A 70,000-nucleotide genomic window follows, 5' to 3' on the forward strand; every position below is an offset into this window, starting at 1 on the left:
ATGCAGAGTGTTCACCTCCTGAACAAAACGTATAATATCACATTCATCGTCATCCATGCATGCGACTTCCTCATCGGAGTTATAATCTTCATCCTCATCGTCCGTGTCCCTCTTTTCAACCCACCCATCAGTGGCAAAGTCATACATGACTTGGGAATTTGGTCGTGTTGTTTCTTTTATTGGAAATTCGAAAGATCCTTCTGATGCAAATGAATAGAACACATAAAACGCTGCAAGATACTCTTGTATGGTGAGATGGATAAAACTGTACCACTTCTCTCTGATAGTGGGATCCTCCTCTTTAACAACTACATGTACAGACCCCTGACTGTACAGACACATCAGTGACATTGATGTCATGCTCGCTCAGGTCACTCTCAGAAAATACTAGATTTTGTTTCTCCAAGTTTGCAAAGGCGAGCTTACCCAATTTGAGGATTATCTTCATGTCTGTCTCTGACAGTGGCATTGTTTTGTGTTCGCCGTAGTACTTCTCATCCTTCTTCTGCATCTGATGAAGAAGAAATCGGGTGTACATTGAAGTCAATGAGGTAGGGATGTTTTCGCGAGCAGTGTCCAAGATCTCAGGAATAGAAAACACCATCGCTGAAATCCAACAGAAGACTGGAATGTGACACATGATGTAGAAGCTTCTTGATGTTTTGATATGGGATATGACCCTGTCGGCCAAATTCTCATCAAGGATTTTCTTCCTGAAATACTCCTCCTTCTGTGGGTCACTGAATCCTTGAATCTCAGTCAAACGATGTGTTGTTTGTGTCCAGTCGCTGACTTTGTGGAGTGCTGCCGGTCGAGAAGTTATCCAAATACGTGCAGATGGCAAAAGACGATCAGATTGTATGAGATTTGTAATCAGCTCATCCACTGAACACTTCTTTGTGACCTTAGACACCCTCCTGTTGCTATGGAAATCAAGAGGAAGAAGACTTTCATCCAGACCATCAAAGATGAACAAAATGCTGCAGTTCTCATAGGTCTTTGGGTCTTTGACATCCTTAAGTTCAGAACAGAACTCCTCCATCAGCTCTTGAAGACTGTACCCTTCATCATCTTCAATCATTGTGTTCAGATCTCTAAAGGGAAGCACAATCATGAGGTCCACATCCTGGTTAGCTTTCTCTTCTGCCCAGTCAAGAAGAAATTTGTGCACTGAAACGGTTTTCCCAATACCAGCAATTCCTTTAGTTAGGACAATTCGAAAATCTTCATTTTCTCCAGGTAAAGATTTGAAAATATCATTGAGGTTGATTGAAATGTCTTCGGATGTTTGTGATTTGGACACACTGTCAAGGTCCAAAACCTCATGTTCCTGGTTTATCCCCTCTCTCTCACCCTGAATGATGTAAAGCTTTGTGTAAATATCATTGAGCAAAGTTGGAGTTCCTTTCTTTGTGATGCCTTCAATAATCTTCTGAAAATTCTTCTTCAGTTTTGATTTCTGTTTTTCAGATAGTGTTTTGATATCTGTTTGAAGGAAGGCAGCATTGACATTAATATTAAAGAAACCACTGTTCTGAAAGTAGGGGAATCATTTGAATCATTAATATAAGTTTAGAGCGCTATGAGCTTACTAACTTTTATCGTATATAATATTTCCACAATGAGGATATGGTATAGATTAGATTAGAAGAATGACATGATTTACTGCCCATACGATATTGAGCTGTTTTGGCCAGTACAAACAAGTGTGTGGAAGTGCATACATTGTTTTTGCATACGCATTGAAGATATACGTGACCATTTAAAGCGAAATCAGTCGTTTTGCGCACAACGTTATTTTGAGAAAATCAACAATAACAAACTTCCGGGTTAAAATGTTGAATTTCACGTTTTCGCATAATTCGACTGTATACCGTCTACAGTTTCATATCGTGAACGCATTTCACGGAAAAACATATGTTTTGACTGTTAAACCCGGCGAAGATTCAACACATTTGCTGTCATTCCCGTTGTGCACGCGCCGCTTAAAAAGGTGATTTCTCCTCTTCTGGCATATCGTGACAGGAGAACCATGTCAACTTTGGATGCTGTTATCTTAGCGATAGTTTGTGTAATACCCTCGATATACATATCGTTGGAAAGCTAAGTTTATGGCCGTTCACGTGAGCACAATAACTTAATTTAATATATTTTACCGAAACGACTGGTTCCACTTTACAGGGTCACATACAGTATATTCAGGTGCATTTCTAATCACCTGTGTCCGTAGTTGTGCTGCTGGTGGAAGGCTGCTGAACATCGTTGCTCTCTATGGTAGAAGAGTCGAGGGAAGACAAGTGTCAATAACAACAGATACAGTTACAGTTATGCTAATAAAAGCACTCAGCATCCCAAATGTGTTAAACGGTTTCATACTTTTGAAGTTAAAGGTGAACTATGCAAGTTTTGTGCCACCAGGACGGCACTGATAAAGAGAAAGTCTCCGGCCTCGCGATCGTGCTCATTAACAGGCAGACTGACCGATTGAGGAGTGTTGTAAAATTATTATCACTAAAGCTGTAGGGGACGCTCTGCAAGGAAATCTGCAAGCGTAAAACGAGTGAAAAAAAAAGCGAAACAGGCGCTGAACCTGCATAGTTTCCCTTTAAAGGGATATTCCGCCATTCATCCAGCCATTCTGTGAGTCTGGTGATACAACTTCAGCCTAGCATAGATCATTGAGTTGGATTAGACCGTTAGCATCTCGCCAGCTAGCATCATGCTTAAAAGTGACTAAGATTTCCGATGTATCCGATTGTATTCCGATTGTATCGCCAGACCCACAGAATGGCTGGATGAATGGGAAAAAGGTAAATATCAATTGCATGGAGAAGATCTACATGGATCAGATGTGTATTACAACCTGATTTCACCACAGGAGCTGATGATGTGCTGACGTTGATGTTGACTGTTCCTATGCTGCAAGAATGAAGTTGCGGTACCACTGCAGCTCCACCCGTATGAGCCGTAATGGTGGGCTGCGAAGGTCCAGTCTGAGCCGTAATGGTGGGCTGTGAAGGTCCAGTCTGAGCCGTAATGGTGGGCTGTGAAGGTCCAGTCTGAGCCGTAATGGTGGGCTGTGAAGGTCCAGTCTCCATAATGGTGGGCTGTGAAGGTCCAGTATGAACTCAGAAAAGCACACATACACAAAAGCAAGCGCACATACTACGCACGCGCACTCATTTACATACATAAAAGTGGGGGATGGAAAAAAATCAACATGCATGATTTATTTTTGTGGAGAGAATGTGCAGGACTGATCGGCAGTCATATTTTGTATCGCTTTGCAGTACATCTAGTTATAGCAACTATTACTATTATTATTACCTTATGTTTTCATCAGGGTTTGTTTGTTTGTTTGTATGATTGTATGATTTATTTGTTAGCAAGAGAACTCAAAAAGTTATGGATGGATTTCGGTGAAATTTTCAGGAAAGGTCTGAAATGACCCAAGGGAGTGATCCGGATCACCGTCTGGATCCAGGAGGCGGTTATGTTTTTGCTTGGCGGAGGTCTGCGCTCTCGGAGTGCTTTTCTAGTTATTATTATTATTATTATTATTATTATAGCAAATTAAATGTGTATGAAAATGTGACAACCCTTGGTACAAGTGAGATTCAATTAATCATTATGCCTTACATATTTGCTCCTTTCCCCACTCACCTCCATGTCAGCTGTTGCCCCTACACAAATGATGTCATCATGCTTCCTTTCTCCATCTCCGTCTTGACTTGCAGTGGACTGGAGGGAAAATGAAGGACATCAGTATACAAGTTTCTTTCCGTTCACAAATGTATAACCATTTCAGATCTGAATGGCAAAATGTAGGCTGAAAGCCAACCCAAATTTACCCCACCAGCAAAATGTGGGCGTTCAGGAAATTTGGTTTGGATTTGCCCTATTGCAAGGTCTCATTTTGTCAATGCTCTCAACTTACATTTCTTCTTTTCTGAGGCTGCACAGGAAACTGGCCACTGTCACCTCCACCCTTCCTCTTGCTCATGATGACACGACACTGTGAACAAAGGCTGACTGTGACAAATCTGTTTGAACAAATAAAAAAAGGGTGCCTCATGCAGGTGACCAATAGGTTAATTGATTATTTTCAGCCACAGTCGTTTCTCCGGTAACCACCACAGGAAACTTGGATGGACTTCCAAATAAATTAATATGTCATAGACATATTTGGACTCAACATACTGTAGGCTCTTAATTTGTTTCCCTTATTGAGATAAGTAGAAACACTTCCACAAAAAACAATAAATTCCTTAAGGGTCTGAATAGTAGGCCTCACAGGTCTGAAAAATCATTTTGGATTTCATTTTCAGAGCACCCTACCACCTTGTGGGAATGTTTATGTTCTTTATTCTCTTTCCCTTCTTTTTAAAAACACCAATTAGACCTGTCTTATGCTAATCTTTGTTGCAAAATGTGGCAAAGTGTCAAAATGCACCAGTCACCGTGTTCACACTATCGGGCCAAAAGCAGGCCGACTCGGGCGAGCCAAGGCTTAGGCCCTGTTTACACGACAACGTTTTTTAAAAAAAACTGTGTTTTTTTCATCAGTTAGGCCTTGTGTTTACACGACAACGCCGTTTTGGAGGCTGAAAACGATGGTTTTTGAAAACTGCTTCCAAGGTGAAGGTTTTTGAAAACCCCGTCTTCATTTTGCCGTGTAAAGGCACATCTGGAGTTTTTATGACGACATAGCCCCACCTCGAACCTCTAGTCCAGCCCCCGCGCTTGACCTCACCTGACTAGACCCTTGGCAGAACAACAACAATGCTGGATCACAGAGCCGTGTGTGTGCTGCACTGCTGCATTTGTTGACAATGCTGGAACAAAACGTTGCAATTCTGCATGATTTCGACGACCAGCGATAATGCATTAACAATAACCTGCGCCAAATAGTCTAGGCTACTTTTAAATCCACCACCTCCCCCTGCTAGAAGAGTTAATAAACACGTAGCCTACTGTAATCAACTTAATGCAGAACTATGCGCACACATTTTGTTTGTAATACCCACATAGCAACTAGGCTAGCCTACTTGTGGCCGCGATGCAAATAATTCAGCACAGAGCATGTTCAACGAATTCTCTCAGCGGGTGGAAATCCCGACACTTTCAACGACATGAAACTAATAGTAAACCATCAAATACACCCCAGATTTCAGTGTTCACCAGTCCCAACATTTAGCGATATAATCAGACAGTCTGAAAGTAAATTAAATCCCAAACCAAACCGAAAATGTTTTGATAGCTTTTTTGACGTGTAAACACAAAATGTTTTGAGATTTTGTGTTTACACGTTATATGCCCATATTGTAATAAATTAGCATGCTAAGCGGAGATTTAACTATCTGCTTTGGGCTGTGTATAATTTCTGGTGTTTCAGTTGTTATTACTACATGTAAGTGTATTTCAGTGCAACACCCATGTAATAAATTGTTTTTCTTTTCATCCTTCGTTCCTTTATGAATGGTGGTGTATTATTAAGGTATCCTTTTGAATGTCATTACTCTGACATTTAATCTTAATAACATCTGCCGTTTTTGGTGACGCCGGGTCAATGGGGAATTCAATAGGGCTCGGGCACACGCCTTGCATTCTAGGAATATTGCCGCCATGTTGGTAGCGCACTGAACGTAATATCCATTCATTCAGATGCAGAAGACAAGAAGCAGAAATATTAGCGATTCTTTTCCTCTTGCGATCGTGGCTTGCGCTGTTACACCCCACTACACAGCAATATACGACCAAGAAGGCAAAAAATAAGCAACAGGAACACACTAATAGGTGGGAGTATATCCATAGGAATCCATAGTAAACTAAGGAGTGAGGCTGGTTGTGCCCGCAAAGTTTTCACGTCATGATCCCGAGCCCTATTGCACATGGGATCACGGATGTAATGCCCTCATACAGGCATATGCCTCCACACGACCGCTGCGCTCCTCAGCTGAGCGACGTCTAGCTCTTCCGCCAGCACGAGCAGGCCAATCCAAACTTTTCTCATCTGTCGTCCCTCGTTGGTGGAATGCACTATCTGGTCCAACTAGGGCAGGAACATCCCTAGCCATCTTCAAAAAAGGTCTGAAAACCCAGCTCTTCAAAGAACATCTCCTCTCATAGCACTTCAGACAATCGCACTCATTCATGCACTTATCCACTTATTTATGCACTTATTAGACCCACTAATGCACTTATTGTATTCTATATTGTTGTTAGAAATGCTCTTAAAAACCTAATTTTTTTTTTCCATCTTGTAAGTCGCTTTGGTCAAAAAGCGTCAGCCAAATGTAATGTAATGTAATGTAATGTAATGTAATGTAATGTAATGTTTTTGCTCTCCCCTAGGTTTTTCCATGTTGCGGTAATAAAATTGTGTCATTCTTGCTGTTTATATGTTGGACAAAAATGTAGGTTATTATCAAAGTGAAATGGTTGCTGGCATATGTCAGCAGCGTTTGTTTAAGCACATAATTGACGTTTTCATTAGAAATGTTCAATCGGAGTCAATGGGAGCCGTAAATCAGCTAAATGCGGCGACCAAGGAAGATTTCTCCGGATGACGTGACGGCGGTCTATAAATGCTAGACAGACCATTTAAATAGGGCTAACGTTAAAGTGTAACTGCACCCTAAAACATGTTTTTGAGCTGTTGATTTATTGGAATTACTCACAAGTGGTGAACTACACTATTACCAGGATTAATATTGACTAAAATCGTGTTTCCCGAGAAAATAAACATTTTGTATGATTTTGTATTGGAAATATAGCTCTCCGCGCCTTCTACAGGTTGAAACATGCCATGGCATTTTGGTCCAAAATGCTGACGTAGTCCTGCACCTCTCTGGCGACTCTACGTCACCGGGTTGTTACAAATTAGGAATGAAACGCCCCGACACCTGCTGCCCTGATTACCTGTGATAAGCCGTGTCAGCAGCACTCATTCCCAGATTGACACAAAATCACCATTCCAAATTAGAGAACGTCCCGCTCATTTTGAAAGCTGTTTTCAGAAATGTGAAGTGGGTGGAGTTATGGGGTGCAGTTACACTTTGATGACAATTTCATAGGCTGTAGAGTAGACTGTCTAGGCTACACCAGAGCGGTGGATAAAACAGAGTGGCAACACTATAGACCTCCATAGGAAAAAATGGCAGCGCTTTTTCCAGGCTATTTCCTCGTTATGGGACTTTTGGAACTATTTACAGCCAATCTCTTGGTCAGTAGTCAATGAGTTAATTGATTAACCTTCCAGCATCCAGTAGTACATCGCACCCTCCTGCGATTCAGCCATTCAGCACAGGTTTTTTGGAACTTTTGATCGAGTGGCGGCAACATCAAAGAGTGTCGCTACTCTCTCTTTCTATGGCTCTGGGCTACACAAGAACACATGTCGCAAAATTGCATGATGTGACTCAACCACCAGTGATCGTCGAAATGGTCATGTTTTCCCAAAATAACATATCCACCACATGCAATAACATGTTAAAGCATGCTGTTGTCTATAATTTCTTTGTCAACATTCTCAGTTCCCTTTGATTCACGCTCCATGACTGAGTCTCCAGGCACACGCGCACGACAACCTCAGAAAATAATCACGTTGAACTCCACCCGACTCTACCCATAGAAACCGTATCTGGTAAGACCGGTTCTCTGTCAGTGGAAATGGCCCTGGGCTATGTGTAATTTGCTTATTACGCCTGAATAAGTTTTGATTCTTCCTGTTTTGGAGTTGAGTAGCCTATTCTCGATGTCAGGTTCCTACGTCACAGTCCTCCGCCATATTGGAATTGGGGAAAGAACATCGTCTCCGCCATAGGAACCCATTCAATTTAGCGTCAAAAGGTAGTAGTCAAACTTTTAATTAACGTGTCATTTTTATAATTTGAGTCATTAGCTGGAGAGACTAAGGCCTGATATATACACAAATTGAATTAGGTAGGTTTGGATTATACGAGATGCCCGTACGAGGTACGTGAAGACCGGTGGATCTTCACTAAAAAATGAATGGGTTCCTATGGCGCTGCATGGCGTAGATGTTTTGTTTCCCCCATTTCAATTTGGCTGCGGCCATGAACCTGACATCGATTTGTGTATATATCAGGCCTTAGTCTCTCCAGATAATGACTCAAAGTTAAAAAATGACACGTTAATTAAAAGTTTGACTACTACCTTTTGACGCTAAATTGAATGGGTTCCTATTAGGCCAGTCAATCTAGCGTTTGACCCATAACTAATTGCAATAGTAATCATTCCAAGTTTTTTGTGATCCATAGGCATATCTAATTAACATATCAAAAATCTACCCGTTTATATTTAGTGGAACATACTTTTTTTCAATGTCAAAGGTAGCAATTTCCAATGCATTTTGCCATTGGGATTTACTACTGGTGAAATGGGTAAAATTTTAAACTATAGATATCAAATTGAAACTTTCACAGTTGTTTACTCACATTAAGGCAAAGATTTTTTGTATTGCAAGTTTTCTGAAATGTGATGTTTAGATATGCAAATGAGACCAGTTTTACCTAAATATGCAATAATTTGCATATATTTCTAGAAAACTAAATCTGAACAATAGGTACAGTCAGCTTCAAAATAATTGCTGCATTTTGCTTCTATATTGGATACCAAAAGCCTATGCAAAGGGAATATTAGATATTACTTCATATCACCTCAGAAATGAAGAAATCAAGTCAAGTCAAAATCAATGCGTTTCAATGGAAGTACATTATAAAACAAATGATTTTCAATGATATGGTATGATGGAAGTATCTCAAGTCACATGCCAAGTCACATAAGGAAGATATTGACCTTTAGACAACATATCAAGTGAGTTGGCATGCACTGAGATACTTCCATCATACCATATCATTGACAATCATTTGTTCTACAATGTACTTCCATTGAAACGCATTGATTTTGACTGGACTTGATTTCCTCATTTCTGAGGTGATATGAAGTGATATCAAATATTCCCTTTGCATAGGCTTTTGGTATACAATATAGAAGCAAAATTCAGCAATTATTTTGAAGTTGACTGTATCTATTGTTCAGATTTAGTTTTCTAGAAATATATGCAAATTACTGCATATTTAAGTAAAACTGGTCTCATTTGCATATCTAAACATCACATTTCAGAAAACTTGCAATACAAAAAATCTTTGCCTTAATGTGAGTAAACAACTGTGAAAGTTTCAATTTGATATCTATAGTTTAACATTTTACCCATTTCACATGTAGTAAATCTCAATGGCAAAATGCATTGGAAATTGCTACCTTTGACCTTGAATAAAAGTATGTTCCACTAAATATAAATGGGTAGATTTTTAATATGTGATGCAGGAGGGTTTAAGGATCAATAAAAAGTATGAACCATTACTATTGCAATTAGTTTAAGTTTTGGCCCTTTTTTGAGCTAGATTGACTGGCCTATATGGCGGAGACGATGTTCTTTCCCCAATTCCAATATGGCGGAGGACTGTGACGTAGGAACCTGACATCGAGAATAGCTCTGGGGTTTTAGGGTAGGCCTAGGCTAGGCAACACTGTCACCTCCTCTTCACTGTGAGGTCGTTTATAATGAATATAGGCCATCAATATGTTCTGGCCTCGCCAGTTTTCTTGCCATAGGACTTTTAGTTTGTTAAGCCTGCCGTTAGTACAGCCAGAGCCCCTTTAGGGAGAGCCGGTCCACTTCCTATTAACTCCATTGTACCGGATTGTTCCTGCAATCTGTTGAAATTCCGCTAGGGACGTTGCCGAGCAAGTGATACATGAATTGTGGTCTATGGGGCTAAGCGACTAGAACTCGTTTTTTTCACAGTTGACAACTTCATTTCTTAATGTACATTGTCGTAGTAGCTACCTGAGTATAGGTTTTCCACTGGAAATGAAATAAAAAGTCACTCATGTCCTTTCTGCTTTTCATAGGATGGGCCGTTTTCCCTGTAACATGCTAGCATTTAGCTCATGGATGCTCGCGACACTCGCGACCGATTACGACCGTCGTGAAGCTGAACCTTCTTTTAGGTCTATGGCCGTAAAGTGGTTCGCTTGTGTCACGTGACATGAACACTTTGAAAGGGTTTTTAGGAATAACAACACATATTAAAAATTTTATTGGTCAGCTGATTGTCAAGTCAAGTTATCCTGCATCGCATGCATTAATGCAATTTCAGGAGAAAAAATTATATAACGACAAATGTGGTACTGGGGGGTTCAGCTCCATTGCTACCCATTCATTCATCACTTGCTCGCGATCGCCCTCTAGTTGCAGTACCATGCGGAAGTATTTCGCTAGTGGTCCTTCTCCCCTTATTAGACATTCTCTGGTACAGCAGTAAGCATAGGGACTTTTATTTTGACACGCCTATCGTTAATAGGCCTACAGCAGAGAAGTTTGTGTGTGTGTTTTAGGCTACTTCTGTATCAGCACTTTGAAGGCATTCACTGTAAGTAAAGGATTAGCATACTAGTTTAATAAGTTTTGTAAGATTCATATACTGTGTAAGTACTTAGCCTACTGGTGTAGGCTATGTATCTCTATTTCAGTTTCACAATATTCACAAACGGTCAACTTCATCATTATGGCCCAAATTTGGGCCAAAACTGGCATGCCATTTTGGCAAAGCTTTGGAATGATGTACGGCCCAAATTTGGCCCAAGTTAGGCATGCCAAAAGAAAAACAAAAGCAGGCCAAAGCCCAGCCAAAACCTATTGTGGAATACCAAAATGTAGCCAGAAGTATCCCAAAGAGTGGCCAAAATCCCAAAACCTTGCCAAAAAGATGCCATAACTGACCCACAGTGATGCCATAACTGACCCAAAGTATAGCTATTTATTAATTTATTTATTAATTCATTACTTTATTTTTTTATTTATTTATGTGGATTAGTTACGCAAAAATGTCCTAGTATCCTAGGCTCATAAATTAAAATGTTAAATTATGTTCTATGTGGATTATGCACAAAAAAAGTGACAATGTATTTTAAAGTGAATTTTTGTTTTTATTGGTATTCATTCAGTTTGCTGCTCCTGGTTGGGAGCCGGCTGACGTTTTTTCCTCACATCGCGCCCAGTCAAACCATCTCTTCGTAGCCTTTGTAGCCGATCTGTAAATCCGTAGCAGCCGAGCAGGTTGGATTGCGCCTCACTGCATCTGAAATTGAAGACATACACAAAGAAAGTTTGTGTCAGTGATTTTAACAGATATAACTGGGTTTAAACAGCAATAATGCATGCTACAATATTTTTCATGATGCAAGTTCCAATAGAACTCATAGTGTGGGAGATAGGTGTGTGGGGCTGTGTGTCTGTGTCTCCAAGAAACATTTCAGGAAGTTTTCTGGAAGTTCAGTTCTGTTAAACTCTACTAAGAATAATTGTCTGACAGAAGACGCATAGGTGCAGGAGCTTTTGGAAAAGAGTTATCAGAGCCTAGAACAGAATGCTTGTAATAAGTGATGAACAGTTAAATGCTTACCAATCACTACTGCCTTCAGATGCAGTTTCTCAAAAAAGACATCTTTGACATCGGCTCCCCCTGCCAATCCAATAGTGATGACCTACAAAAGAAAAATAACCGGTCCGGTTGTATTACCATAACATTTTTACCATTCATTCAGCATTACCCACTCTTAGAGAAATCAAAGCAGCTCACCAATTCCTGACGAAGGTCCCGCTGGGTTGCAAGGTCACCCTCCAAGGCCTCCAGAGCCTGTGTGTCACCCAGGGGAAAATAGGGAATATGCTTGGAGGTGGGGGACATCTTGATGGATTAGTGTAGGTCTTGAATTATTTGTATCACATGCTCCTCTGCTGGTCCAACAGGATTTGTTGGTTCACCAACAGGTCACGCAGAAGAGCTGAAGAATACAAAAGCATCATTTAATATAAAAAGGCAGTTCTGAATCCTCAACATATGTCATAGGCTATGTATTTGCCCAGCTAGCCATCCATCTATTTACACCCTCCTAGCACCATGCATAGGACAGCCCTTTCCTAAAACATCCAAACAGAGTTCTGTCACATCCAGAGAAATTAGGCCTAATTTCCATAGAATATTCTTAAATGTACAATGTACAATTGGACATTATTTTTTACAAAGGAACAAGGCCTACTGCATGGGGAAATGCGTTTCTCCAATTATCTAACTTCCTGTAGGCTTACGTGATTTGTGATTACGTTACGTTGTGAAGTTACAGTTATGCCACTAGCTCTCAATGACAGTCTCCTGAAGATATTAATGTACTGCCAGGAGAGCAAGATCCTCAGTTAGCAACAAGTTTGGCCAACGGATTCGTAGGTTTAAAGGTGGGAGCTTTCTGCAATACGCAAAGGCTAATGCTATATTTTTTTTGTCTGCATATTTCCAACCGGTCCGCTAACAATTGGCCTAGCCTGCTCGCCAAGGTAGCGGGTGTACTCGATTTACCTACTTCAAATCTAACACGTCTTTTTAGGCTACATTAAATACAAGGCGTAACGTTATTATACACAAGAACAACAACATATTTTTTGATAAAGAGAATAAATGTAGGCTACTTACCTTCAGTTATCACAACGGCAAACTGATGGAGGCTCTTCTCTGGGCAATGCATGAATTCGAATGTTCAAAATTCCCGGTCTCTGTGCATTCTTTTGGCAAGCCATGATACAGCCAAAGCTCACCCATGAATCATGAGATGCGGTCCCGCTCATCACATTGTCGGCTGGTTAACCAGACGTAATCCATAACTTAGCCAGAATTACATGGCGCCCTTTATTTATTATGGCAAATCATAATTAAGCCATTGGTCGCCCAAAGAACGCACGCGCAAGTCATGAGATGCGGTCCCGCTCATCACCTTGTCGGCTGGCTAACCAGACGTAATCCATAACTTAGCCAGAATTAAGGCAGATCATAATTAAGCCACAGGTTGCCCAAAAACCTTTGAGTGGCCTTTTCCTGTGCCAAACAAAGCCCAAAGAGGCCACATGTATGCCAAAGGAAAGCCAAAATGATTTGCTATCTGGGAACCAATCCATCAGTGCCTAAATCTAACCAACCACGGAAGGCATCACGCAATAAACAAATCAGAAGCAACGTGAGGCGGGTCTTGGCGCCTCTAAGTTTATCTAGAGAAAGGACTTTGGTAGCCTATATTTTTCACACACAACAGCGCGGACTCCAACAGTTAAAACGTCCTCTGCTTGCTAGGTTTTGTTCACTGTTGATTCGCTGTTTCTCCTTGAGTTTAGAAGTTAATGTAGGCTAGACTACTGTTTTATGGGTGCTATAAGTCTATCGTTGTCCTAGGCTATACTTGTTGTAAAGCTGTGTATTTGCACGGTCGGCGGACGAACGCATTTCACGCTTGCCATTCTCTGAAACTTGGCAGCCCTTTCGTAGGGGCTACACGATATCTTCCCTGATCTTTCCCGAGATTGCAGATAACTAGATTAATTGAAAAGGCTAAACTTCTACATAGCCTAAATATTTTAGTCTCTATGTAGCCTAGCCTAAATTAATATTTTGTCAGAACTGAGCATAGGCATAGACAATATTCCGCTTACCTGTTCAAATGCCAAGATCTCTTCGCTTCCGTGTTGATGGGCGGAACTTTATTCTGTCCAGGCTACGCATGATGCATGATGTCGCATTTCCACATGTTTCCATGTTTCCTGAAAAAGTCTATAGGCCTAGATAAAAGTAGGCCTATTTCATTGTAGTTCTTCATGATATTTGAAAGCATATATCCTGGATTGTGAAATATAAAAAAAAAGGGCGAAACGTGTTATGCTGGATGCATTTCTTGGTGTAGTTTTGCCATTGTGGCAAAGCGTCTCTGGGTAGCCTACACTGAAAAGCGATATATGATTATTTTTATTTTTATTATTATTATTATTGTGCAGAACCTTGGATTTCCAAAGAGCTTTTTAATAGGATATGAATAGCCTAAAAAAATATGTTTTAAAACTGTATTTTTCCACCCCAAGTCAATATCCCTGGCACATACAAATTGAAAAGAAGTGAGGGGCATTAGTTAATCTGAAGGCAATAATTCTTGTAAATTAGAAATAATAAATCACAGTTTTTAGTTGTGCCACTTGTCCAAAGAGATTAATGGAAAAAAATATCACTGCCTCTTTTTACTATTTTGCTCTAGTCACATAGGCTACTGTATAGCGTTTTGGAACCAAACTCTTCATATAAAGACTAACAATTGGATGTTTTTCGACTGAGGAATAGCCTATAACCTATTAAATGTAGGTTCCGACAGGGCATACAGTAGATGTCAATCTGGTTACGAGACAGTCATAACTGCTGCTGCCTAAGCATCTAAGATGGTGTAGTCAAGAGGGTAGGCTACACAGACTTAATGAAGATGAAAAGCGAAAATTGTGTGAACCCATCAGAAGGTGCGAAGTATTAGGTATAGGCTACCAGAAGCCTTCCTGTTTGATGCTCGTTGAGCTCAATGCAAATCAAACAGTCTAACTGAAATAAAACCATGACAATCTCAGGTATGGTAAAGGGCATGTGATGATGTGGGGCTATTTTAATTCCAAAGGCAAAGGTAACTTTATCAGGATGTATCCTGGATCCATTAATTAACTGTCCTTGGCTTTAGAAATAAAAGTCTGCCTGCCTCTATGGGAATTTAGCATAGGGGTATGTAGGCTACAGTATAATTACTGTATGTCCCCTGTATTTTAAGGAAGAACCTTTATTTATTTATTTACGATACATTATTCCTTCACAAAGAAAATTGGTGTTCTTAAAGGGATAATCCGGAGTGAAATGCACTTTAGATCAATTTTTCGGACTATTGGGAGTACATACGTTGAGTTGACACCAAAATCATGTCATTCGGATGTATTTTGAGAAAGTTCGCGCTCACCGTTTTTAGCCAAAACTCGTTAGCCTGGAAGTGACCGGGGCGTGTCCTTTCGCCGCTACAAAACGCTATTTTTATACCTCTTCTACTGTTCCAAACAACACTACACTTACGTGGTAGTGAGTAGAGGTTCCCTAAAGCCAAACCGAAGTATCCGCACGTCTTTATGTGGTCGGATAGAGAGTCCAGAATGAATTTAATCGAGTCCGTACCTTTCCGGAAATGTTAGTAAAGTGTTGTGAAAACGTTGCTAGCTGCAACAGCGACATTTCCGGAAGGTACTGACTCGATTAAATTCATTCTGGACTCTCTATCCGACCACATAAAGACGTGGGGATACTTCGGTTTGGCTTTAGGGACCCTCTACTCACTACCACGCAAGTGTAGTGTTGTTTGGAACAGTAGAAGAGGTATAAATATAGCGTTTTGTAGCGGCGAAATGACATGCCCGAGTCACCTCCAGGCTAACGAGTTTTGGCTAAAAACGGTGAGCTCGAACTTTCTCAAAATACATCCGAATGACATGATTTTGGTGTCAACTCAACGTATGTACTCCCAATAGTCCGAAAAATTGATCTAAAGTGCATTTCACTCCGGATTATCCCTTTAAAGGTTGGATTTATCCTCATTTTAAATTAAGGCATAAGATCAATTTCCAACATTATTTTTTTTACCTCTTTAGTCAACTTTAGCACGTGTTTAATTAATGACCACAACTGTACTATTTTTTTCCAAGTTTTTCTTAAATGAAATATGTTTTAATCAGATGCATTTCCCAGATAGATAGATTGATATAAAACATATATACAATACAATATAAATATAAAACAAATGTAACCAGTAGCCACTGCAAAACACAGTACAAGATGATCGTATGTTTTTCCTGCAAGCGTAGAAGGAAAAAGCAATTTTCAATTTCAATTTAATTTCACTTATAGAGCGCCAAAACATTACACATGTCTCATGGCGCTTTGCAGAGTGTTAAACATTCAAAGAGAGCCCATGAGTAACAGGGGCAAGGAAAAACTCCCTAGAATTGGAGATACATATAGGAAGAAACCTCAGACAGATCCACGACTCAAGGGCCCAACCCATCTGCCTGGGGTCAGTTACAGTAAAGTCATTTGTAGTTTGAAAGTTACAATGACAATGAAAGTTCAAATAGTCCAGTGTAGGGAATAAATTGTCCATTAGTAATCCATTAGTTATTTCGGAAAGTGATGGGTCGCTAGGATGCGTGGGCCAAAGATTCGGGCAGTCGATGGTAGGGCAGTCATAGGGATGGCGATGGCAATGGCGATGGTAGGGCAGTCAGAGGGATGTGACTTCAGGTGTGATGAGGGACAGGCACAGAGATGGTTGATGGCTGGTAATGGTTTACCTAACAGGTGAGGTATAGGGAAAGGGAAGAGAAATAAAGTGTGTTAGTATTACTGTAAGTCATGATGGTTGGTATTTAAAATGATTATACTATAGAGGGTTTACAAAACGCTTTTACACACCTCTTTTGTGGGGACAGGTGCGTCGGAATAGGTTACCCATGTTAAACCCGAAAAGAGAATCCCGCACATTGTCCACCACGCATGTGCGGGAGGACGACGCAATAACAGCGAAGAAATCACCAAAACTGCATTTCTCTTTAAATGTATTTCCACACATTTTTCTGATATTAAACATGTTTAACTCAGATGCATTTGTAAGATAGATATGATACAGATACTTCATTCATCCCATGGGAAATGCAATAGCCACAATACAAGACTCAAACTCATAACACTACAGTATGTAACGCTAAGTATGAAAAAACGATCGAGGGATGTTTTCCCTTCAGCCCAGAGGAACTCTTTCTTTCACTTAGACCACATTCCCTTTATCTGAAAGACAATATAGTCAACAGGCAATGTGCTTTCCCCCCTACACATTTACGACATTGTTTCATTTGTGATTAATCTTTGGCTTTATATTTCATGTTTAGGGTTCAAAAGACGTGCCTTATAGGCAACTCCACATTCTACTTTAAGATATTTTTTTTAGGTAATGAATGTGGATATTACGGAAAGCTCTTGGTGATATTCCTCCTCTAACCAACAAGCCATTCTTCAAAGTTCAAAAAGGAAGAATCTCTTCCAAAACTGCAAGATTCTCCTGATGTTTGGGACCAAGAATCTCTTGAGAGACTGGGATTGTTTCCTGTTTTTGTCGACAGACAGCTTGGGAGACTGGGCAGAACGTTCTTTCTCACTTCGATTTTTTGAACAACAGCGTACTCTTCAGGCCACTCCCAAGAGCCCTTTGTCTTTCTTACGTCTGAAAAGACATGTGGGCTTGTAGTCACATACTGTATCTGCCTGCTCACACAATATCAAATAAATTAAATAATAATAATTACAATAATAAAAAATATATGTAGTAATAATAGTATTTGTACAACAAAAAAATAAAACTATTGTTTACAAACTACAATAACTGCTTAGGCACATTATGCATAGACCACATATTGATTGTGTTTATTCAAATATAGCCTGTTTAACCTACCATGCCAAGCCAGCGGACCAAGTGCTTCTAGGTGAACATGCACTTTGTTGCAAGTCTTTTACTAGATTGCCCCAAATGTAGAATTCCTCTTATGACTGCCATTTATACTAAATTGCCCTAATGTGAGATGCATTGCCTAATGTGGGACACCTAAGCTCCAGTGGGTGTAGCTCTTCCCCAAACCAATGAAATTCAGTAAAACTAGAAGAAAGTCAACGCTGTAGGGTCCTTTGATCAAAATTGGATGTGGATTTAATGTGTTGCCCTCACATTGTAGCATAATATAGCCTAGGCTACTACTGGAGTCTGAAGAGCAAAAAAATGTCCCATATTAGGGCAATCCACCCTACAGCGTACTTTCCATTGGAACAATGTGGGCACAGAATGCTGGCTAATGCATATTAAAATCAAAACATATTTTATTTCTAAAATCTTGCCACATTGCAAACAGATTGAACATCAATTAAATTTACATCACATTTCTTAATCAATTTATGACTAATTCAGACAAAGAGTAGAAATCAGCTTAGGGTGATCTTAGAAATTGATCAGCATATTTCTGTCAGTTTAGAACAGTGTTTCCCAAAATGTTTTCCTTGAAGGCCCCTTTGCCTGTGTCCAAGACAAGACAGGGCCCCCTACTCAAACTCCTGCACACACACACACACATTGTTTTATTCAACAATCAGGGTCTGGGGATGAATTGCCAATGCCTAGCCTAGCTCGACCTGAATGTTGCCGGACCCCAGGTTGGGAACCAAGGCTAACTTTTGTTGTGCTCAGACAGAACTACCCCCCTTCAATCTGTACAAATATTGTGGTCTCAAAGGTGAGTTTGCATCCTCCCTTGTTGGGTTCCCTGTGATGTTGCACCATTCACTGACTCAGGAGAGTGACTGATGAATGATAAGAATCTGGTCCGAAGGCAAAGTAAGGTGTGACCGGTGCGCTAAACGCAGTGTGAATTGTCTGCAGCCAAATCCTCTCCCGTGAGGAGACGTTGTAGAAAGACACAGTGCCCGCTGGCCAGTCCAGGTACACACCGACTTGCCGAGGGCCTGCGTTGACCCCGGAGGTCTGACACTGATAGCACATTAGAAAATGGTGGTCAAACTGAGCGTCTGTCAGGAATCTCCGCACACTGTTTCTTGTTGTCCTCTCATGTCTCAGTGTCCTATGGTGTCTGACACCGATGTAACCCCAACCAGTCCAACCCATCTCCCAGTAGAAGCGTCCCCCAGATAAGGGTTGGTCACACTCCACTTGTCTCATTGACTCCAGACCAGTCGCCGCATCAAAAGCAGAAAAAAAGTTAAACAAATCATCTTTTTGCTGTTGAGTTCTAGATGGTTTTGTGGCCTTTTTTCTGTCAGATGAAAGGACTACTCCAAGTTTATGAGGATAATGTAGGGCAGAGAGGTTATCATCACTCACCCCACTTGCACAGCCAAAGATATTCAAACCAGCCTTATCACTGTCTACGTCACACTTTCTGATTTCCCGAGATTTTATTTCAAATAGGCGAACAAGTGGATGGAATGTGAGGTCTACAGCATCTGTATTTAAGAGAACAATAGGAATCATGAAACATCTACAAGCTACACATTAGCCTGGTACTACCATACTCTCGTACATTCATAACATACAGAGAGTCTGGGTCTGCGGTATATTCGCAGGTTTTCTCAAGACAAAAATGTGCAGGTCCAATCAGCGAACAGAGGGAGTAGCTGAGAACGATATAATGTTGAGGTTGTGCGGTAGTTTGAGCATGTCACATCACGACCACACGTTAGCGGTTGGTTATGGCAGATCTGAGTGGCTCTGGGCAGATCCAATAGTTTTAAACATCAGTATAGTATCTGTATGAGCCATATCAATTTTGCTTCATGTTTCATGTAATATTGCCCTGTGCCATTAGGGGGCTTTATTTGCTGTGTGGCTCAGTTGACCTTAGGTCAGCAGAGTTAGGCCATTTAACCTAAGGGAACCTAATCACAGGTGTTGTTGATTGGGAAGCAAACAGTTTTTCGACTGTGCTCATGTGCCCTATATGCTTACGTGCCTATTTACTTTAACTTAGTTAGTTATTTTTTGTTACATGTAAATTATTATGAGTTAACGTTACTGCTGCTGTGTGATTGAAGGAAAATAAACCTTCAAAATAATTCTATCACTGATCTCTCTCCGTCTGCTGTTCGAGTGCGCTGGGCACCACATTCAAGGAAGTTCAAGCTTGGCAATGGAAATTGGCCAGACTCTCTGTACATTATGAATGTATGAGAGTCTGGTAGGACCAGGCTATGTTAGCCATTATGCACACAAAACGTTTAAATAGCTTAGATCATAAAGGAACTTACATTTTTTCAGACCCCATTTTAGGCTCCTCTTCCCAACATGCTCCATGCTGTAAAAATGATTTTAGTCATAGGTTATTTTGAGAATCATGACTTTCTCTTTGACATTGTCATAGCGTAGCTAGCGATATAACCGTTAAAATGAGGCAGATATGAAGAGGCATTGCAAGAGTGTTTACAAAGATGCATTGTGACGTTGGCTGCAAAGATTATGCGGACGGCTACGATTGACAGACACACACACAAACACACATTGGCCGGGTTTCCCAAAATTGCTAAGAAGCTCTTAAGTGCTAAGAACTTCTTAGGAGCGTTGTAAGAATGTTCTAAGAACGCTCCTAAGAAGTTCTTAGGACTTAAGAGCTTCTTAACGATTTTGGGAAACCCGGCCATTGTTGAAATTAAACGCTGGACACTTTAGTAGTATTTCTACATGAGTTTAGTTAATGATCAGCCTATAAGGAGACCACCTCGGCTATGTAATTGCTGACAACCGGGATAATTTTATAGTGGTTAGTGTAAACACATTTTTAGTGTCCCGACAGACTTTTGTCAGGACTCAGGACACGTTAGTACATACAATGGGAGTTGTACACAGATTTACTTTAGGTTCTGTAGATGGCAGTGTGGATCTTCCAGTCTGGCAGACAGCAGCTGTCTTGACTCTCCTGGGTGATTGTAGCTGAGATCCAGCTCTTCAAGATGATGGGGATTTCTGATGAGAGCGGAGGCAAGCAAAGCACAGCCTCTCTCTGTGATCTGGCAACCAGACATCCTGCAAAGATAGATGTTCCAAGACTTGTTAGTTGAGCGCTACATTGTACAACATAAATACAACTGTGTAGATGTGGGGCAGTGGTATTGTAAAGGTTAAGGAGCTAGGCTAGCGTGCAGTAACCTGAAAAGTTTTGGGTTCAATTTCTGGCTTCCACCATTCTGCCCTTGAGTAAGACACTTAACCCCAAGTTGCTCTGGGGTAAACCATTGTAATATAGTTGACATTTGTAGGTCACTTTAGATAACAGTGTCTACTGAATAAATATGTGTTAAATGTATGTTAATACAGAGCCATATACATTCACTTGATATTCATAAGCTGATTATATTTGATTAAACCAATCTAGTTGCATGCTGTTTTTTGGGGTCACCAAGGGCAAGATTGATAAGACACAAAGTCAGGAAAATATGACAGGTGTGATTAAAAACTGATATAAATGAACCAACAATGAGTCATTAGTGGACAGCACACTGCAACGTATCTATTTTTCTCACTTTAGGACACGAAGGGAGCAGTTGCGATTCCTTAATCCAGCCGAGAGTCTCCGAACTCCTGCGTCCAGCAAGTCGTTGTCGGACAGGTCTAGGTCTTTCAACTCCGAAAAAGACCATAAGACAGGAGCCAAAGCCGCACAGGAACTCTTGTAGAGGTTACAGTCTTTCAATCTAGAGGATTGAAAATACACACACAATGTGAAAAAACCCAGACTCTCTTGGGATTAGTCCAAATTAAAGAGAGTGTGGAACAATAAACAGTTTCAACAGTATTCAGAAGTGAATGAATAGTTCTAAAGTTCAGAGTACTTTCCGTATCGTAAATATGTTCTGTATTTTTATGATGTTTTAAAGGAAAACTGCTTCCAGCATTGGTTGGCATATTTTGTCAGGTGAACATCTGCCAAAATGTTATGAGTCATCAACACAACATCTGTGCCAAGTGTAATCTGAACCGCGCAGCCCTGCACGTGCCCAGACTCGAACCTGCGAACATCAGCACCTCGGATTGTAAGATCGAGCTGTAAGCCCAGGCTGCTAGCTTTCTTGCCAGCACTAATCTTAAAGTATTGGGAGGATTACTCACCCCAATGTGTTTAACCGACAGTGGGGACTCATTAGTCCAGTGCAGACCAGCTTGACTCCTTCATCTCTTAACAGATTGCCACTCAGGTCCAGTTCCAAGAGACTTGACTGTTGAAGAATCTTAGCCAACGTCACACAGGATGCTTCAGTGATGTAACAGGCACACAACCTGGTGACAAAATAGGTCAGTATGTGTAAGAGAACCCACAGGTGCACAACAGAATTCTTTTTTTTAAAGACATGCAGGTAGGAGGGTTGTACCTCAGCATTTCCAGCACACATGTTTTACTTAGAAGTCCCTGAAGAACTTTCTCTACTCCAGCATCTGTCAAGGGGTTGTAACTCAAGTCAAGATTCTTCAGTTGGGATGACGGCATCTCCATGGCCTTGGCCAGAATGTCACATATATCCTGTTTCAGTTTACATCCACGGAGGCTATTTGGGGGAAAACATATTTAAAGGCTACATATTATGTTTGGGACCTCTCAGCAGAACATGTCAGCGCATGTGCAATATGCTTGTGTATTGTGTAAAGGCACAGTCACACATATAGGCTGCTCGGAAGTGAATAGCACATTTATGTGAGTATAAAGTCTAGAGTGGGGAAAAAATAAGTCATCCATCGCGTCTTCCCTGGGTAAACAGGAGGACATAGACAGAGAGTTAAAAATTATCTAAAGTATCTAATCTAAATCGAACAACTGCTGGTAAGTCATCATATGCCTATGTTGTATGTAAACAGTTAATATAACGTGGTTTACGGAGGAAGCAACCAATGTTTTCAATTGTTACCAGAAATAGCAACCATTATACAGCAATAATAATAGTACTGACTGTAGTTAAATCAGTAATTGTAGTAATAACAGTTATAATTGCCATATTACCTCAAAGTATGCGGTTGATGGGGTCCCAATAAAATGGCATTCATTAAAACCGGTCCTGCTTTTTCTAGGTCAACAAAGCTGAGGTCGAGGGAGGCGAGTGAGCGGTGGGAGTTTTTCAGCCCATCTGCCAGTGCTTTCACTGCAGGTTCCTCTAAATCATTGTGGCTGAGGTCCAACTCTCTCAGGTGTGAGTTGTTTGACTGAAGAACTTGTGCCAAAGCCTTACAGCACTTTTCATTGAGTATGCAATCCGCTAGCCTACAAACATAAAAATGACATAAACAATTACAAAATGTTCATACTTTGCATATCAGTATACTGCTGAGTGAGTGGTAAAGGCATGTGCCAAGCAGAGTAGCTTTTGTACCTCTTTTGGGTCCAAGTGCCCATGGGGACCCAGGTTTGAATCTGACCCATTAGTGCTGTGCGATATGGACAAAAAGCTATTTCCCGATATAGGCAATTCTATATCCCGATATAGTATTTCTACTAGTGCTGTCAATCGAAAGTTAAGTGGATAGGCTTGCTTTGTGCAAATGTTTTTTTTTTTTTTGCAAACCACAGTATAATGTTACAGCCATTCATGTCTGTAGTAATACTGTCAATAAGTAGGCTATTGACAGATGACACAATGCTGGCAGCACCACTGAGCAAGAAACAAACATCCCTCCTCCTAGAAGTTCAGATACTACAATAACATAAAAAAAAGCTCTTAATTGTTGTAGCCTAATTCAAGCCTAATTCAAACATAGTTCTTCTCTCTCTCTCTCTCACACACACACACACACTGAATGTGCACGAATGCACACACACTCACTCACACACACAAACACCGAATGTGCATGAACGCACGCGCACACACACACGCACGCACGCACGCACGCACGCACGCACGCACGCACGCAGGCACAAGACAGATAACGCAAGTTACAGTAGGAAGGGGAGAGAAGCGCCAGAGGGATGTCCCACACAGACAAACACATTAACGTTACCCCGAGATAGTAAAAAAAACTCTGAATTGTTGTAGCCTAATTCAAGCCTAATTCAAACATAGCTCTCTCTCTCTCTCTCTCTCTCTCTCTCTCTCTCTCTCACACACACACACCGAATGTGCACGAATGCACACACACTCACTCACACAAACACACACACACCGAATGCAAAGCCATCGATCGATGGCTTTGACTGAATGTGCATGAACGCGTGCGCGCACACACAAGCACACAGGTACAAGAAGACAGATAACGCAGCAGTAGGAAGGGGAGAGAAGAGCCAGAGGGATGTCGCACACAGACACACACATACACTCACATTAACGTTACCTCGAGATAGTTCTCAACACCGAGTCCAGTAGGCTAATCTCCCGTTAGCGCAACTGCGTCTGCCCCAACGCCTGCTCTATCTCAGTCTTCTAAGTTTCGTGCAAATTCTCAATGCGGCTAATAATAACTTGTCGTGCTACGATGGTAACTAAGTTCACATCGACAGTATATGCAGATAACTTTGCTCTTATCAACTGACCCTGGCTTTAAAACTAAACTTTCCATTTATTAGTTTGTCATTTTAACCTCTTCAGCTGGACATAAATGGCATGGGATTGCTTGTTTACAGCCAGGTCCTGTAGTTTCTCTAACGTAGCCACAGCAGTTTATGAAAAAACTTCTTACAGGTCAGGAAGAGCGTTAATCTCGCGAAAAAAAAAATAACGCCGTTAAAATTGTTTTGCGTTAACGCGTTAATAACGCAATATTTTTGACAACACTAATTTCTACTTAAAATTATATATTTATATCCACACATGAATGCCAATTTTTCATTTATTTTCTCCTATCATTTATTAAACTTTTTTTAACAGTTGTGGTTGTGTGTACGGTAGGTGTAATTGAGTGCCTGTCACTTTAAGAAAAACGTGAGAGTAATTAGCTTACAGTCTCATTGTTTTAGGCTAGTGAAATAATAGTTGTGCATAGCGCATAGATGCAATCAGAGGTGCAATTCCTTGTTTTCTACATCATTAGATTAAATAAATGTTAAAAAATGTAACAAAGTTGAGGACAACGTAAAGTAGGCTAACATTAGGTGTTATGACATTTTTAATTTCAGGGTATTGCAATACTTTTGTAGTATTGGTGCACCGTGCAACACTAGTCTTTATGCCAACTTCAAAAAAAGTTTAATTTGTTTACTATTAGCTATGTTCATTTGCCTGGCCACCCATCCCGAGTCAGACAATTACGTTTACGTTGCCCACTGCGAGAAGCGGCAACGCACCTGCAGTTAAATTATCTGAGCAGTCACAGCCACACACGTTAAAATTACGATATAAACGGGATCGTATCGTACGATAGACATTTTTCTGTCGTACAACGATATATACCGTAGTATCGCACAGCACTATGACCCATGGTTATTTCCTGAACCCACCCTATTTCCCTCTACCCACCCTATTTCCCTCTACCACTAGTTTCCTGGCTGTCACTCTTCACTGTCCTTTCTGGACAAAGACGAATATGCCATTTAAAAGGCGCTATGTCGATTTTTTAAATTACTTACATACTATTTGACATTCAGGAAATGAAAACAGGCAATTACAACAGTTGACAACCACAAATATCCATGAATGATGATTCAAAAACTCAATTCAACACAAAGTTGTTGTTCCAATCACCAAACTTTCTGACCATATTTGTGAATGATTGTTGAAACTACCCTTTGGGATGAATTAGAGTGGAGACTGATAGCCAGTCTCCACATCCAACATCAGTGTGTGACCTCACAAATGCGCTTCTGGAAAAATGGTCAAAATTCTAATTAACACACTCCTAAACCTTGTAAACTAAAGCCTTCTCAGAGGAGTTGAAGCAGTTATAGCTGTAAAAAGTGGACATCATATTAAACCTTATGGATTAAGAATGGGATGTCACTTCAGTTCATGTGAGTAACATGTAGTTCATGTGAGTCAAGGCAGGTGACCCAATACTTTTGGCAATATAGTGAGTGTATATGCAGACTGGCAACGACTGTCGGCTACACCACCACAAATAGAATAACATTCTGTGGGAAACACTGTACTCACTTGGCTTTGATGCAGCATCTCAGAACTGGAATCAGTCTTCTCCGACCCTCTCTAGATGCGTTGTACTTCCTCAGGTCAAACTCCTCCATCACCTCATCTGATGTGATAATAATGAAGGCAAAGGCAGTGCACTGAGCTGCAGTTATCGTCTGATTGGATAGATTCATGGAGGACAAGAACTTCTGAATTCCCTTAAGCAGTGACACATCTTTCAGTTCGCCGAGACAGTGGAAGAGATTGAAGCAACGTTCTGGGGATGGGAGCATTCTCTCCTTCATCATTACAACCTTGTTTTTAATGTACTGGATAGTTTCCTTAATGCTCTTTTGATCTTTGGTTATCTGCAAGTTGAAATGTCTCCACAGACTGTCATCCACTGAGAGCCCAAGAAGGAATCTGACAAAAAGATCCAGATGACCATTGGTGCTCTTCAAAGCCTTACGAATTGCAGTCTTCTGTAAATCATGAAGACTTTTTATTTGCTGTGAAGCAGTCTGTTGAATCTCATCCTCATCACTGTACTCCTCATCATCTTCACTTGTTGCATACTCTGGATCACTGGAATCATTCTCATCATCACTGAATTCATCTTCCTCTGTATTACCACTCTGGTTCACACTTTCTTCACTATCGTCTTCGTAGTCATACTCATATCTGGATCTTTTTTGAGGTGGAAATGGGTTTGATCCTTCAGAAGCAAACAAGTAGAATGCATGGAATGCAGCAAGATACTCTTGTATGGTGAGATGGACAAAGCTGTACCACTTCTCTCGGATGGTAGGATCCTCCTCTTTAAAAATTTCAGTGAAGACACCTGATTGTATCGAGACATCAGTGACGTCGATGTCATGCTTACTCAGGTCACTCTCAGAAAACACCAGATTTTGTTTATCCAAGTTTGCAAAGGCCAGCTCACCCAATTTGAGGATTATCTTCATGTCTGTCTCAGATAGTGGCACTGTATTATGTTTGCCATAGTACTTCTCATTCTTCTTCTGCATCTGATGAAGAAGAAATCGGGTGTACATGGCAGTCAGGGAGGTAGGAATATTTTCAGGGGTGGTGTCCAAAATCTCTGGAATAGAAAACACTGTTGACGATATCCAACAGAAGACTGGGATGTGACACATGATGTGTAGGCTCTTCGATGTCTTGATATGGGAGATAACCCTGTCAGCCAAAATCGGATCAGTAATTTTCTTTCTGAAATACTCCTCTTTCTGTGGGTCAATGAATCCTTGTATCTCAGTCAAACGATGTAGAATCCAGTTACTGACTTTGTGGATGGCTGCCGGTCGAGAAGTTATCCAAATATAAGCAGATGACAAAAGTTGTCCTTTGATCAGATTTGTAATTAACACATCCACTGAAAACTTCTTTGTTACATTAGATGTCCTCTTGTTGTTGTGGAAATCAAGAGGAAGTCTGCTTTCATCCAGACCATCAAAGATGAACAGAATTTTATAGCCATCATACTTATTTGGGTCTTTGACATCTCTAAGTTCAGGATAGAACTCCTCCAGCAGCTCTTGAAGACTGTACCCTTCATCATCTTCAATCATTGTGTTCAGGTCTCGAAAGGGAAGCACGATCATGAGATCCACATCCTGGTTGGCTTTCTCTTCTGTCCAGTCAAGGATAAATTTGTGCACGGAAACTGTTTTTCCAATACCAGCAATTCCTTTCGTTATGACAACTCGAAAATCTTCATTTTCGTCAGGTAAACGTTGAAAAATGTCGTTGAGGTTGATTGGAGTGTCTTGAGATGTTTCTGATTCTAAAACACTATCCAATTCCCAAACCTCATGTTCATTGTTTATTCGCTCTCTCTCTCCCTGAATGATGTACAATTTTGTGTAAATATCATTGAGCAACGTTGGGGTTCCTTTCCTTGCTATGCCCTCTAAAATGCTCCCAAATGTCTTCCTCAGATTTGATTTCAGTTTATCAGACACTGTTTTAATGCAGATATCTGGTTGAAAAAAAGGGAGAACTGATATTAATATCATAGAGTTTCAAAGTATATCAGAGGGTTTTCAAAGTCAGGGTTTCCCGCAGCGCTTTCCTGCTAAGGCGGCCGCCTTAACAACACAGGGCTGCCGCCTTAACTAGCGTCTTCAATAAATAAATAAATAAATAAATAAATATATTATGTATAGTGATATTCGCCGTATTAAGGCGCTAGCACACTCCTCCGTCTGCGTCACGCGCACGCGGCACTGGACATTTGACGTGCGTCATTTTAGACGCATATAAGAGGCATACTCCAATGTCTGTGTCCTGAATGCGCGCCAGCCGATCAAGATTAGCGCCGGCGCACTACGAATTAACTGTGATACTCTAGGATGTGCGACCACTGAACTAAGGAAGAGCCAGGGAAGGAGTGTTCCACACTTAAATACACAAAAGATGCAGCTGTTAGATGAGGAGAAGCACCACTAGTACTTTCTCATGTTTGCTGAAAAGTTTGATGAGTTGGTTCTTCACATCTCTCCATTTATCATCCACCAGAACAGGCACAGCACACCACGCGTTGGCTAGCATTCCAAGTTACAGCTAAACTAATGGGTTAGCTTATGGCTAATGTGTATGAGAAATCCCATAGAGATGCTAACGGTTAGCATAATCGATAAAAGTATATATTTAGAGCGAACTTCAGTCCATTTACACAACTTGGATTACATAGGAGGTCTTTGTTTACAACTGACTATTAAAATACTCAAAGACTTATGTTTTGTCATCATATAACAACGTTAGCGTGTAGGAAACGCCAGTTTAAGTGTTCTTCTGTCTCTGTTTGCTGCGTTTTAAGCGTTATTTCTGTACGTGCTCCACCTACTGGAGCGGCGTCTTTACAGCAGTTCCGTTTCACACATGCGCAGTCTACGCGTGAAAGAGACGCGCGGTCTTAAATTTTGGTCGACTCAAAGACGCGACGCATGCCGTAAAAATGACGCAATTCTCGTCACGCGCTCACCAGTGCCGCGTGCGCGCGACGCAGACGCCCGACCATACTCGGGCCTTTACTCTGACATGTTTTCTCCCTGTCATTCCAAACCGTAGCCGCTAGTCTCCCTTCTCTGTAGAACGCATAAAAAAAGAAACATTTTCAAATCGAGTTGGCACAGGCGACGCGCTCATTCAGCATGAGTATTTGATATCAGGTGCCAATGCCACGCATATCTCAGAGTGACTGCGAACACAAATAGCCTAAACCTAGCTAGATTTGACGACTCTCACAGGAATGGTTCTCCGTTGAATCTACCAAATGTATGGGATGAGCGGCATAACACTTTTGAGCGCTGTATCTTTTTTTTTTTTTTTATCACTCGTCTATGAATGCATAGCCCACTGCATCTTGTAATTTGTTGTGACAAACACTTGTGCCATCTAGCCTACAGCTAACAACAACTTGTGACGGCTATTCATTTACGTGTTGTAAAATACTGAAATTGTCTGAGGTTTACACAGGCTAGGTTAAACTTCAAACTGTAGCCTCTTGTCTCCCATGCCAGTTTCATTCATCCCGACAGGGCGGGACGGGAACACACGTTTCGGTGTGGCTGAAATAACTCCTGAATGTTTTTGTTCAGAGCTGAACATGCAACTGTAGGCTATTTGACAGGTGACAGATTTGGTTGTTAGTGACAAAATATTAGCGTTCAATGCGGTACATTCTCGCTAATTATGTTTTAAAAAGCATTAAAAACGTTCTGGCTCTCTTAGGCTAATATGAGCAACAGGCACGCACAATATACAGCTTCAATCAAAGAATTGCAGCTTTAGGCTACTAAATCACAATTCACTAACTTTACCATACAGTCGCAATGTTACATTTTCATACAGTTTCATCTTTATTTCATGGTATATTCTAAAATATCCACCATTACAAATATTCTTGCTTTTAATAGAATATTATTATATTGACTGGCTTTAAAATATATCCTATGATGCTATGCTGAGCAGTGCAAAGGTTTTGAAAGATACAAAAGGCCCTGTATTGGAGTTGTAAACTTACACTTTTAAGGTATAATATTGTCTAAATTGTGTTAATGATGTTTAATTGGTTGCTGATACAATTAAATCTGATACAATGAATGTGAAATCCAGGTATATTGCTGTCATTAGTGTCAAAATTCAACATTTTCAATATTAATGAAATGCTGACAGCCTACTAAATTTTTACTTCAGCTGACCTCCTTGTCTTCAAGTAAATCAGAAAAGAAGTCATTTAGACAAGTGTGTGCTAGACTGCTCCTGTAGCCAACAATCCCCTCTCTACCCTTTGGGAATTGAACTGTTATATGATCCTTGGTGATGTAAATTATGAAAGCCCCTTTCTTTGGTTGGTCTTGATGCGGCCTTGACTCCTTTAAGACTCAGACTTGCTTCCTAAAAGACTCGGTTGTTGTCACTCGGTCTCGGCTGCAGTTAAAACAACGGTCTCGACTCGACCCCCCCCCCCCCGCCCCCCCTCCCCATCGTAGGGCAGTGGCGGCGATGCGGCAGGGACGCTACGGCGACGCCCCCTTCCCCTGGACAGACACCACCTTAACTAACAAATTTTCTGGGGGAAACCCTGAAAGTACAGTATTTTGTGAATAATCAGTGTGCTATGAGCTTATGTGTGAAGACGTAAAACACTTTTGTGACATATTGTAAAGCTAAAGATATGGTTAGGAATAATTGTTGGCGACACTAAAAAACTCATTGCACATAAAGCATTATAAGCGGGTTTATAAATGTTTGCATCATAAAAGTGTATAATGCACCACAGCATCTGACATAAGTCTATGTAACTATTAAAACACACGACTGAACTCATGAAGTGTTTTGATCTTGACAACCTACAAAACCATTATTAAGGAATACAGTAGTTCGGAATTTTGGACATAGCACCTCATTTCCAATAGCACCTAATTTCCAACTCAGCCAGTGTGATAGAATAATCTTAGAAATAAAACTATCAACACAGACATGTACATCGATGGTCTGACACGTCATTTTGGGTGTTCTGTGGAGTGGGAGGCTTAAGAAACCGTTGACTTGTGCTAGCCTAGCACTGGCGAACTCTGCAACTAGAAGGACTGGATGAAATGTGCTGAAAACGGTCTCCACTGACTTATATCACACTGGCTAAAGGCTGGCTTACATTGTACGATTTTGGTCTGTTTTAACAGTCGGTGACTAAATTTCCTAAATCGGGAGGAAATCATGGGAGTTGTTCTAGAATCGCGGCGCGCTCCCGTCATCTAAATCGTTTAGTGTAAGGTGCCAATCTTAGCGGTTTTAAGTCCGTCGGAGTCAGTCTTTTTCTAGTTTTGCCGTTACGACAATATCAAACATGTTTGATATTATCGGAAGTCTTTTCAGTCGTGGCTCATGCAAATAGTGACGTTAACATTAAAAACCAATAGCAACCTTGCTCGAACACGAAACAGGAAGGGGCAAAATAGGCGACAGCTGTGGCCTATATGATTATTTCGTTTCTAATAATTTATTAGTCGGCTATTCTACGTGACAGAACAACTCTATATCTGTTAGTGATGTCACACATCAAACAATGCTGCAGAAACGCGAAAAAAAATACTTTGATATGAGTAGTTTATCGTATATGAGTTTGTGTTGATATGTAGTGCACAATGGAAATAATTTGAAGGAATCTTGTAGCAGTCTTGTAAACAGTGACCCACAGTCTTTGCAAAATCCTAATCTGAGACTGGCCTGTGCTAGACTGTGACTAGAAACTGGATGAATTGTCTTTAGATGTGAGAGTGTCTGAGACTGTAGTCTTTCAAAAATATTTTCCAAATCTTTGCAAAGTCTGTCAATGTAAGGTAGGCTTTAGTTGAAAATGAGGTCCTAGGGGGGTGCTGTGGCGCAGCAGGCTACAGCGCTCGTACCATATACGGGTCCGAGTGCCCACGGGGACCCAGGTTCGAATCCGGCCTGCGGTCATGTCCCGATCCCACCCCATCTCTCTCTCCCACTTGTTTCCTGTCTACTCTTCACTGTACTATAACATTAAAGGCAAAAAGGCCAAAAAATATACTTTAAAAAAAAGAAAATGAGGTCCTATGTACGGTGTCCATTTTAGGACATCCTCAGATGTCAGAGTCAGATGTCAGACATCAGATGAAAAGGCATCAGGTCTCAGCGAAACCAATGTCATGTACACATTCATTTCTCAGACATCAGAAGAAAAGGAGTCAGGTCTCAGGAAAAACGCTGTCAGGAAAATAGAGTCAGACAAAAAAAAAGCTTTCACACTAGGTCCGTTTAACTGGACCGGACCCGAGTGCGGTTACTTCTACTGTAGTTGGTCTGTGTTCACATTACATGTTTGTCTGCGCACCCGGGTCCGTTTGCGTCATAAGCACCATGCTTCTAGACACGAATTTCGAGAATTCTGTTTACAAATATCACTTGGCAACACAGCAGTGAAGAAGACAAAGGTAAAGATTCTTTAGATTCTTCAGAACGTTTGCTTAGCAACCTGCTCCAGGGTTCTAGCGAACCGGACCCGAGACCACCTTTTCAGGCGGACCCGGGTCCGGTCCCGGGTCCGCACCCGAGTTCGGTACGGTTGCGTTCTCACGTTCAAAAACAACCGAACCATCGGACCAAACGAACCCGGTTCCGGTCCAGAGGACCTAGTGTGAAAGCACCCTCAGATGAAAAGTTATCAGTCAGGCTTCAGACATAAGATGACAAGGAGTCAGGTCTCAGAAAAAACGCTGTCAGAAAAAGTGAAGTCAGGTCTCAGAAAAAATGATGTCAGAAATAGTGAAATCAGGTCTCAGAAAAAACGATGTCAGAAAAATCAGAGTCAGGTCTCTGTAAACTGGTAGCCTGGCATAGTAAAGAAATCAAAATTATTTGTGATATGATACAAAACAGTTGTTTTGTTTTGAAGCCTGACTTTTTTGTCTGACTTCTGACAGCGTTTTTCCTGAGGCCTGACTCCTTTTCATCTGATGTCTGAGAAATTAACGTAATGATAAATGATAAATGAGGTTCAAAGACTGGAGTGGTACTTTAAAGCTTGGCTCAACAAAGAGTATTTGGTGAAATTACAGCATTTCACACAAAGATGTCATTAGTGCCATTAAGAAGCCTTATGAAGTCATGTTTTAATACCTTACATTTATGCATGCAGTCATTACTATGTCTATACTTGTGTCAATTATGAGGCATTATGAATACTTTATAACCCTTTATGAATGTGTTTACGATGCCATATTTGTTGGTAGGAAGCATGCAGGTACAAGGGAAAGATGTGGAGTGTACATTATGACCTGGTTTCAGCACAGGAGCTGAGCATGTGCTGACGCTGATGTTGACCGATCCTTCAATGTGGCAAGAATGTAGTTGAGGTAAGACTGCAACTCCACCCGTATGAGCCGTAATGGTGGATTGGAGAGGTCCAGTCTGAGCCGTAATGGTGGGCTGTGAAGGTCCAGTCTGAGCCGTAATGGCCGACTCACTGGACGTGGAATCGGCCATTAGCCTACTGAAAGTCAGCTGTCAAATGCTGAAACCTGGTGCGGAGGAGAATACAAGAATGATGGAGAGATCACAGAGCCAATTGCTATAAATTAGTGCAGTCAATCGATTAAAAAAATTTTTATCGCGAATAATCTCATGAATGTTCTAGTTAACTTGCGTACTAAGTCTGTAGTAGCCTAATACTGTCAATAAGTATTGAAACAGATGGCACCTGCTGGCAGCACCACTGAGCAAGAAACAAACTTCCCTCCTCCTAGAAGTTCAGATACTGCAATAACATAAAAAAGCTCTTAATTGTTGTAGCCTTATTCAAGCCTATCTCCCGTTAGCGCAACTGTATTCGTCTGCCCCAATGCCTGCTCTACCTACTTCTCAGTTTCGTGCAAATTCTCAATGCGGCTAATAATAACTAGTCGTGCTACGATGGTAACTCAGTTCACATCAGCAGTACATGCAGATAACTTTGCTCTTATCAACCCTGCCAATGTTTTGAAACTAAACTTTTCATTCATTAATTGTAGCAGCGTCCATTTTAACGTCTTCCGCTGGACATCTAAACAATGGCATTGTGGGGCGCGCTTACTGTTTTGCTTCTGGTTTACAGCCGGGTCCTGTAGTTATTCTAACGTGGCCACAGCAGTTTATGAAAAAACTTGTCACAGGTCAGAAAGAGCGTTAATCTCGCGATAAAATAAATAACAGTCAACAGTTTAACAGGCAAAATGTATGTTTTTCCGTGAAATTAGGTAATTTTCTCAAAATAACGCGCAAAGTGACTGGTTTCGCTTTACAGGGTCACATATATAGACTGTTATAAAGTTTAGTCAATTTACAATTAACTCATTTTACACTGACAAATGTTTCCCCTTCATCAAAATAATGTTTCCTCAGTGATGTTTCAACTATTTACCAGGGGGGGTATTCCATCAACCTCGCTAAAGAAGGCGGCGCTTAACAGAAATAGCCTGGCTTGAACTAGCATTCAGGGCTGTACACTGCGAGCAGGTCGTCGCATTTGCGCGTAAATATATATTAGTGCGAATATAAAATTTAAAATGCTCGCACACGTGCGAGTACTGATTTCAACCCTTTCATTCGCATTTTGCTCCTAAAATGAATCCACACCAAGTGGATGAAAGTATAGTACAATTTTCGCGCATCTAATTTCAGAGTTGACTCTTACGCACCTGGCTAGACACTCATGCTTTCAGCATCAACCTCCCAAGAAATGTCACTCCAAATCCAGTCTTCTTTTTTCTTCAATCTGTTCGTAATTAGTTGGTGACTATGCGATTACCGGTGAAACGGTAAAAATGCTATAAATGATAAATAATGTTGACTGTAACAATTACCGTGTTCATTTCAAATAGGCTATTATTATCACGGTTGATATAGCTAAACATGGTGTGGAAACCGTGCGTTAAATTCCTCCCAGCTTCACCCAAGCCTGCATTTGACATAGGCCTGGTAGACTTCTATGAAACAAAGATGGTATCCTGATTCAGTTGTCTAAATGATGTATAACCACGGTTCGGTGTAGGCTACATCTGCTTTAAAAAGGCGGAACATATTCATCGCAAATATGCGCTGTATCATATAACCACTCTGCGTCTTTTTATGGCTACATTCACATTAAATCCATTCCACTAACGTTATCAGGAGGAGAATACCGTAACGTTTTATTTCAGCACTGGTTGTCACTCATTGGATAGCCTATGACATATAAAGGCTACCAGACTCCAAGACAAGTCATGGTAGAGTAAGTTAAGCACCCAGCCAACTAAAGATGACCAAGAAAAAAGTGAACGGACAACTCATAATGCCATGCTACGGTGGCTACCTAAATCATAGAAGTTCACATTGTTGGACACTCATCTTTTCTATTACACCGGAAATATTTGTCTTTCCCGTTGTAAGTATTTTGAATTTTTGAATATATAACATTCATGTTATTGAATGAAAACATGTAGGCTATCCTTGAACTATGCGTTTGTATTTTCCTAAAACCGAATGAAATCTAATTATGTCCACGTAGGCTACGGTACTGCTTAAAGTGACAGGCACTCAATTAGACCTACACACCACCCCTGTAATATCATTAAAGACAAGTGTTAGTGTAATCAATATGAAGTATTCAAATTACTTTGAATTTTAAGCTATAAGTAATTATGCAGAACCTTTAATGCTATGAATTGTTAACAAAATGTATACAAATTCTGAATTCAAAATATGAAATAGAAACCAGACAACCCATTTTCTGTGTGTGTGCAGGGTTTGAGCAGAGACTAGGATTGCCACTGCTGTGAATGATCTGTATCCTGCTTAAGGCAATAAGGTTTTCAAGGAAATTTCATAGTGCTCCTAAATTTTTTTCTGTGCTCCTACATTTTTTCATTTAGGAGCACCTATGCTCCTAGTGAAAAAGCTAAGCGTACAGCCCTGCAGACCTCTACTTGAGTTAGATTGACAAACGAGCTGTGAAATGATGCTAGGGTCAACAATATAATTGTCTGGAGTTTTTCAAGCCCTGCCCGTCCCACAGATGATTGACATGTTTAATTTCCATTTCAGTGCTTCCAACCCTACCCATACCCTAGCCTGGCACGCCCTCCCAGTGACGTAACACCTTCGGCTTTTGCTGTCGCTGGTCTGGTCAACTGCTAATCGGGAAGGATTTCTGAGTTCCCGAAATCTGCAGAACTGCCCCCTTTGGTCGAGAACCAATCAACTTTGAGCAGCTCCAACGGCTCTGGGTAGAGGCTTGTTCAAGGCAGAGGAAAGAGTGTTGTTATTGGTTTAAACTCGGCAAACCGCTTTCTGACATCGACCAGTAGCAAATCGAGGCACTTAAAGGAGGCAGGCCAACCAGCGCTTGGAGAAACCGTGTTAGCACAGGCTCTTGGTCAGACTAAAGTCTCGCAGAGCCTTTGAAAGTCGATGGTAATCAGGCTACCCATACCCTACCTTTAAGGCAATACTAGAGGATTTCAGTTCGATTAACAAGCACCATCTACATGATTTTCATCGGAAGTCATCAAATTGAACATTGAGAGAAAAAGATAGTTGCCTGCATAAAAGGAGAATTAACGAAATCGTAAATCACTAAACAGCAATTATGATGGTTTGACTTGGGACTTTGATTGTCTTCACCCTGAACAAAACGAGTGAATAAGTAGGCTAATTAAACTGAAAACAACTTTACCATAGGCTTTTAAACATTATAGATAGCCTACGTTCGAATTAAAAGGGCTCACTCTAAATGTTTTTTCGGTGGTCAAAAAATAAAGTATTGAACGTAATAGCCTATTGGCCGGTCATTATTTTCCAATAATGACCGGTGTTCTATACATTATCCCTTAATTCATGTAGCCTATTGATTATAGACTAGTTCATGGATATCAAATCAACTGTGTGCTACACAAGCGACCAAACATCTCCATGTTTTCCCTATTAAAACACAGTTACACGAGTAGTCACACGACCAAGTATGGTGAGACAAAATAAAACGTGGTGCATTTCTAAGCAGGTAAGGGGGATAACTATATCATCTAACTTCATCTCTGTTTGGATCCTAATGAATCCATTGGGCATAGTTTAATATGAAAAAACAGTGAAGTGTTCCTTTAATTCTAATGGTGATTACATTATCTGATTGGTTCAGCTAGCATTCAAAATTGGTTCAGCAGCTGTCATTCAAATCAGACATCCATGCGATTTTTTAAGAGCTGTAGCCTATTTCATGTATTGGCTACATGCATTTACTCGCAAAACACAATAGATTGTCTGCCCAATACCATATTATCATTTAAATTATGGTGGCCTTATTAACATAAGCCTACTCGTTGTTTTCGAAGGTGTTTTCAACTACATACACCAGTGGTTCTCAAACTTTTTCTTTCATTCCCCACTTTGATCAAGGGGGCTTTCTCGAGCCCCACCTGTCCATCATCGCTCTAAGAAAGTATAGGTCAAGCTCAAAATTGTCACATTTATAACGTCACTTGCTAAATATACATCAGTAACAAATAGGCCTAACAGTTAGGCTACTACAGATAAATATCAGTTCAAAAATAGAGAAAAAATAAAAATCTAAATCAATGACCAATAACATCAGTTTTTTGTAATTGACAAGTGTCAATCCTTGCTTCAAAAAAAGCTGATTTCCAAAAATACAGCAAAAGGACCAACTATATGCTACCATTTTGTTATAAATTAAGTTCAACACTCTTACTATCGTATTCAGGTCAAGCCTTGACGCGAGCGCTTCCCTGAATGAAACAGTCCGTCTGTTGCGCATCGGGCACCGTCTTTATCACGACGATAGCATTTCTTTTACCTGCTATTATCTGGGCCCCAACCGAGCAAAGTCCCTCACAGTTTTCCCATTTGATGTCCTGTTCTACCAGGTAGACTAATTATGTCGTCGGACAGATAGCCAAGATATCCTTCAATTTCACTGCGCTCGTCTCGAAAATGAACGTTTTTTTTCCCGTTTCCGCTGCAATTAAAATTACGACGTCAATCATTTTTTTCGGACTATGATTCCAGGACAGACTAACATTTTCATTTGGTCAATGATAGGCCTACAAGAGTCTAGATTACCTTGTTTGTGTTTGTTTTGTGAGATGGAGGTGCATTCTCGTAATTATCAATAAAAGAGGGCACAGGCTACAGATTAAAAATAAATATCCGTTTTTTTCTCGTCAGCTCGCGCCCCACCTGGCATGTCTCTGCGCCCCACAGTTTGAGAAACGCTGGCATACACGTAAATTTGCGTTCAGTTGGTCTGCCACACATACTCTCGCTATGTTACATAAATAGTCATGCTTCCCCATTGTGAAACTTTACTTCGTATTAGTCTATATCAAAAGCGGATGTTCACTTTGAGTGAATGACATTTTCTTTTTTTTATTTCAACCGTTAGTTATTTTGGGGAGAAACGAGAACGCGCACGTAGCCCACCTGGACAGCTCACTCATCCTGGTTTGGCGTTAGTGAAACGAGTTGAGCAAAGATGACCAGACAACGCTATGTCAAACCTCGCTTTAACACTTAGCTGGGATGTCTTAATTCTGCTTTTGTGAAATAGCCCTCGGGACGGAAAATGTAACGTAAGCCTACGTGGACCCAAAATCTAAAATAGGCCTATATTTTAACGTCACCATTTGGCCTAGTTGATGGGGTTAGGTGGGGCTTGAAAATTCACCAACTTCAAAGTGGGGAATGACAGAAAAAGTTTGAGACTGGTTTGAACCTAGGCTGTTTTCAGATGCCTACAGGGATCTCTTGATTTGATCTAAAGCTGAACGTATCCTAGCCTACGACACCTTCATTTTGCTTAAGTTTCGATTCAGAGTATTCAGCTTTCTTGTAGGTGTAGCTAGCCTGTTTACGCAATTAATGCTCTAATGTACATTTGACAAAACTACATTGGAATTGGCATTAAACAAGTTGCTGAGGCAGACTGACAACATGTAAAACAAGAAGACCCGACTATTCTTTCATTATTCAGGCAAATGCAATGTCTTACCTGTCCTGACGTCAGGTCAGTCAGACTAGACGGCACCGATTCCTCTTCACATGCTTCCGCATCTAATGGGCAAAGTTTTCTCTCTCCGCCCTATGCTTCTACCCACAAGACCGTCTACACCCCATAGAGGGCGCTATGAATGAATACATGTAGTGCGCTAGAGCACTAATAAAATGTATCCATTCAAATGCTGTGTTAAATAGCAATATGTATTAATTAGACAGTAGGCCTATAGCCTACAGTGATATGTTGTGAACTTGTGACCAAATTACATTCAAACAAGTAGTAATTCATTAGCCTTCAAAATCACACATAGTGTGAAGGCTGCTAAACTGTTTATGTAAACAAAGCTTTGGTTATCTGGTGACAGTTACAAGATGGGATGACAAAACTCTTTCAGCTAACTCCTCCTTTATCGAACACAGTCTGGCAGTGTGACACCTTATGACACATATGGCAGTGACATTCCTGTCTTTCTTTTGCAGAATCTGCCCACTGTCACCTCTGCCTTTGTTTAGCACTTTATTTACTACACTATAGCCTATCAGTACTGTGCAGATACAGGCAACATCCTGTATACACATTTAATCAGTATACATGCCAGCTGAGTTATGTGTGCTGCTCTAGTGATGCAACAGTGGATAACCAGAATGATGTGAGAATGGGCAAGATTTTATGTGTATTTGTTGTGTATCCAAAAAAAAGTAGGACACTGTGTAAAATTTAAATGAAAACAGAATGTGATCCTCTGCAAATCTTGTAAACCCACATTTAGCTGAATAAAGGACATTGGCAACATATCAAATGACAAATGTGACTATTTCATGGAAAATATGAGTAGGCCTACATTTTGAACTTGGGATGCAGCAAAGGCTGGAATAAACAGGAAAAGGAGGAACCCTGTAAACCTGTGTAGGCAAATGTAACAACAATGTAAGAATAATGTTTAACATGACATTGTGAAGGATTTGGGAATTTCACCTAGGCTGCCTGGGTGAACCCTGCCTGAACGTCCGGCGAATTTGGATTTCGCCCGGCAGCTCAGGCTGGAAACCTGCACATCTATCTCCTCTGTTCCCTGCCAGAACTGCCAATCAGAAACTAGCTTATCCAAAAGACGCACCGGATCATTGGTCTGATTGGTTGAAGGACTATCCAAGTGTACAGTCATTTGAACGATGCCCATTGATCTGACCTCTTGTGCAGTAGAAACAAAGCGCAGCCTCCCCATACTATGTTAAATCTTAAAAGATTGAGCTTAGAATGGTGATAGCCAGACTAGAGTTCATCATCTACAGTACATAATATCATTAACATTTTTAGAGAAGCCAGAGAAATCTTTAATGCAAGGGACACGGTTGAAAAAATATATATTGGATGGCCTTGGTCATTTGGACCTCATTATACAGTTATGTATTTTTTCCTTTTATATCTGTTTTTGTAATTCAATTTTTAAATCTTAAAGAAACACGCCACCATGTTATGAAATTGGATATTCACCATCTCCCCTAGAGTTAGAAAAGCATATTGTCTCCGTGCATGCATTGTCTTAGTCCTGCAGCTCCACCACTAGCTTAGCTTAGCAGGCTATAGTGAATGGAATCTCTCATCGTCAGAGTTGTGAGTTAAAGTGAGGCCTAAAAAATAAAAATAAAAACCTAATAAGCGATACTTCTTATTGGCTGCGTATTCACATCGAGTACAATTAGGAATGGCACAGTGCTTCCCAGTAAATGATGTCAGCACAAATATAGTGAATTTTAAAATCAAAACACATTTTATTCATAACATCACCACATCATAGGTATGATCCATAGAAAATGAATGAAATGTTTCATCGAAAGAGTCAATAAAATAGAATTAATAAAACATGTTCAGACTTGGAACAATCTACCTCACCTCTCTACCTCACCTGAGCGCACTTGAGTTGATTTGGTTCACAACAAAACTGCTGCCACTGGAGAAGTGAGATGGTTAAGTTCTGCCATTTCGTCTGATATACAAGATATTGACAGCTCAAACAGAAAACAGCAATTACGGCATTTGACTTCCTCACTTTGTGGGGCATGATGAATTCAGGCTGCTACTACTACTACTACTACTACTACTACTACTACTACTGTACTACTACTACTGCTGCTGCTGCTGCTGCTGCTACAACTACTACTACTGCTACTACTGCTACTACTACTACTGCTACTACTGCTGCTGCTGCTGCTGCTACAACTACTACTACTGCTACTACTGTACTACTACTACTGCTACTACTGCTGCTACTACTACTGCTACTACTGCTACTACTGCTGCTACCACCGTGGCCCACTGGTTAGGGCTTCGAGCTTGTGACTGGAGGGTTCGATCCCCGACCGGTCCACGGCTGAAGTGCTCCCCAAGCAGGCAGCTCACTGCTCTGGGTTAGTGTGCGATTCACCTCACTGTGTGTTCACTGTGTGCTGTGTGTGTTCACTAATTAAAATTGGGTTAAATGCAGAGAACGAATTTCCCTCACCGTATCAAAAAAGTATATACGTATACTTATACTTATGCCTATACTACTGCTATAATACTACTACTGCAGCTACTTTTTGATTAAAAAAGCACACATTTTAATGTCAGTGATGAGGGACTCACCCTGGAAGTACTGTACATAATAAGGCTTATTCTGTGGAAATTACACATCTGTATACATATTTTCTGCTGTGTTCACAGTGCAATTGCCTCATTCACAGATTCAAAATGTACGAAGAGTGACTGAACCAATGCCATCATAAGGATGTGGCTTTGCAAAGGAAAAAAAAGGTACGACGGGTACGCTAAATGTGGTGTGAAACGTGTGCAAGAAAGTCCTCTCACCCGAAGAGACGCTGTAGAAAGACAAAATACCCGCTGGCCAGTCCAGATACACACCGATCCGCTGAGGGTCTGGATTTGGCTTCTTTAAATGTGACACCGACTTTGTACTGACCCGGTTGTTGTGGAAAGCAATGAACTGATCCCTGCTGCATGCCAGATAATAGTTCTCAAATGAGCTGATACCAAACCTTTGTCTCATACCAATGAAAACCATACCAGTCCAATCCACTTCCCAGTAGAAGCGTTCCCCCGACAGACTTGGGAAACACTGCACTTCCACCTGGGAGTTTTGCAGGTTGGACTTTGGCAAAATAGACATATCGTCATCGTCTGAGTCCAATGGGCTGGAGAACACCTCCATGTTTCTTCTTGTGGCTTTCTTTCTGTCTCGAGATAAGTCTACTCCATCGCTCAAATCAAATTTCAGGTCTACTGCATCTATTTCAAACGGAACAAAAAGGTAATACAAAAAACAAACACAAAATTAATCTTAACGAATACCAGTATGTACTGTAACACAGAAAATGTTTCTAAAATAATTGAAAACTTTAAATGCACTTACATTTCTCGAAACCCCATTTTAGGTGCCTTTCCCCAACATGCTCAATGCTGTGAAAAAATATTTAATTATTTAATGTTAATATTTAATTGACTCATGATTCATTATGGATATAATGAAACATGTGAAAAGAAATTACAACAACTGTACATATACATAAATACATGCTGTATATCTGAAAGTAAAGTATAGGTAGTTATCCTGGATTTACACAGATGATATCAAAGGGGCCTTCAGGGAAGTCATGATGTATTGTTTGTGTGTGTGTGTGTGTGTGTGTGTGTGTGTGTGAGAGAGAGAGAGAGAGAGAGAGAGAATAGAATATATACTTTTTTGATCCCGTGAGGGAAATTCAGTTCTCTGTATTTAACCCAATTTAACCGAATTAGTGAACACACAACACACAGTGAACACACAGTGAGGTGAATCACACAACCCAGAGCAGTGAGCTGCCAGCCCAACCAGCGGCGCTCGGGGAGCAGTGAGGGGTTAGGTGCCTTGCTCAAGGGCACTTCAGCTGTGGACTGGTCAGGGATCGAACCGGCAACCCTCAGGTTACAAGCCCGAAGCCCTAACCAGTAGGCCACGGCTGCCCCAGAAGGGAGAGGGTGGAGAGGATGGAGAGAAGAGAGAAAGGATAAAGGATAAAAAAATGACATTGGCCCTCTTTATCAACCGAGTGTAGAAACCAGCGTAGATCTGAGCGCAGAAATCATCTTATGACGGGGATCACGCATGATTCATGAAACGTTCCTATCACTCCAGTTGCAGCGTAAGAATAAACATGTCTTGAAAAATGCTGGAAACAAGCGTAATTTAGACATCACGCCCATACTGTGTGTAGTGTATGCTTTTCTAACTGGTCTCGCCCCTAACATTTACGACATGGAGATGCCTCTCTGAGCAAGCTCACTTTGCACTTTCTCTGTGGAAATGCCAGATGGGTACACAACTTCTTAAAGGTCTGAAATGGCCTTGGGTGGGTGATTGGGCCCTATAGATATTGTTGATAAGTGGGAGGATTGAGCAAGCTCACCAATGTTTGGTCAAGGTTTTTTTCAAGGTTTAATTAGCTTTAATTAGATTTAATAATGTGCACTTTCATAAGTCTGAAGATTATGTAAGGGATAATGTATAGAACGCCGGAAAATAATTCCCGACAGGATGAACTGAACCCCGACTGAAGGGAATTATTTTCCGATAATCGCACATTATCACGCGTATTATACGGCTACTTGCCAAAACGAGAAAAGAAACTTATCTCAATGTGTCTTTAGCAATGACTTGGCTACCGTTTCGTGGCTTCCGCAACAACTAGCGGAGTGAACCCGTTGCCATTGGCAGCGGTCATTATACCTTCGGAGCGGTCATTATGCAAAAATAACTGACCGCAGAACGTTGGGGAGGCCCATTCAAAGTGAATGGGAGCTCCCTCAACATTCTTGAGCCGTATAATAAATATGTATATACAGTATACCCAAACATACATATTTCACTTCAACATGAAAATATTCCTTTGACGAGATTTCTGCTATGAAACCTATTTCGACCTCACTTGTGAGTTTCAAGGTTTGTGTTCCTGCGTTCTCGCCAAATCATTAACAGCTATTATTCAATGATTGCCAATTGCACCATCTGACTATACCACAAAATTATCTTTAACCTACTTCAGCTTCTGTAGATGGCAGTGTGGATCTTCCAGTCTGGCAGACAGCAGCTGTATTCCTGACTCTCCGGGGTGATTGTAGCTGAGATCCAGCTCTTCAAGATGATGGGGATTTCTGATGAGAGCGGAGGCAAGCAAAGCACAGCCTCTCTCTGTGATCTGGCAACCAGACAGCCTGCAAAGGAGCAAGTGTATACAGTATTTACATTCATTCATTTTGGCAGAGGTTTTTTTTTTAAACAAAGGCAGCTTGTAATTCAGGAATAACAATCAAACTTAGGTAGTTTTGGAGACTTCAGAGTAAACACTATGTTGGCAACTAATTCTACTAATTCAAAGAGATTAGGTAAAGAAGCCTGCAGTAAGTCTGAGCCTAGGCATGGATCATATAGGCATGGATTCATATTAGGATATGACCCATGCCTAAGCATATTAAAACAGATAAAGGACAGCATGGTTTTCCATATCATATTTGCACCTGAGGACACGAAGGGAGCAGTTGGGATTCCTTAATCCAACCGATAGTCGTCTCAGTCCTGCGTTTGGCAAGTCGTTGTCGGACAGGTCTAAGTCTTTCAGCTCCGAAAAAGACCACAAGACCGGAGCCAAAGCCTCACATGATCCTTTATAGAGGTTGCAGTCGTTCAATCTAGAATGGAAACACACACACACATACACTGTAGGAAGCAAAACAACAGGGTATATCTCAGTCAGACTTAATCAGAGTAAGCCTCTGTGTAAAGATGATAGCACAAGGCTAATATCACTGCTACTTAAGAGGACTTCTGGCCTCAATGTGGAATTGATTAGTTTCTCAACTAACGCTGACCTCACTTGAAGGTGTTACAAAGTTGGGCACTCAAAAGTCCTTTTTCCTTTAAAAAGTTAATTAGCTTAAAAACGATGCGCATCAAAAAGTTAGTGCGACACGTGATGGAAACGGACTTATATCGCTTTAACACTCAATTCGACGCGCTACGTTAATACGCTCGCTAGAGGTGGATTAAGGAGAGTAAGTTAAATCGATATAAATGTGATGGAAAAGGTTTGGAGCGATATAAGTTACTGTGACGCCTACTAAGAATGTTCACAACTTTTTTTGCATAGTTTAACAAGTGTCAGGAATTTTCCTTTAACGTTGAACTATGTTATACCTCAATAATAACTGATCTACTTAGTAATTTGTGTTCTTTGTCATTAAGATAAAATTCTTCTTGAAGTTAAAGTGTAAAACACTCCCATTTGTGTTGGTCCAGCCTATGTTTGGCAACATCATTGACAACCATAAATTAATCCTGTAGACTACCTTCAGCAAAACGTTAGTGACTTGGCCTCTAACACAAATGATGAAAGTCATTAAAAAGATCAAAAGTGCCCATGTGCCACAATTTTCACCAAATAAGATAACAGGCTAATAATGACCACTATTTGCTTCGCTCTATCTTTACATCGGATCTCAACCAGACGGAGTTGCCAAGACCTGCCCTGCTCTGCTTCTGCTTGCCGAGTAACATTAGGCTAGTTAGAATGAGAGCTGCATTCCTCTCATATCATAAGCTCAATTGACTCAGACTTGACAAAGTGCATCTACAACAAACTCTTAGAATATGTGGACTGGGGCTGTGGCATTCTAGGAAATGCAGGGCCGATGAAAATTGTCTGTAATTCTCTGTCTGAAGTATACGGAATTTGTGCTGTTCCATCCTACTGTACGAACTGTTGCATTCGGAATGTTTCACAAGCTCACAAAGGCTTCACTTTTCCATTCCCCAATACTCACCCCAGTGTGTTTAACCGACAGTGGGGACTCATTAGTCCGGTGCAGAGCAGCTTGACTCCTTCATCTCCTAACAGATTGCCACTCAGGTCCAGTTCCCTGAGACTCGACTGCTGAAGGACCTCGGCCAGTGTCGCACAGGACATCTTGGTGATGTGACAGGCACACAACCTGGTAACAAAATAGGCCAGTATGTGTAAGAAAGCCCACCAGTGCATAACATAGAAACATATTTTATATCATGTTTCTACAGTACAACACGTCTATTTCTACAGACAAGCAAGCAAGTGACACAATACCTCAGCGTTTCCAGGTCACACTTTTTGCTTAAAAGTGGCTGAAGAACTTTCTCTACTCCAGCATCTGTCAAGGGGTTGTAACTCAAGTCAAGTATCTTAAGTTGGGATAATGGCATCTCCATGGACCTCACCAATATGTCACAGGTATCTTGATCCAATTCGCATGCACAAAGTCTGTGAAGGAAGAAAAAAACATTTTATCTGTTAGCCTAGCTTAGCTACATTTCAGGAGACTAAGTTAAGAGAAGAGTCACAATTTTTTTTTTTTTTTTCAAAACAGAAATGTCTTTTAAGTGTTTTTTTTAAATAAAACAACTGGGATCAAAATTCTGGTTGCAGCAGACTTTTCTCTTGACTTAGTACTTGGGTTTTTTTAGCAGAGAGAGGAAAGGTGAGGATAAAGCTTAGCTACATTTCAGGAGACTGACAATAAATGGTGTCCATCAAAAAAAGGAGAGAGAGAGAGAGAGAGTGTGTGTGTGTGTGTGTATTTTTATAATTGCAAATTAAATTATTGCAAAAAAAGTGCAATATGAATTTATCAAGATTCCATTTATAAAAGCAGTGAAAGTGGAAATATCCAAGGGGGTGAATTGCTTTTACAGGTACTACTATCAAAATGTACTGTAGAATCATTAAATCAGCATTTTCCCTCCAGGGTGAAGTTATCAACCAAGACGATACTCACTTAGCTCTGACGCAGCGTCCCAGAACCGGAATCAGTCTTATCCGACCCTCTCTTGATGTCTTGTACTTCCTCAGGTCAAACTCCTCCATCACCTCATCTGACGCGGTAATCATATAGGCCAGAGCAGTGCACTGGGCTGCACTTATCGTCTGATCAGAAAGATTCCTCATGAAGCTCTGAATTTCTTTCACCATTGAGTTGTCTTTGAGTTCGGTGAGGCAGTGAAAGAGATTGATGCAACGTTCGGGGGATAGAAACTTTCTCTCGTTGTCCTTTCTGAACTTGCTTTTAATGAGCTGGCTGGTTCTCATGATGCTCTCTTGATCTCTGGTTATTTGTAAATTCAAACATCTCCCCAGACTCTCATCCACCGAGAGCCCAAGAAGGAATCGGAGAAAGAGATCCAGATGTCCGTTACTGCTCTCAAGCGCCTGGCCAATTGCAGCCTTGTGTAAATCATGTAGAGTTTCCGTTTTCTCTGTATTATCACTCTGTCTTCCTTCCCCTTCATAGTCATATGCGTAGAGAGTCCTTTCAGAGAAAAACTGGTAGAATGTGTAGAATGCAGCAAGATACTCTTGTATGGTGAGATGGACAAAGCTGTACCACTTCTCTTTGAAGATGGGATCTTCCTCTTTGACCACTTCTGTAAACACTCCTGAATGTACGGAGACATCAGTGACGTCAATGTCATACTTGCTCAGGTCCCTCTCAGAAAACACCAGGTTTTGTTTCTCCAAGTTTGCAAAGGCCAGCTCACCCAATTTGAGGATTACCATCATGTCTGTCTCTGTCAGTGGCACCGTATTGTGTTTGCCGTAGTACTTCTCATTCTTCTTCTGCATCTGATAAAGAAGAAATCGGGTGTACACGGTAGTGAGGGAGGTAGGGATGTTTTCGCAAGCAGTGTCCAAGACCTCCGGAGAAGAAAGCACTGTCGCTGATATCCAACAGAAGACTGGGATGTGACACATGATGTGTAGGCTTCTAGATGTTTTGATATGGGAGATAACCCTGTCAGCCAAATTATCATCACGGATCTTCTTCCTGAAATACTCCTCCTTCTGTGGGTCACTGAATCCTTGAATTTCAGTCAAACGATGTGTCACTTGTGTCCAGTCGCTGACTTTGTGGAGTGCTGCCGGTCGAGAAGTTATCCAAATACGTGCAGATGGCAAAAGACGATCAGATTGTATGAGATTTGTAATCAGCTCATCCACTGAACACTTCTTTGTTACATTAGACGTCCTCCTGTTGTTGTGGAAATCAAGAGGAAGTCGGCTTTCATCCAGACCATCAAAGATGAACACAATCTTACAGTTCTCATAGTCCTTTGGGTCTTTGACATCTCTAAGTCCAGGATGAAACTCCTCCAGCAGCTCTTGAAGACTGTACCTTTCATCATCTTCGATCAACGTGTTCAGATCTCGAAAGGGAAGCACAATCATAAGGTCCACATCCTGGTTGGATTTCTCTTCTGCCCAGTCAAGGATGAATTTATGCACAGAAACTGTTTTCCCAATACCAGCAATTCCTTTAGTTAGCACAATTCGAAAATCTTCTTGATCATTTTTATTGGGTAAAGGTTTGAAAATGTCATTGAGGTCAATTGGAGTGTCTTGAGAGGATTGTGATTTGGAAATGCTGTCAAAGTTCCAAACCTCATGTTCATGGTTTATTCCCTCTTTCTCGCCCTCAAGGATGTACAGCTTTGTGTAAATGTCATTGAGCAACGTTGGGGTTCCTTTCTTTGAAATGCCTTCTAAAATGCTCCCAAATGTCATTCTCTGACTTGATCTCAGTTTTTCAAACACTCTTTTAATGCGGATATCTGTTGAAAAGGAGGCAGCATTGACTTTAATATCAGATGGACCACTAGTTTGAAAGTATACATTTGAATATTTTGGGCACAAATGGTGTGCTGTGAGTATTCATAATGCATCACAGCATCTGACATAAGTCTATAAATTGAAACTGCTTATAGACAAGACTGTGCTTATGAAGTGTTATGATATGGTAGCATACCGTAATTAATGCTTGAGGTCACATGTGACTATGTTGGGAAGGTTCATTTTGAAATATAATAGATTATGATAACAAGTTAACCAATCAAAATGTAATAACAGTGTATTTACTTCAACTACATATTACATTGTATGACTTTTTATTCTAAATGTTCAACTGTTAACCAAATGTAATGATTTAAATGTCTAAACCTGGCAGTGTTAATCTTAAAGCTGTAACACTGACTACTGTCAAACTCCCTTTTAAATCCCTCATACATTGAAGAAGACTATATAATAATAATTAAATCTGAAATAACAGCAAAGTCAGACTTCAGCACCTCTTTTTCACCTCATTCATACCCTTAATGATTTGTGAATATTTGATCTATGAACTGTAGAGTGTTACCTATGACTTCTGCATCTGATTTTAGCACAGGAGCCGAGCATGTGCTGACGTTGATGTTGACCGATCCTTCAATGTGGCAAGAATGTAGTTGAGGTAAGACTGCAACTCCACCCGTATGAGCCGTAATGGTGGGTTGGAGAGGTCCAGTCTGAGCCGTAATGGTGGGTTGGAGAGGTCCAGTTTGAGCCGTAATGGTGGGTTGGAGAGGTCCAGTCTGAGCCGTAATGGCCGACTCACTGGACGTGGAATCGGCCATTACTGAAAGTCAGCTGTCAAATGCTGAATCCTGGTACGAAAGAGAATGTGAGAATGGTGGACAGATCACAAAGCCAATTGTTGTGACAATATAAAGACTATTATGAAGTGCAATTACATTTACATTTACATTTTACACTGACAAATGTTCATTTATCTTTGTATCCACTTGCATTTTTGCTCTTTGTAGACGGTCCCTAGACGCTCGGCCGAAAGTGATATGCTCACAGGGATGCATTTCATTAATCCGCATGTGTGCTCTGCATACATAAGCCCATTTATCATGTGCGTTTTGCTTCCATGCTGGTTGCAAGTTTTATTTCTCTTTATATTTGTTTGTGATTTGCAATTTGTTTGTAGTTATGCTTGTGCAGCATCTCCTCACCCCGTGTAGCCTACTGATGGGGTGGACTATAGGCCACGTATTTATGGTAGGGAGACTAAATCACTGTGTGGTGTAGTGATTCACTGTGTGTCAATTTTCAATCATCCCTCCAGTGTGTGTGTGTGTGTGTGTGTGTGTGTGTGTGTGTGTGTGTGTATGTGTGAGATGCACCCGTGTTCTGAAAACTCCTTTCCAGTAAATCCCGGCTCAGTATCTTCCAAAAAGGTGGTTTTGGGGTGGCTGCTGATCTTTCTGACTTGTGTGTGTTTAAATGGCTGTCCTTATATTTAATAAATTATTGTATGCGTCCATGTGCTTATGTGTCTGTCTTTCTAAAGCATAATGAACCTGTGTGACGTTTCCTCTGTCCCCGTAACTGGGGTGGTAGTCGACAAGCAAATTGTCCGCTTTAGTATACACCCATGCTAAAGTTGACTTAAAAGAGGAATAAAAGATAATCTTTTGGAAATTGTAGCCTACTCACATATGCCCCCTGTATTTAAAGGGAGAACATTTATTTATTTACGATACATTATTCTTTCACAAAGAAAATAAGTGTCCTTAAGGGTTGGATTTTGGATCAATTTCCATATATATATATATTTTTTTTTTATTCCTCTTTAAGTCAACTTTAGCATGGGTGTATTCACTTAGAGCACTTTATGTAGACGCTTCTTTCGGATGAAAACCGGGCTGTGCCTTAGTCTAGCCTACCTTATAATAGTTAGATATAACTGCTATAGGCTAGCGAAAACGTTTTTATGATTTATTGAACCGCAAACCGCGAATCTGCCAATTTCTGTCTAACTTTACTGTTCAGTCAGGAACCGCAGTGTAGAATTTCATTGCATATGACCACCATAAAAACAGGCATAACAACACCATCAGCAGCTAGAAGAATGCAACTTTAAATAACTAATTATGATATAGCATTATGTAGCAGGCCTATATCAATAAGGTAGCTCGCAATTAAAATATGAGACATGTCTCTCATATTGATTATTATATTATTGTGTCAATGATGAATGCTTGTTTCACGAGGAGCAACCTATGAAAAAACACTGCTGGTGATTGAGCTTTGCAGTTTCAATTTAGAAAAAATAATGCTCTGCAGAGTCCACTGTCACTGGTATGTTCTTTGACTTCAGTTCTTTGATCAATGTACATTCCCAACCGCCCATTGCGATCTTCTGATGAGCGTCTGTTATGTCGACCAACCATATATGCTAGGTCAAATTGTAGATTCTATTCATCAGTGGTTCCATGTTGGTGGAATGAGTTGCCCAGTGCTCTCTGTTCCAGCAACAGTTTCGGATCTTTTAAGAGGGGTATTAAAGCATATTTGTTTAATATGCACTTAGTCTACTGAGCGTTTCTTATGTGTCATGGTTTGTATAATAATAGTATTGTTTTTGTTATAATTTGTCCATTGATAGAATTTGACATTGTTGTTTTTATTTTTGCTATTCTCCTAAAATGTAGTCTTACCATGCCATAGTTATTGTTATGATATATGATTGATTGATTGATTGATTGATTGATTGATTGAATGACTTATTTTATTGCTATTCTCCTATATATTCATTGTTTTATTTCTCATTAGGTTATTGATTAAAATGATATTATTTTATACAGTTTTATTGATAATATTGCTATTCTCCCTATTTTTGTAATTGTTCACTGTTAATTGAATTTGTAGGCTATTGTTATTTATTTGTATGTCGCTTTGGACAAAGGCGCTAGATAACTATAACCATAACCATAACCATGTTTTTTTTTTTTAAAGCATGATGAGAGACAGTGCAAATCTCCCAAAAACGCAGTGATGTAGCTGTTCTCGATTGCTATCAGCATCTTAGTCAACTCCCGCACTGTTTTCAATTGTGAAATACGATCTTTAAATATGTATTTAATTACATTTTTAAAGAGGGGCCATCGAGCAGGAGCATGTTATAATGATAGCCTACTTTAAAATCCTGATTGTAAACATGGTTCTGAAGTAGGCTAGGCCTATCTGGTGACGCGAGTGAATAGGCTACTTTCCCACGGGTAAGCCTCAACATTCCCACAAGGGCTCCGCTGAAACAAATGGCAATGTCACTCTGAAGAGTCCGGCCGCGAAAATCATTCCTTACCCTGCTTCCCGATTGTCATGCCCCTGATTGCAGCTATGGTCAGGCAGGCGACGTTCTTTAAAGTTTGTCCTTAGATTATTAAATGTCAATGATTACGGGGAACGTTAATACATCCAAATGGCAACGTTGAAGGTTGCCGCGAGGTTTTATATGGACTTGGTTGGTGGAACGTTAGTGCAACGCAACATTATATTTGGTTGTCCCTAGGTTAGGGGAACGTTAGTGCAACCAAATAAAACGTTAGGAGAACGTTATGCAAGCCTACTTACTTACCAATTCATGCTTAACAGAGGTGGAAAAATCCATTTTCAGAAAGAAAAAGTCCTACCACATATCTGTGCCAAACATTCATTTAAGCCAGGATATAGCCTACCTAGGCTAACATATGCTATGCGTTCAGAAATCATGTTAGAAAGTAAGATCGTAAAGTCGATTATCCTTCATCTTTTTGAAAACTATTCTGTATAGGCTACTCTCTTGCACAACTATGCCTATTGGAATTAGGCATACATTAGCCTACATTAAACAAGTTGCAGAGGTTGACTGACAACATTTAAAGAAGCGACTTGTCTCATTATGCAGGCAAATGTAGTCTCTTACCTGTCCTGGCGTCGGGTCAAACTAGCCGACCAAAAACTTTGGCTTTAGCCTATTCTCCAACATGCTTCCGCATCCAATAGGCGCAGCTTTCTCTCCGCCCCGCATGCTTCTACCCGCAAACTTTTCTATATCCCATAGAGGGCGTAAGAGGGCTATGAATGAAATGCCGCCTTCAAATGCGGTGTAGCCTATAGGCCTATTCTAGAGGGGTCATGCAAGATATATTTTTTATATTCAGAAAACGTACGCTCATTTGTGCTCATTTCACTAAGTATAGAGTTCTCAATTTAGTAAATCATGCGCACAATTGAATAAATTGACATAAGCTGGCCATAAGGGTATGTGAATATTGGAAATTGAATCAAATCAAATCAATTCAAATCAGGGTTATTGGCCACGTATAGGTCTACTTGGGTATACAAGGAATGTGGTCTCTGCATCCGTGAATTAGTGAACACACACAGCACACAGTGAACACACAGTGAGGTGAACACACTAACCCGGAGCAGTGAGCTGCTTTCATACAGCGGCGCTCAGGGAGCAGTGAGGGGTGCCCCATCATCATCATCATCATCATCATCATCCTACCAAGGATGGCAACAGACCCAGCATAACCCTTTTCACACCCCAGCAAGTAGTCTGCAAGACTCTGTATGCAACCCCATCTTACCACAAATTAATTAATTAATTACTGCAAATTATAATTGCCTATAAATTACGTGTAGGTAATGTTGAAGATAAAAAGGCACGTTTTGATACAGATGCTCAGACCTAAAAGAGTCCAGTGGCCTTTCAGCTGTGGGAAATCAGATTGTCCTCAAATTCCAATTAAAAAAAAAAGTCCCAGATGGTCCCTCACTATTCTTACAGGAGAATCACTCATTTTTGACTATACTATACTATATGGATACACAAGTCTAAACAGAGGATTACATACAGTAGGCTATTATATGGAACATTGTGGAGAAGCAGACAATGTGAAACACATAGCTTACTTTTAAACTGCACTAAGTATTCCAGAAAAAGGGAAAAGATGAAGAAAGCAATAAAGAAAGATCTAACAATGAATAGCTTACTGAGGCTGCCCAGAACATTGACAAGGTCAATTTGGGAAAGTGAGATCAGGGGTGCCTCTCAACTTCTCTCGGTCACTCTGCTCGGTCCTCCAGGCTCGTTACCACTGATCCACAACTATAGACTATCCCATTGTTGCCGCCCCATCATCCTTTATGTAGATCAGTGAGGACAAGGAGCGAGGAAGGAAGGGAGGATGTAGCCTAAAAGACGAATGAGATGCACCCCAGGACATTTTTTTCAATCAATATTATTAATAAGTCCCATAGAGCATTCAAACAAACCCAACTAGCTAGCAAAATTTAGTTAGGTTAGGTTTATTTATTAATTATTATTTTTAAAATATATATATTAGTTGTAGTAGTAATAGCCTAGTCGTAAACAGGATATGAAGTAACATCCCATTAGATCACACCTCCGCCCGGAAGATGGCGGCAGTGTCATTTGGCATTTTAAACACCCCCCCTTCCTTCAGAAAAGGACTTACCGTGCCGCATCATGCACAAGCAACAAGATCTCACTGACCCCCAACTCATTAGCCTACTTGACCTTTGTCCGTGGTAAACAAAATGTGTTTGCTCTGTTGTCTAATCTAATGCCATAAACTAATAGTGTGTTTCGTAGGCTATAGCTTGCCTCTCTGCTGCCTCTGTTCGCTTGGCTTTTTTGGCAACTGGCGTTTGTGTTGTTTTTGCAGCCCTGGGTAAGTGTTTAACATGAACCCAGTTAACCAAAATAGTGTTTCACAAGCAAGCACCTTTATTGACAGTGTGGGGCAATGTTAGAGAAGCTGCAAACAAATAAGACATAGAAAATACTTGTAATCTTTGTGTGCTATACGTTCTGTATTCTTACAGCACTGTATTAAGTGCTTACACTGTAGCACTTAATACACTTAAATGTATAGATCATAAAAGCAAGAGATAGCATTACCAAATACATGTATCACTTATCTTAACTAAAGTGTGAAACAAGAAAACAATGCTCACAAGATTGGTGCGATACAGTATCTACAATAATATATTTAGCATGACAGCATTTTGATTACCACAAGGGCAAAACATCAGCAACAAACAAGGAAAATAAATCAGGGTAATCATTCACATCAGTTTGAACAGCCACCACATCAACACCAAACACCCTTTTTGTCCAAAAGGACAAAACCAAAAGTTTCTTCTTCTGACTATCATACTGTATGACTACCTCTTAGTCTTGAGGCAGATGATGTGAATTAAAGAATGCCTATGGATGACAGCAGCTAATTAAAGGTGTGGCCTCGTACGCACCTGGCAGTGACTAACTTAATAGGGCAGGACTGCCTTTGTGTTCCATTGACTGAAAATGACATTTTACATCAAAACACCCCCCCCACCCCCCCTCAAGCAACCGTATCATATGGTGACATATGATTAACTTGACATGCAAATGAGTGATAGAAAACTGATTAGTGCAAATGAAAGCTAAAAATTCTGTTTCTTGTTTTTTATTTTGTGCATGCTCGTGTTGCCCTCGACAAGACACCGCCCATATGAGAGAAACTGTCCCTATGAACAGCTTTTACCTGAATATGGTAATGTATGCATCAGGTGCGCTAGTCTGATAAAACTCAGGATACAAAGACTTACTGAAGTCACTACGGAAAGTGTGAAGGTGTGTGAGCCTATCAGGAGCTGCCACGTAGAAGGACAGCGTGCAGGCTGGACAGTCGAGATATACTCCCACACGTCTGGACTCTTTGTCGGACATGTCGATCCTGAAGAAGCTGTTGTTGTGGCTGGCCTCATAGTAGGAACGACGTGAGTTGCAGTAGAGGCTCCAGGACTCTTTCTGGTACCTGGAGTCTTTCCCCTTGTACTTCACACCGATCACAACCTCTTCCCTCCACTCGACCTCCCAGTAGAAGCGCCCTCCTGTTAGGCCTTCAGTACAGCTCACCCCAAACCAGCACTTCCTTAATACATAATAATAATCATCTGATGAGCCACCTGGGATAGACCTAGATGCCCTTTTCTTGTCCTCCGTCAAATACAAACCGCTATCCTTCGTGTTTGAATCCAGGGTGAGTTCACATGCATCTGTGATGACAGAGTGGGTTAAACATGAGGTTATGAAGTAAGAATACTAATGAAGAAAGCAGTTTAAACAATAACATGGAGTGGTATCTTGTCTACAGATGACCAAACGTAAAACTGGTGAGGCCCAATTTCAAGCTGAAATCTTCTCCAACCAAACATTTATTCATAATTCTGTAGTTGGCGTACTCCCTGAGGGTCCTGTTTCTCACTGGTTCATTGTGATCTTTTGATTTGTATTAAGTTTGCTTGATGTTAACAACTTAATTTTGAGTTTCCATAGCATACAGTACATTTACTTCGTTAATGTATACAAAAATGAATAATGTAGAATAAGCGGTTCATAAATATTCCCACACGGAAAAAGCATGGTATGCCAGATGGCCAGTCTGTCCTTGAAGATATCTAATTGTTAAAGGGATATTCCGCCATTTTTGGAAATACGCTCATTTTCCACCTCCCCTCGAGCAAAACAATCAATATTTACCTTGTTCCCGTTCATCCAGCCATTCTGTGAGTCTGGCGATACAACGTTTAGCTTCAGCCTAGCGTTTTTCTAGGCTGATTTGACATGGAACTACACTCTCATCTGGCGTAATAATCAAGGCAACTTGCAGACTACTGGCACTACTACTGCTTGTTGTCTATGGGGACTATTTTCAGGTGCTGCGTACGATATTACTGCGCCTATGGTACGTTTGCAAGTTGCCTTGATTATTACGCCAGATGAGAGTGTAGTTCCATGTCAAATCAGCCTAGAAAAACACCAGGTTTCATTTTCAGTTGGTCTTACCAGAAATCTCACTTTCTAACTTGAGAGGAGACACATTTTAAATGGGAAAATTACCAGAAATCTTAGTCACTTTTAAACATGAAGCTAGCAGGCGAGAAGCTAATGGTCTAATCTGATTCAATGATCTATGCTAGGCTGAAGCTAAAAGTTGTATCGCCAGACTCACAGAATGGCTGGATGAACGGGAACAAGGTAAATATCGATTGTTTTGCTCGAGGGGAGGTGGAAAATGAGCGTATTTCCAAAAATGGCGGAATATCCCTTTAAGTGCACGTCATCACTGATACACTTACATTTCTTCAGCATAGGATTAATCCTGTGCAGTCCACCCTCTTGTAAGCTGTAGAGAATCAGAGAGAGAGAGAGAGAGAGAGAGAGAAAGAGAAATGAGACATTTTTATTCAGAGAAAACATAAAAAAATGCATATCTCAGCAAAATACGTTATTGGCACCCTATCATTTAATGTGACAAAACAAAGCCAACAACCATGGTCCAATGGTTCATAGGTTCCTAGCAAGTTTTATGTCATGCTAGGTTGCTTTTATTGCACTTTACTCTATATAGCTGAGTGAGTAGCCTGATGGTATGCAGTGTGTATGATCGTACACTTGCAAAGACCACTTGAAATACACTGGAATGTTTGCTTACTTCAGCGTTGCCAGCTTGTAGTTGTAGTTGGGATCCTCCAGTGCTTCTGACAGCATCGCCGCCCCAGACTCCCCTGGGTGATTGTAGCTGAGGTCCAGCACTTGCAGGTGAGATGGGTTTGTTTTGAGGGCAGAAGCCAGATAAGTGCAGCCTTCCTCTGTGATCAGACAGCCAGAGAGCCTAGCAGCAAGGGAACATGTATATGTGATCTATCATAATTTCAACAAACATCTTAGAAGTCCACAGCTTGGAAGCCATTTGTTACTCAATTTTATGATCATGCTATTTGACATTTGTTCAGTGTCATGTTTTTCCTACCCTAAGGACTGCAGGATGCAGGATGGCTTTGCCAGGTCAACACACAGCAGCTTCACTCCTGAATCTCTGATGTCGTTGTCTCGCAGCTCTAGCTCCTTCAGCCCAGAGGAACTCAGAGTCTTTCCCAGCACATCACAAGCACCGTCTGATAGACCACATTCCCTCAGTCTGGAAGAGGGAAGAAGACAACAGAAATTATCAGTGACATTGTGAAAAAAAAACGGTCTCTTTAGGCATCCCGGACTACATAAACTGGAAACAAATAAAGTAGGGGCAACCTGTCCCCTAACAGAATCAAAACTTCACATTGAGTTTCTTTGGGGCAGTGGCTGAGTCTCCCATGCTGTGTGTTCTCTCTGCATTTCAGGCCTCGCCCCCTCTTGATTGTATCAAGAGGAAAGGCCTCATCATCAAACGATCAGAAGGTCACAAGGGTAGTTGGTTGACAAGGTTTGGCGTGATCAAAGGCTGGTGGTCATGACTAAAGCAAATTATGAAATATTTCTACACAACACAACTTCATGCACCTTCAAGGAGAATTTCATTTTCAAGAAGATTTTGGAAAGAAGAGATTGAGCATGTGAAATATTTGCTCGCAAAACACAACATAACTACAAAATACCATTCAGTCTGTGAAAAAAGAGAAAATCACTTGAAACATTTACAGTATACACATCAAAACAATTACAGTACACTTTATTTGAACTACAATCAGATCATGAATACATAGCCTACAGAGCGGGGAGATCAGTTAGGAAAATACAGCCATATGAAACCCACCTCAGTGTTTCCAGCTGGGTTGATGTTCTGGAAAAGATCTGTTTCACGCCCTCATCTCCTACTCCACTGCCACTCAGGTCCAGTTCTCTGAGAGAGGAGGACTGAACAGAACCCAACACCTCACAGGATACCTTAGTAATCGCACAGCCTCCCAACCTAGACACATTTAAATTCACATTTAGTAATTTTGCAGACACTTTCATTCATTTCAAGTGACATACAAAACCAGAAATACCATTCAAGCTACTATACCGAAGGGACAAGAGGTAGTATTAATACATCAATAAGTATTAGCATGGACAATTGTCAATGACATAAATAATATGGAAACGTAATGTTCCTCAAAATAAAGTGAAACCCAGGTCTAACAACAACCTCAAGTCTATTTTTGGATGATAATGAGTGTAATTGTTTTTGGAGTCCAAAACGACATCAATCCCAAAAATCTATATATTAATGTAGCATTATATGTTATATTTCACCTCAGTGTGTTAAGTTTACAGTTTGGACTTGCAAGTCCAGTCAGGATCTGTGTGACTCCAGCATCAGTCAGGCTGTTATAGGAGAGATCCAATAAAGTCAGCCTGGAGTTCTCTGACTGAAGAGCTGTGAGCAGGACCTCACTGCAGTCGTCTCCCAGGTAACATCCGCTAAGTCTGGGGGAAAACACAGGCATTTATTACAGACAGCAGAATGAAATGGTATCTGGCCTGGTATGTACTGTATGTACTGTATGGTGGACAGACTGATATTCGACTGACTTTTTCCTCCAAATTTAACCAGTCCTAGAGTGTGTTTTGAGTGCAGCATCCATTAAACAAATTAGAGTGACATCTTCCATTCACTTTAAGAGAAAGGAGCACAAAATCAAAAAGCATGTTGGTATTTGTATTATGCGTGAGCGCATCTCTGCAGAAGAAATCTGCTTGTACGTGAGACCATTGAAAAACGATTTCCTCCTGTTCATTATACCCCAACTGTCTCTTCCCTACTAGTGGGACCCACCCCACACTTTCAGAACAGAAGATTGAAGAAAAAAACAAATACTTTCTATTACATCAACCTTTTGAGTTCCGTGAGTATTTCTTACCTCAGAGAACTAGGCTGACGATGAGGTCCCAGCAATACCGCCTTCAGCAGCATTGAACCTGACTGCTTCAGGTTGATGCAGTTGAGGTTCAGAGAGTCCAGGTTGCAGTGGGGACTGGCTAGGCCAGCACAGAATGTCTCCAGTGTCTGTGGAACCAGGAAGTTGTGGCTCAGGTCCAGCTCTTTAAGGAGGGAGTCAGAACTCTGAAGGACTGAAGAGATTGTCTCAAAGCATTTCCTTGTCAGTTGGCAATTGGCAAGTCTGCAAAAAATATCATTGGGATATTTTTCACAACTCATTTATTTACAGTATACTGTCAAGATGGTTTTGAAATAATTCCAACAATATTGTATGATGGGCAGTGGTTTATACAAATGTTCCACTGCAATAGTGTTATTGAGTTATATTTCTATACTCACAGTGCTTTTCTGCAGCATCTAACCAATGGGACCAGTCTTCTGCGACCTCCTGCAGAGGCCCTGTAGCTCTTCAAGTCAAACTCATCCAAAACATCTTCAGAAATCAACATCTTGTAGGCTAAGGCAGAACACTGGGCTGAACTCAGTTTCTTGGCAGGAACGTGTTTGGAGGTGAATAATGACTCACTGTCACCCAACTCAGTGAGGCAATGGAGCAGGTTAATGCATCTTTCTGGAGTAGGACATTCCCTTTGGTTTTCCACTCCAAGCATGTATTTGATGTACTGTGTGGTTTTCCAGTTATCCTCTTGAAAGGTCCCTGGTGGTAACGACAGGCATTTGAGTAGGCTATAATTGGTTTCTAGAGAGAGCCCAAGGAGGAACCTAACAAAGAGGTCCAAATGGCCATTCTTGCTCTTCAAGGATTTGTCCATGGCAACCCTGTGCCACTCATGAAGTGTAGAGAAGTCCTGCAAAGGTTCAAAGGGAAAGTCCATTGACGGCTCATCATCTGAATCATCTGAGTCGTCTAGTACATAGGATAGATATTGCTCCCGAGTAAGTGGTTGGTTTCCAGATTTCTGACCATACTCCATTGACTCTCTCAGCCAGTTTTTGTCAAGGTCAAGGTCAAGGTCAAAACCTGTTGTGTTAATGTCCACTCTCTCTCTGACAAATGAAAGGAACACATAGAGTGCAGCGAGAAACTCCTGAATGCTCAGGTGTACAAAGCTGTACCACTGCCCCTCAAATATGGGGTCTTCTTTTTTCAGGATTTCTGTGAAAAGTCCTGAGTGGACTGATGCTTCCTCAATGTTCAAGCCAAATCTTTTCAAGTCTTCTTCTGTGAATATGAGTTTGCTCTTCTCCAGGTTTTCAAAGGCCAGTTTTCCTATTTTGACAAGGATGTGGACATCAGACGAGGATAAGGCCCTTGATGTCCGCTCATCTTTCCCACTGTACTTCCGGTTCTTCACATTTGATAGGATGAGCAAGAAACGAGTGTACATTCCTGTTAATGTGTGTGGAATGATCGTACCACTTGGGGTTCCCCCCAAAACAGTTGAGATGATCCAACAGAAAATTGGAATGTGGCACATGGTGTGAAGGCTCCTTGATGTTCTGAGATGTGAAATGATTGTATCAGCTTGTTGCTTATCAGGCATCCTCTTCCTGAAGTATTCCTCCTTCTGGTGGTCATTGAAGCCTCGTATCTCTGTTACTCGATCAACACACTCGGATGTAATCTGGTAAACTGCAGCTGGTCGTGATGTTATCCAAATATGGGCAGAAGGAAGGAGGTTACCTTTGAAGAGATTGGTCAGCACTTCATCCAGCGATGATCTCTTTGCAACATCTGCAACAAACTTGTTTCTCTGGAAGTTGAAAGAAAACTGACTTTTATCCAGACCATCAAATATGAAAACCATTTTGGCTTCATCATACATCCTCATGTCTGTCACAACTTTCATCTCAGAGTGGAAGATCTCAAGCAGCTCATGAAGACTCAACTCCCTGTCTTGATAACGATTCAGCTCACGGAAAGGGAGGACAAAAATGATGTCCACATCCTGATTGGCCATCTCTTCTGCCCAGTCTAAAATGAATTTCTGAACAGAGACTGTTTTTCCAATTCCAGCCACACCCTTTGTTAGCACAGATCTGATGTGCAAGTTTGGATCATGCAGAGGCTTAAAGATGTCATTGCAGTTGATGGCAGGTTCTTGACCATTTTGTTTTGAGGATGCCATCTCCAGTTGCCACACATCATGCTCATTGATTAATTTGCCAGAGTTTTCTTTCTTTAACCATTCCTGTTCATAATACAGTATGCGGTGTCTTCTTTCAGGGCCCCACTTCCAGGGTCTGTTCTTGTATTGGTTCTCGCCCTTATCAATATCAACTTCCCTCTCACCCTCTGTGATGTAGACATCAGTGAAAATCTTGTTCAGAAGAATAGGGTTTCCTCTTTTAGCAATGCCTTCAAATATTTTCTCAAACCTTTTTTTGAGATTGGACTTAAGCTCTTTTGAGAGGCTGCAGACACTCACATCTTCAGCTATCAAATGAAACAAGAATATATCCAATTCACAAAATAATTTAATTTATGATTTGTGTCACACATTTAATTAGCAAGTTTACTCACCAGGGCCCATATTCACAAATCATGTTAAAGGCTAAATGTACCTTATATAGGCTATATGTCAGTTTGTAATGTTTGCGCAACAGTTTGGTTTGGTGAAAGTAAATTAAACTAGAAAAGCACTCAGGGAGTGCAGACCTCCGCCTGTATTGTTCTTCCTAGGTTGTCATACATTTGAACTTAAACTATTCAGATCGCCACCACGTGGCCAAACCATGCCATTACACCACTAAGCGAAACACATAAACTTCTCCGGAATCCCAACATTTAATCGTTTCTTCCTTGGGTCATGTCTGACCTTCCCTGAAAATTTCATCGAAATCCATCCATTCCTTTTTAAATTATTTTGCTAACAAACGGACAGACAAACAAACAAATAGACAGACAGACAAACAAACCCCGATGAAAACATAACCTCCTTGGCGGAGGTAAAAATTACAACATTGGCTGATATGGCAGAGATGTTATGAAACTAGACAAACCTGTGTCCGTGGTTTCTGAAACGTTCACGGCAACTCCTCCCTGAATAGAACTGTTAATAATCTGGGGTGCAATGATCATTGATCTGGATAATTGGGGTGCAGTGGTCATTGATCTGGGTAACTGGGGTGCAGTGGTTATTGGTATGGTAAACTGGGGGGCAATGTTCATTGATATGGTATAGGGTGAGCCGGGTAATCCATGTTCTATAGCCACGCGTGGGTCAGGTGTTTGATCCACAACAGTAGACTGAGATTCACAGACCCCGTCAGGTGTTTGATCCACAACAGTAGACTGAGATTCACAGACCCCGTCAGGTGTTTGATCCACAGCAGTAGACTGAGATTCACAGACCCCGTCAGGTGTTTGATCCACAACAGTAGACTGAGATTCACAGACCCCGTCAGATGTTTGATCCACAACAGTAGACTGAGATTCACAGACCCCGTCAGGTGATTGATCCACAACCGTAGACTGAGATTCCCAGACCCCGTCAGGTGATTGATCCACAACCGTAGACTGAGATTCACAGACCCTGTCAGGTGTTTGATCCATAATGGCCGTGTTAGAAGCGTCGACTGCAGACTTGAACACTCAGGTGTGCAGGATGAAGTGGTGGATTATCAAGGTCTGATGCCAACGTCACGCCTTCTAGATCTGGTGAGAGGAGCAGAGATACAGAGCAGAGATAACTTTTTGTATCTAATAAAAAATTCCACCAGCCACCACTGATATAGATTCACTACACTGGGTAGCCTACCACTCACTATTAGTGAGACTACGGACACCAATTGGCTCGACTGCTGGTTACTACTTTAATTTTTGTTTTACTTTATAGTGCCAAACAATATTAAGCATTAAATGTGGGCTGCCAACTTACCGATTTTTATAATGAAACAGGATTATGTCTCATTTGGGCACTTGTCCGAAGAAAAAAAAATGCTATGCTAACAAAAGCAGTAGCATAGGAAGTTTAGTTTTTAGGTTTACTTATAATGTATAAGTAAACCTAAAAATAAAATTTAGGCTACACACAGCATTGATAGTGACCATTCTTAAGCACTTGACTGAAATTTATGAACGGAGTACAGCTTGTATTTCATTCACATAACAGGACTAAGATATAGTCTGCGTCAACTTACCTCACCGTGCTGTCCACCATTTCCGCATACAGTAGATGCACCTACCCACATCCAACAGGTCAAACCAGTTTTACCTTTACACCTCCCTCCAAATGTGGAAGGGAAATTCCGCCATAATTCCAACAGTTAAAGAGGAACTATGCAGGATTGGCGATTTCATCTCTGGTTTCGGTTTTGTCTTTCGTTTTCGCTCGTTTTATGCTTGCATTTTCTCTGCAGAGCTTCCCTGACAGCTTTAGCGTGTATATTTATACATGTATAGGCTATATTTAAATATATAAATTGCAAGCGTGGTTCTTCGTCTCAGACTTCCAGATGTAAACAAGGAGCGATCGTCTCCTGCAGAAAGTTGCATAGGGTCTCTTTAAAGGAAGATGTTGAAATTCTGTAACCCAGTGGTTTTCAAGAAGACGTTGAGACAAGGAGTATAAATAGTGAAAATATAGTAAAAATAAGTAAATATGTGTAAAATTAGGAGGGTGCTGAGGCTCAACTGGTTACAGCACCCATATCTTAGAGTCTGACCCGGGCCATTTCCCGATCCCATCTCATCTCTCCCACTTGTTTCCTTGTTTCACCCTTGATCCTGTCTCTCTGATTTAACAACAAAAATGAGCCTGCATACTCAATACACTTCTCTGTTCAGTACAGTTTATCTCAGCAATTTAGGCAATTTGTCAGAAATGCACAGGCGAGCATGACATATGAGTTTTGTCAAACTTTTGTTAAAGTCCCCCCCCCCCTCACACGTACATCATTCACCCCCTGCAGCTCTTACTCTTGCACTTTAGTGTTTTTTGCACCTATATCCTGTAGCCTGACTCTCGCCAGACCCTTGTAGTTCCGCCATGCTCCACCAGAGGCGTTTCGCTGAGCTCCACACAAGGGTCTGGACTCGAGGGCAATCCAAACTCGTTCCAGTGATCAAAAAATGATTTAACCAATCAGGAGCGCCGAAGCGAGTGTTTGATTCAAACAACAATAGGCGCGTTCAAGATGGCTGCGCAGCACAAAAACTGCGCAGCACAAGATGCACGTGCTTAAAAATCTGTCCACGATGGTCTAGATGGGTGTGTTTTCGACTCCGCAGTCGGTATCACATGGCCTCAACTTATCGCGGGAGCAAGGCGTGGCCAGGCAGCTGCTTTGCAGCGGAGCAGCCGCTTTTGAGGTACTGCGGAGCGCAGTGGAGCCTAGACCCTGCCTTCATGACGTCAGGTCTTTGCCCTAATTGGCTTTTACATCCCTGACGTGTGTGCAGGTGTTTAGATGCCTCCTCATATCCTCAAGAGTCCGTGCGGGTCCGTGCCTCGTGATTCGTCACATGGTCAAGTCTAGACTACGGGAAGTAGAGAGTGTACAACTTCATAGCAGCGTTTGTATCCCCTGCTGCCACCAGCAGCTATCGTTGCTGCAAAAGGTCATTTGGAGTTGAACTTGAACACGCCTATTGGCGGCGCGCAGCGAGGAGTCTTGTGCTGACATTGATTCTGCTATTTCAACCGTTTTGTCGCATCTATCGAGTATTCATTCTTTAAAAGATTAACAGAGAATAGTTTTGAAGACATTTATTGGTGGCAAGGATGTTTTTACTCTTCTTCCGACCGGGTTTGGCAAGAGCTTGAAGAAGCCTAGCACGTCATTCAAGATAACAGGCAAGTGGTTTATCAAATCACATGCGAGGATGTTTTACAAGGACCCGCCTTCATAAATACATCTCCTATCGAGAAGTCCCAGATCCTTGTGTGAAGCAGACAGCGAACTACAGGATCTGGCGAAAGTCAGGTTACCTATCCTGCCCCCCATACGCACAATAGGCGAAGGAACTGACAATTTCACTGCATTCTTTACATTAGTAATCATAAGCATGTGACAAATAAACATTGGGGGACCGCATTTCTGGCGGAGTCTGGGGGACCCAAGACAACATTTTGACAAATGACTTTGACATGCAAAGTTTAATATATTATACAAAAATATTTTAAATAATGAATTTTAACACAAAATATTTGAAATAATTCATTTAAATTACATTATATATTCAAATGTAATGCAAGTACACATCTTCTTATTTGTGTTCAAATGTAAAAGAATAATCATAATTATATGAACCATAATGATATATATATATTATTTATGTATATACTATTTATTTATTTATGTATTTATCATTTAGCTGTATGTTTAGACTAAGGTTCCAAAGATGTCATTCACCTTCCAACACGACAATGATCCTAAACATACTGCCAAAAGAACAAAGCAATGGCTTTAGGATAGTAAGGTGAATGTCCTTGAGTGGCCAAGTCAGAGCCCTAGAACATCCATCACCATTCCCCACAGAATTTGACTAAATTTGGAAGATGGCAAATATTCCACGATCTACAGTAGGTGTGCAAAGCTAATAGAGACATATCCAAACAGATGTATGGCTGTAATTAAAGCAAAAGGAAGCTCTACAAAGTATTAAATCAGGGGTATGATGACTTTCCCAACCCTGTTATTTTGGTTTTTCATTAATTGATTTTCAGAACTGTTGTCTTTTTCTTTATTATTTTGATGTTGTACAGCTAAATTTGTAAATAAAACTGGAAAAAGATTTTTTTTAAAATGGGTTTTGATTTCAGGCTGTAAGACAAATAAAGTAACTATTTCAAAGGGGTATGATGATTTTCTAGGGCACTCTTGTTCTGTTTCAAATAAAGACAAGCTTCTTCTATAATCTTATTGTTGTTAAAAAAAATCACGTCATGTGAAAGGAGAGAGATTAAAAAGGTAACATTTTGGTGTTAAAGGTGACAAGTGGACCTAAAAAAAACCTTAGGTGCGCCAGTGCAACCAACACAAAATGTTAGGAGCCCTGCATCTAAAGACAACTCAGACAGTGGCATATTACATAGCCAAGAACATGTTTCCTTGCCTACAATCAGAGGAAGGTTAAGTTTAAAATAAAATGTTTTCCCTTCCTGGTTCTTATTTTTAAATAATTATCGATATTGACCAATATGGAACACTATGATACCTAACCTCTAGGTGGCGCCAGATTTCCTGAATTAGAATAGATGTGTAGACCTCATAAGTAGAAAAATTAGCCTAGAAATCTATAGGAAAATAGCTTACATTGTATAAACGTGTACATAGACTGAATGAGGTAGTGAGTGAATATCTACCTTTTTTTCCATTATTCCACCATAAGTCTTTTATGTTTTCTTGTTAATTATTCTTTAATAAACTTTTTGCCCACGTCTATGCTTTTATCTGCTATTACTGTTTGGTGTTTGTTTATGTGACTTCTGTTTATGGAATGTTAAATAGGCCTAAACTTGACTTGACTTGACTATGAACAAACACAGAATTATATATATTCGAAATATTTGTAAATATCCCAAATGTATTAAAATTGGCCCAATAATTTGAGACTTAAAACATATCAATAATAGGCCTATATCGCTTGGTGTGAGTGACGAGTTAGTCCTCTTTCAATAAAAAGAACCCGATAAATTGGAACAAGTAGGACAGTTCCGCTGATTTGTAGGCAGCCTACATTACACCTGTCTTTGTCCTCGGCCTTCCACTGACCATCACATCATACCGCCCATATTCACCCCTGCCCGTTCAGTCTCGTTTGTGATTGGTGGCTGGCTATTTGAGTGACGCGACAGCGTGGGCACCTGAAATTCGGTCAAGCTGCGGCACTTGTGCGCTTGCTGTGACTGTCCACCCAGTTGCGCGAGCGACACGCGGGGGACCGGACATGAGCGGACCGGACGGGTGCTGATGAAAGGAGGGTTCGGGGGATTTGCATGGGTGTCCTGGTGGCCCCTTTGTCGCACGCACCCTCCGCATGAAGATGCGGATTCGTCGGCGTTTCACTCGGAATAGGCCTACGGGACTTTGACAGGCATCGCAACGTCGTGTCTTCTCGATTGCCAGCCCTGGGATCCGTGATAAAATAAAATGTCAGATTGATACATCCGCGTTTTGCCCTCTCTGCCCCTTTTTCTCGTTCTCCTTTTTTTTGCCTTCGCTCTCTTTCCCTCCCCTCCCTTTCTCGTTTCTTTCTCGGCTGCGTCCAAGAATTCTGCTATGGTAGACGCAAACGCACCGAGGAAAACCTCCACGGTACCGGAGATTACGCCTCTGGATCGGTACGATTTCGGCCGGGCCAAGATACACGCCAGTGTTCGATGGCTGTTGGTGACGGCCTATGGGTCTGGAGGTAAGCTAATTTTGAAGCAGCATCAGTGCCGTGCATTACGTGCGTTGTGACATCTTGAGAATGTGTGTCTACATGTATGTATGTGTGTAGCCTATACGCGTATCGTTTTAGTGCGTCAGCGCAGTGGTGAACGTGCTTATGAGCCGGGACACTGTGCACGGGCCACCCGAGAGAACGAAATGGCTGTGGTTTTGATTCGGGAAGAAATATGGGTCAAGGCGGTGTTCTCATCCGAGTAACGCTCCCTCCCTCCCTCCTTCCCACGTTTCCCGGCGAGCTCTCTCTGCGGGGACGTTGCTGTTTGTTGCGCTAGCGCATCCTTCAAAACAAAAAGCCTCAGTCTGCAGGGTCGCCAAGCAGTCGTGCACAACCACAACAGCTAGAAATGTAGTCTCAACTCAACTGAAGACAACTGGCTTGTTCGTTTCCCTCAAGTGTAGCCTACTTGACACTCACTCTGGTCCGCCCGGCTGTCAATGAAAAACCGTGTAGGCTACTGGACCTATTTCTGATTCACCACCATCACACTTAATATGCGTAGGGCGGCGTCACTGGGTAGGCTATACTCAAAGCCGGTTTTCAGGCCATTTATCTGAGTGCTGTGTGTGTCTCAATGGCCCTGTTCTACCAAGCTTTCCATTCACACACGTTTTAACTGGGTGGCGACTAGCACTCCGAGATGTCAGGTCAATGTTTTATGTAATTCGATTGTGGTAGCCTACTAGGCTACCACGAGTATCCTAGGCTACCGGTTTGGAGTGATGCTGGATTCGCACGCGAGGTCGACGCTACGCTGCCCTTAAGATTTCCCACTATTAGGTGCATTGTAAATGTCAAGGACCCGCATTTTACTACCTCTGTACATGCGTGTGTGGATGTGTCTGTTACACCGACCGTGTAGTCTACGTAATTTAAGTTTTGTCCGAGGATTTTTTTCTTTGTTGATGAGGTCCCCGGTAACCGGGATGACAGCCTTTTTGCACCAATGATGACGTGATTAAAGTGACGGCGTGCACCTAAACCTTAATATCGAACACGCGCACAAAGACCATTGTTTGTCGCCCACGCCCACTTCATGTAATTTTAATGCACTTTCGGGGTGAGAGAGACACTATGGAAGCAGGACACGATTTCAGTCAGTTGAGAATCACTTTGGCCTACATATAAGCGATATAACTATAGCTTCTGTAGGCTACATGTATTAAAAAGGCCTGTCAAGTAAAGCGCATAGCGTTTCCACGTGGCTGGTAAGACGTGGTGAAGCTTAGAGAGCACATTCCCTACTAAATGGACAGAATAGCAGACTCATGGTAGCACTTCAAATACCCTTATCAAAAAGCCCTACAGTATATAGGATTCCAATCAGATTTTGAAACCAGTATGATCCTATAGGATTGGGTTCCCATGGAATTGACAATTGTATAGTATTCCAAATCAGGTTTTTTTGGACAATCTTATATGAGTCCTAAATCCTATAGGATTGTTGCTATTGTAATACTATAGGACTTTTTGATAAGGGTAAGTCAAAATCTCAACTCTTTCTTGTGTGTTTGGCTATCTCTCTCCCCTGTGCACGTTTAACTGTGAACATAATTGATTGGGTAAAGATCAGGTGACATTTTACACAGAGCTGATCAATAGGAGACCTCATGTGCTTGTGTGTCCGTGACATACAAGGACAGACCTTTGTTAACTGTGTTCACTTGCAGCTCTCTCTCTCTCACACACACACACACACACACACACACACACACACACACACACACTGCATTGCCTCTCTCTTTCCCTCTCTCTTTCTCTGTCATCTGTCATTAGAGAGTAAGCCTTCTTTTTCATGTAGTGCAGTTTTTCAGGTCAGATAGAATGCTGACTTCTAGCTAGCTAGGCTAACCCAGAGCCATGTCGTTCTGTAAGGGCCCTTTACATATTGACAAACATTGATGATGAAACATTTATATGCCTGTTATAATGGTGAAAACGAGAGATTTATTTCAACATCGTTCAGTATATTCACCCCATAGGGTTGCGCTGTTAGTCATCTGGTGTTGGAAACTGTCTATATGTGGCTCTGGGCTGCCCCCCCACAACCCCCCCCCCCCCCACACACAAACACACTCTCTCTCTCTCTCTCTCTCTCTCTCTCTCTTTCTCTCCCTTTCCCCAGTTCATCTCTCTGGTTACATAATGCAAATGCACAAAGTGCACAGAAAGCACCACAGTTAAAGGAACCTCAAATAAACAGCATAAGGTCACCACTCAACTCCTCCATCATGTATCCTCTATCGCATCAGTGTTGTTGTAGTTGTTGTTGTTGTTGTTGTTGTTGTTGTTGTTGTCGTCGTCAATGATGATGATGGCATAAAGACCTGTGGCTCCCATGGTAGCAGTGCCAGACTCCCTTGTCAAGGCGGGGATCCGGTCTCCATAACAACGCTGACTGAAGTGGAAGATGGGGGGTAGAGGAGAGGTCACTTAGAGTGACATAAGGTCCAACCACCAGCTGTGTCACAGTGTGTGTTTGTGCATTGTTTGTGTGTGTGTGTGTGTGTGTGTGTGTGTGT

General features: G+C 41.1%; 3 protein-coding genes across 4 annotated transcripts; all 3 read right to left on the reverse strand.

Moving 5' to 3' along the window:
* Positions 1-15,659: 15,659 nt before the first annotated feature.
* LOC134086133 (NACHT, LRR and PYD domains-containing protein 12-like) lies at positions 15,660-38,691 on the reverse strand. Of its 2 annotated transcripts, none has more exons than XM_062540005.1 (10): positions 38,635-38,691; positions 32,894-33,136; positions 25,596-27,567; positions 22,520-22,777; positions 21,897-22,070; positions 21,637-21,804; positions 21,051-21,221; positions 20,383-20,553; positions 19,782-19,828; positions 15,660-16,270 (listed from the first exon to the last, which is right to left on the reverse strand). In XM_062540005.1, exons 2-10 carry the CDS (start codon positions 33,099-33,101, stop codon positions 16,095-16,097), a joined length of 3,345 nt encoding a protein of 1,114 aa, XP_062395989.1. In that variant the 5' UTR covers positions 33,102-33,136; positions 38,635-38,691; the 3' UTR covers positions 15,660-16,094. The 2 variants fall into 2 exon arrangements, with proteins under 2 accessions (XP_062395989.1, XP_062395988.1); XM_062540004.1 differs by lacking the exon at positions 15,660-16,270 and adding an exon at positions 17,826-18,980.
* Positions 38,692-40,394: 1,703 nt separating this feature from the next.
* Positions 40,395-52,329, reverse strand: LOC134086260 (NACHT, LRR and PYD domains-containing protein 12-like). The gene is made up of 9 exons (XM_062540014.1): positions 52,264-52,329; positions 48,889-49,174; positions 46,477-48,307; positions 45,789-45,962; positions 45,493-45,660; positions 44,191-44,361; positions 43,714-43,887; positions 42,050-42,096; positions 40,395-41,925 (listed from the first exon to the last, which is right to left on the reverse strand). Exons 2-9 carry the CDS (start codon positions 49,142-49,144, stop codon positions 41,366-41,368), a joined length of 3,381 nt encoding a protein of 1,126 aa, XP_062395998.1. The 5' UTR covers positions 49,145-49,174; positions 52,264-52,329; the 3' UTR covers positions 40,395-41,365.
* Positions 52,330-54,777: 2,448 nt separating this feature from the next.
* On the reverse strand, positions 54,778-63,242 carry LOC134086065 (NACHT, LRR and PYD domains-containing protein 12-like). The gene is made up of 10 exons (XM_062539998.1): positions 63,224-63,242; positions 62,084-62,738; positions 59,459-61,517; positions 59,040-59,300; positions 58,432-58,605; positions 57,950-58,105; positions 57,170-57,337; positions 56,852-57,031; positions 56,496-56,542; positions 54,778-55,412 (listed from the first exon to the last, which is right to left on the reverse strand). Exons 2-10 carry the CDS (start codon positions 62,634-62,636, stop codon positions 54,895-54,897), a joined length of 4,116 nt encoding a protein of 1,371 aa, XP_062395982.1. The 5' UTR covers positions 62,637-62,738; positions 63,224-63,242; the 3' UTR covers positions 54,778-54,894.
* Positions 63,243-70,000: the final 6,758 nt, after the last annotated feature.

Source organism: Sardina pilchardus, chromosome 1, assembly GCF_963854185.1.
Source record: "Sardina pilchardus chromosome 1, fSarPil1.1, whole genome shotgun sequence".
Classification (NCBI taxonomy): domain Eukaryota; kingdom Metazoa; phylum Chordata; class Actinopteri; order Clupeiformes; family Clupeidae; genus Sardina; species Sardina pilchardus.

Coding starts and splice junctions, on each gene's coding strand:
- LOC134086065 (XM_062539998.1), bottom strand. CDS start 62,636: ATGGATCAAACACCTGACAGGGTCTGTGAATCTCAGTCTACGGTTGTG. Junction 61,518..62,083: donor TTCAGAAACCACGGACACAG/GTTTGTCTAGTT, acceptor TTCATTTGATAG/CTGAAGATGTGAGTGTCTGC. Junction 58,606..59,039: donor CGTCAGCCTAGTTCTCTGAG/GTAAGAAATACT, acceptor GTTTTCCCCCAG/ACTTAGCGGATGTTACCTGG.
- LOC134086260 (XM_062540014.1), bottom strand. CDS start 49,144: ATGGCCGATTCCACGTCCAGTGAGTCGGCCATTACGGCTCAGACTGGA. Junction 48,308..48,888: donor ATCAGATGCAGAAGTCATAG/GTAACACTCTAC, acceptor CCTTTTCAACAG/ATATCCGCATTAAAAGAGTG. Junction 44,362..45,492: donor TGTCGGTTAAACACACTGGG/GTGAGTATTGGG, acceptor TTTCCATTCTAG/ATTGAACGACTGCAACCTCT.
- LOC134086133 (XM_062540004.1), bottom strand. CDS start 33,101: ATGGCCGATTCCACGTCCAGTGAGTCGGCCATTACGGCTCAGACTGGA. Junction 20,554..21,050: donor TGCTCCCTTCGTGTCCTAAA/GTGAGAAAAATA, acceptor CTATCTTTGCAG/GATGTCTGGTTGCCAGATCA. Junction 18,981..19,781: donor AAAATGGGGTCTGAAAAAAT/GTAAGTTCCTTT, acceptor TCTTAAATACAG/ATGCTGTAGACCTCACATTC.